The sequence below is a fragment of the Manacus candei genome, unplaced genomic scaffold (genome assembly GCF_025592945.1).
Source record: "Manacus candei isolate 608988 ecotype Guabito, Panama unplaced genomic scaffold, ASM2559294v1 h1tg000037l, whole genome shotgun sequence".
NCBI classification, from domain to species: Eukaryota; Metazoa; Chordata; class Aves; order Passeriformes; family Pipridae; genus Manacus; species Manacus candei.
The window spans coordinates 16,442,425-16,514,513 of NW_026138085.1; positions in this window are offsets into that span (position 1 = coordinate 16,442,425).

A 72,089-nucleotide genomic window follows, 5' to 3' on the forward strand; every position below is an offset into this window, starting at 1 on the left:
ATATTCAGCTTATGCAGAGCAAAGTCAGATATTGAAGACAAGCACTAGAATAATCATGAGTCACCATCTTTGTGGATAATGTCAGAGGAACATCTAGAGGTAACACATAGTGGAACCTAATTATTCCTTGATTTAATAGCTCACAGATTTCTTATCCAACAGTCCTTGAACCCACAGGAACAAACGTTTTTCTACACCAGCATTTGTAGATTTCTTGGGGAAAATAATCTTTAACTAAGAGACATGAATAAACTGAGACATGAAATGAAAAGGAACAGTAAGAAAGGTGAAATTCTTAGCTGATATTTTCTTCAGAAAGGCAAACCTGAGCAGGCAAATGTTGGAGAAACTCATGAGAGGGGCTTGGAGCAGCTCTGTGCCAGAGGTGGAAGAACTGCCACTGGCCACCCTGCCCTGAATGAACAACAACTGCAGACAAAGCATGGAGATGTGCTGCTTTTTCTGTGGAGGAAAAGGAAACTTGGAAAGGGAGGAAAAGTGAGATTGATTATGGGCTTAGAGACTTGCAGCACGGATTGGTGCTACCAGGCAAAACCTCATCAGCCAGAAATGTCTAATGAGGAGAAAGATTCTGGCCTGGTGTTTGCTCACAGGGTGATTATGAAGCACTAAACCAACCTGGCTTTATAAAAACCCAATGTACTGTAAGATTAAACAGCTCAAGTGTTTCCTGCATTTATCCAGAGGCATTAATGTCTGGATACAGCACCGGGCCCTTACAGTCAGAATAGATGGATTCAAGCTGCAAAAAAAATGTTAAGCAAAGTGCAGAGGGTTTGATAATTATGTGTGAGGAAATATCATAAAGGATGAAACTCAGAAACCCAAATCCACAGCTGACTTGGCCCAGCAGCATGAAAACTTTGAAGGCTGCTCTATGTAGGTGGAGAGCAAGAGTGAGGGAAGAACTTCTTACCCCAAAAGGTGATGCTGTGGTGGCACCACATGAGTATAAATGAGCTGCAAATTAGCAGGAGCTGGGAGCTGCATGGTGCTGGGAAGTCCTTGCAGGAACTGGCAGGGCAAAAGAGAAAAGTCATTTAAGATGATGTTTGTCCCAAGTAGTTTTGGCCTCTCAGGGGACAAAGTGACCCAGGGCAGTCCTTCCAGTCTCATGTTTCTGACTTTTTTTTTTTTTTCTCTTACTCTTCATCAAGTTCAACGTACCCTCACTTATTATTTGGATGACTTTGTCACTGTTTGCAAAGTAATTTAATTTGGGTAACTGTTCAATAACCACAAAAACATTCATGAATCCTGATTGTTTTGTAGATTTCAGTGCCATAATCACTCAAATAAACTGTGTTACACCTTGGTGACTAGACAGTAAAGCACCAGTTCTTTGCTCCACATAAAGTGACAGAGATTTTAATTGCATGCTTGAAAGGTCTGGGGTTGTTTCTGAATGAATGAATGAATCTATTAGTGCCATTGTCTTTGACTATAAATGCTCTCCCATAATGACAAGGCAAAGCTATTACTCTCCCTTGCACGGAGCTCTCCCACTCCTGTGTTGTTCAAATTGTTTTCAATCAGTGGTCAACGCTGCATCCAAATGGGCATTTCAAAAAGCAAAGTGGAAAACTAATGTAAAGTACGCTGACCCTTTCAAAATTGAAATGATTTTCAGTTTATTGGAGGCACAGACCTTCACCTTCCCCACACCTCATTCCCTGGCTGCAGGGAGAGCAACTTGCATGGCTTTAATGTGAAGCCTTATTTGTGCTGGTGGGTTTATTATACTCGTGGGATCGGGCAGCTTAAGGGATCAAAGCCACATTCTCTCCTCAAAAAATGAGGAATATATATTATCTGACTCTACCTAGTAGGATATCTTTGCAAAAGGCAATCCCTAATGCCCAAAATACTAGTGGAGAAAACCACTGGGAAGGGTATTGTACCAAAGGTAGTGTTGTGTGCTTTGTTGCTGACAAAATATCGTGTTGCCTGCTGGCTGCATGGTTCTGAATCTTGCCTTAGCATCCAAAGTCTTTTAAGACATTTCTCTGCTGGTACAGAACCCCGTGATACGTGGAAATCCTGGCTGTAGGATTTTCTGTGTGTGCTGGACAGCTTTGCCAAAATAGCTGGAATAAGCAAGAGTTTATCTTTGCTGGTTAAAAAAAGGTACATTTTTCACTTTACAAATGAATGTTTAATTTAAAATAATAGGTATGAATGGTGCCAACACAAACATCACCCTGAAGGCTGGATGCATTAATTGCAGTGTCTTGACTAACACGAGTTTATTTGTGGTAAAACTGAAGTGCTCTTGCTGGAGTCTGTGTGCTGAGTATTTTTAGGCTAAAAAGACACATTCTTTTTGTTCAGTCATGACAAGCTCCTGCTGTAGCCACAGTTAATGTCAACCAGAGAGTGCTTTGGGCGCAGTTATTATTTATATCAGCTCTGCAAACAGTCTCTTCTTGGGTACTGGATCTTCAGTGGGGATTTTATTGATGCAGAATATTGTGCTCATATGTTGTGCTTGACTGGAACAGTTTTATAGCCAGGAGTTCAGTGTCCCAGTGTGAGTGAGGGGGCTGCAGATGGGGTGAAGTGACCCCCCCCAGTCAGGGGTTTATAGGAGGGGTGAGTCTTGGGCATTAACCAGAAAAGTGGGTGAAATGATGCCATCAAAGTTTGATCCCCCCCCATCCTGCACTGGGGCTGGATTCCTGGTGCTGAATCCAAGGTTTCTCTCCTCCTTGTGCCAGATTCCATAAAACACATTAAGATGTCTCTCTGTGTTAACCTAAAACTCAGCAAGTGGCTCTCAGAGACCAAAGGTAGAGTGGAGAAGAGTGGGGAGAAGAAGCTATATAAGGACAGATAATTATTTGCATGGAAAATCCTACAACTGAGAATAATGGATGGGAAAAGAGGGGAGGGAGAGATTTCCATTTAATGATGTTCTGTCTGGGTCAAAGGGACAGACAAAAATTTGGAATTAATCTTGGGCCTATCTGAGTACTTGTCTGCATATTTAGGAGCCTTAAATATGTAGATCCTGCTCCCATTACTGCAGATTTGTGGATTTTCTGCTCTCATTTCTGCCTTGGTAGATATATATCCTGAGCCATAGCAAGCCTGAAGTTACGTCTTTCATTCTTAACTGCACAAACCCAACAAGACTAAATGACTGAAATACAACATTATGGAACAAAAGCTTCCTCCTCCCTCATTTTCCTTCTCCAGGACACAAGCCAATAGCATGTCCAGAGAATTATTATGTAGAAGGATATCATCTAGGAAAGAAATCCTGAAAGAAATCCTCTCCTCTGTGACACAGGGAAATGATTTCTCCATGGCCCAAAATCGGTGCACCTGGGTGTGGAGTCAGACTCCAAATGTGTGATGATGTCTTATTTGATAGGATAAATTAATTCCTGCAAAAGAAAGCACCTTGCTGTTTGTCAGGGGTGTCAATAAGTTCCCACCTGTGTCTCCTTTTGTGAACAGAAAGCAGACAACAAGAGAGCTAACAAATGATTCCTCTCCTCCAGTGCCTCAAACATCACTATAATGATGGGAAAACAATGGCAGCTTCTACAACCATCATGAAATGAGGAATTTACTGTCATGTTTCTCCTGGGACCTAATTTAAAGCAGTGCTCTCAGAGAAACTCAGGTCAAGAGTAAAGAAGAAAAAGTTGAGCAGATCTGGTTTGACAGCTGGAATATCACAGAGCAGGCCAGGTTAAACTCAGAGGGCTTTATGGAGGAGGACTTGTTAGGGGCAATGTGCCTGAATCCCAACTAACTGGAAATAAATAGCAAAGCTTTGCTGTTTCTTTGTATATAATTCCCTTACAAGTGCAGGCTGGAAGTGCAGACAGCTTTGCCAGAAATGCTTTCGTGATCTGCCCTTTGTGCAGCAGTGCTGGGACATGAGCCTTACCTTTTTTAGGGAAAAAGTCCAGGGTTTTGCACTTGGCTCAGTGAGTATGTGGTGGCACCTCTTTGAAGAAAACTAAATCTGAAGGCAGAGCATGTCCCCATCTGCTGCTGTCCATCTCTCACAAGGGTTTCTCACCTCTTGGCAGATGATAGATCCTGTAACTCATGTGAATTAAGACATAATCTTTCTGACCAGTGAGGTTTTGGTCTCCCAGCAATGTTTATTTAATCCATCTTCTGGACTTAGATTTCAGAGTTTAAGCACGTGCTGAAATAAGGCAAAAAAAGGACATCTTCCTTTTAGGTTTGTGTGTAACATTCATCCCAGACTTACTCCAGGGCTAAATTTGGCACAAGCATTTGTTGGAAGCACAACAGCTAATTTTCTTTTCCTAACTTCTCAGCAATGATGGGCAAAGAACATATCCTTTCATTTTAGTCAATATTCTTAACTTCAGAGAGGCAAAGAGGTATTCTTTAGCTGCCAATTCCTTGTAATTTGTTTTAAACTGTAGCAAAGGTCATGTAAGAGAAGAGATGGGGGGTACCTGCAGGGAAATGTCTCTTTTTTAAAGTAAAAGCAGGAACCCACAGGTGAGGCTATTTTTGTGGATTTTTCTAACAGAATAGTGGTTTTAAACTGCTTTTATATTCTGGATTTTTTTTTTTTTATTGCTAAGGTAGCAGATCACTTTAGCAATATTAAAAAAAAAAAAAAAAAGCCCCATAGGGTCTTTGAATTAAATACTCCTTTTGCTTTAAATGGTTCAAGACTTTGAAAGAATGAATGGTGAGTCCTCCTGCATTTGAGGGCTTTGCTTTTTGAAGCATCACTTTTGTTTTACCATCCAAAACGTCCTCTGGGATCCTGAGAACACTTTTACAAAGCATGAGTCCAAAAGTCACCTGTTTATGGCAAAGCTGCTCTCCAGAGGGGGGGAATAAGTGAAACTGAAGTAATTCACCTCAAATAAAGATAAAAATAGACACAAATATTATTAAGCTTGAATAAAAGATTAAATGTTGCCAGGCTGGAGAGGGGGAGAGCAGAGGATGAGGAAGAGAATGGAGATCACAGGTAATAGGACAAGAGGAAATGGCCTCAAGTTGTGCCAGGGGAGGTTTAGGGTGGATATTAGGAACAATTTCTTCATGAAAAAAGGGCTGACAAGAAGCAGAACAGACTGCCCAGGGCAGTGGCTGAGTCACCACCTCTGGAGGGATTTAAAAGAAGTGTAGATGTGGCACTTGGGGTCATGGTTGGCCTGGCAGTGCTGGGTTACCAGCTGGACTCAGTGATCTTGGAGGGCTTTTCCAGCCTAAACAATTCTGTGATTCTCTGATCATCCCATAGCAGGATCTCATCCTCCAGGTATTGATATTGCCCATTTTACAAGCAAACAGTGTCAGCTGTGCAGGGGGAGCCCTCCCCTGCTCCCATCAGCAGAGGGGCTGCCCCAGGGTGGAAATAAAGATCATGAACATCAGAGGCACTGCCAGCCTGTAATCAGGAACTGCTGGCTCTAATTGACCCAAATCCAGAACAACACCTCACACAAAGGTGACAGGGCTCACCTGGTCACTACAACGTAAACCTCTGCCAAGCCTTTTAACAGCAGGAATGTAAAAAGCAAACAATATCATGTTAAAAAAAAAAAAAAAGGTCAGGACAGTGCTATAAAATAATTGGAAGCTGAGAGTGCTCCTTGTGAAGCTTTACAGTCTGTAAAAAGGTGGTGTGAAACCTCAGCTTTCCTGTGAATTACATGTCATTGAGAAGGATTTTTGTGTGGCATATTTGCTTGGAAATATTAGAAGTTTCCATGGGTTCTAATCAACAAATTCAGGAATTACTGCACACCACTGGATTTTCCCCTGGCCAGATTGTGTTTTCTCTAAACAAACCTGTGCTCGAGAGCTGCAGCAAACTGGGAAAGCTAAAATCAGTTTGCCTTCAGTAGAGAACAGTTTTTCTGTCTTTATTCTTGCCATTGAAGTGGAGTAGCAGTAGCTGCTCTGCATGACCCAAATTTCCTCTTGCCGAAGAGGGCCGAGGGGAGATGGTTCTGCTCTGGGAAGGAATAGCTCAAGGCAGGCCAGAGAGAGAGAGAGATGATCTCTGCCACTAATGAAGCCAAGCCTAATCACTGCTCTTCAGGTTCAGGCAAAGGCCATCAGCTTTGGCAGGCACAGCTTAAAAATAGTCCCTTTGATCTGCACTGGGAGAGGGACCATCCAAACCCAGGGACACGGAGAACGTCTGCTCCTGGAGAGTCCTTCCTGGGGTCACCAGGAGTCCTTCACTCTGACCTCCTCTGTGTGCCCTGCTCTTACATCTCGTTGTACAGAAAGTGCATTTCTCACATAAAGGAACCCACATTGTAACATGAAAGTCTTCTTTTTCCAAAAAGACTTTTTTGGCGCCCTGACAAAGGTCACCTGCACACGCCAGCTATTCTTTTAAAACCTCAAATCCTCCGGTGCAATGATAATGTTGAAATGTGTTTTCGTGCTTTAGAAACTTGTTTATTGGGTCTTTTACTTTGGCTGCTGCAGAATGAAAAAGATTATCTTCAGATTGGTTTAAGATAAAGTCGTCTTGGATATCCAGGTTTGTTAGTGTGGTGAGTTTGGGGTGTTTTCAGGGTTTTAGTCTGTGAGAGTGAATTTTAAAACTCTGGAGCACTGGAATAATACACAAATGGGTTAAAAACAAAGAGAAAAAAGAAATTTTCCTAAAGAAGGATATAATCCACCGCTATTATTTAAAGTTTATATTTTAATTAGAAGTGCAAAAATAATCCCATTTTGTGTCGAACTGCAATGTAATGAAAAATGGGACACTTGGCTTTGCAGTTCTGACTCAAGGCTTCTGTTGGGAGACTCCACTCCCAGCAGCTGACCTTGTGCATTAATGCCATGTTGAGCAACATCTGGATTAAATGGATCCCGGGGACTGCTGCACTTCCAATGTGCCAATCACCCTACGAAGAGCCAAATTAAAATGTTGTTGACTAATAAGACCTAATTTCATCATCCCCAAGTGCTAGAGACGAATGAGCAGTGTAATTAGACTGATGCTGTCAGTGCCTTCAGAGGAGAAATGGTTTTAAGCAAAGCCAACAGAACCTGAATAAGAGAAGAATTGGATTTATGGGATGTGGATTGGATATAATTTTTGGTGCAATGCTAATGATAAACAGCAAGGTCCCACAAAGGGTCAGGTGTAGGAAGAGCTGAAAAGGAAGATTAGATTGGATATTGGGAAGAAATTGTTCCCTGTGAGGGTGGGGAGGCCCTGGCACAGGTTACCAGAGAAGCTGTGGCTGCCCCATCCCTGGAAGTGGCCAAGGCCAGGTTGGAGCAACCCAGGCTAGTAGAAGGTGTCCCTGCCCATGGCAGGGGGTTGGAACCAGATGATCTGGAAGTCCCTTCCAACCCCAACCATTCTGTGATTCAGTGAATCTGTACAGCACCATAGAGGTGCTTTCTGGAAGCCACAGAGATCTGACCTTACTACTGTTTCTCTTCTGGAGAAACACCTTCATTAACCCAACTTTTATAGTGATTTTCATACACTGATCACCCAAGAATAAATTTAACCTTAAAAGTAGAAACCTGCAGGTCTGTTCCAGGAGCTGTTAGCTCAGGGGGAGCGTGTTGGAACCTGGTCCTGCCTGGTAGGTGTGTGCAACAGCTCTCCTCCCAAAAAAGTTCCTTGCAAATTAACTTAATTAGCAAATGACCTACCATTAAGGCACAATGCTGTTTTGCATCCAAGGAATTTTCACTGACAGGCCTCGAGGTACTGGAACATTTTTATCTGCAAATCAATAGTGCAGCTCCCCAACACTTGTCCTATCAGGTGATCAAAGCTGTGATAGCACAGCAATCAGTCCCAGCCACAGAGAACAACAGTGGCTTCTAATGACACCAGTGTTATCTGAGATTTGCAGGACCTGATCAATTGAGCCAGACAGTAGTTGGCAATCGATAGTTTTCTATCATTATAGCAACCCCATTCATACTGCTGGAGCAAGGGGTTTGTCAGCATTTTCGTTTCATGCCTTTTTCTGGGGTTTTATCCACTCAGACGTTGGAACTCAAAGTTGATTTACCAGGTGTGTGCTCAGAAGCTGGATTTGCTCACAGCCCAAATAGCTGATTTTTCTTTTTTTTTTCTTTTTTTTTTTTTTTGTAGTTACTTTTTAATAAAAATTATTTTTATGTACATCCAAAAAAAAAAGGGAAGGCTGATGAGCAATTTGCCTTCATAGAATGGGTTAGATTGGAAAGGACCTTAAAGATCATCCAGTTCCATCTCCTCTTTCATGGACACCTTCCACTAGACCAGGTTGCTCTGAGCCCCATCCAACCTGGCCTTGGACAACATGTTTTGGGGGAGCATTGCAGAGGGGATAATGCTGCCTGAGGGCCACAGCTGCTGTTGTCACCATCAGAACCCAGGACAAGGTGGCCCATATTGCTCAAAATTGCAACCACCTCATTGCTGCTCCATCTGTCTGTCATGTCCATGGGTGTGCTCAGCTCAGTATTGGAGTACAGAGTTTAGAACCTTGAATTTTGGCATTTGTTTTATGAAGAGTCCTGTGCAAGTAGAGCATGACATGAAAGTCTTCTCAGTCAATATTTTTTCAAAAATAGAAGCCAAAATCTGTCTCCTAAATCTGCAGCCAAGCTCTTAAATGGAATGCCTGATTTTTCTCAGTGCTAGAGCCCCAGCTTGCTCCCATTAATTGGATACTCAGCAGTCTTGAAATCAACTATTTATGAGCTGAATTATGGATTTAAGAGCTTAACTTCAGATTGCCCTTTCCACCAGCCCAGTTTTTGTCATGCTTGTATTTTTAAATTTGGTGTTGGGGTCATGCTGAGTGTCTGGTGGAGAGACTCTTACCCTTCCTCACAGCTGCTGAGCTGAGCAAGGGGGTGTTGTTTTGCCCCTGTGCCCAAAATAGCCTGAACATCCCCTTGGCTTCCTGAAGCAATGGTGCATTTCTGTGTCACCTCTAAGCAGGGCATGCACTGGGACTTTGGTGATGACAGCAACTCTGCCAGAGCAGCTTCTCCATCAAATTCAGGGCGAGGTGATTGGGTTCAGTGAGGAGGAGGTAAAACACCCTCGTGCCCTGGAATTGCTCTGTGCCTTTGCTTGGTGCTGCCTTGTTACCTGAGCTCTTTCAGCACAACTGCTGGCCCAGAGTACCCCACAACTTCCACCTGGGAGAGCACAAGTGCTCGGGACTCGTTGTCCAACAGAAATAATACCCTCCAGCAGAGCAGGAGGCCCAGGAGGGTGATTCTGGGATGGGACCCATAAGTTACCTTCAGCTCCAAAGTGGCTTTTTTGCTCAGCACACAAACCATCCCCTCTGTTTGATGGGAGTTAAAGGTCATGGTCTGCTTAGAAGTCCAATGGAAAAAATGGTTCTTATTACAGAGGGCCATATACTTGTCCTTGCTCGTTAAAAAAAATAACGGGTTTAGGATCAGGTTCCCACCTTTGTCTGGGTGTTAAACTGCTGGCCATGTGGAAAGCTGGGTGCCCTGCTCTCATCCATTAGTTTATGGTGTAAATAATTCAGTTTAATACTTTCTCATGATCTCTTGCCATTGTTGCAGTTTGCTGATCCGCACAGCCATCAATTTAATCACATATTCCAGCTGGATTTGGGTTCCTGGCTGGATATTATTGTTGGACTCCCAGACAGGAGCATATCTCTTTATAAATTCTTTATCATATTCCTGGAGAAATATATTATCTCATTTGAAAGTAATTGACTTAGTCGCTGCACAATTAGTTTATAGGATTTATTAATGCAACTATTAAAGCCAGCTAACAAGCTCTGGCAATCCCTATGTGGATTTTAAACCACAATACAGACAGGCATAATAATAAAAGGGAAACTTTCTAATATTCTCCTGTGGGTGGAATCCTGGATTCCCTACATGTTTTACACTGTCTTCAAATTAAAGTGCCTGCCAGCAGTTCAAACCCTGAGGTCTTCACTCAATTTTTAATGTGGCTGCTTTAGGCAAATTTCTGTTGCCTTTTTGTTTGCTTGTTTGTTTTTTGTTGATTTGGGTTTGGGGTTTCTTGAGGATGTTTTCTGTATTTATAATGGTGGTATTTGAGAAAAATATATTGGCTAGGACTTTCCCCATGTCTAAGATGACATGATTAAGGGAATTATCTTGCTCAGAAAGATGATTTTTTTGTGGAGCTGGGTTTGACCCTGGTTGTTGCTTTAGCAGAGGTCAGTACACCTTGAAAGGAAAAGTAGACTGAGATTATTTAATCAAAACAGACTCAGAGCATGGAAAATTATGATTCCAGTGTTATGTCTGAAAGATTTGTTCTTGTTCCAGGTTTATGTATTCATAACCTTATATATATATATATATACACACATGGGATAGATTAGAAAAATAGATTAAAAAATAATAAAATAAATTAAACCCCCAAACCCTGAAGCCTGAGCTTCTGCTCACCACATTTTTTATTCACAAGGAAATTAGAAAATGCAGCCTTTTTATCTCCCAGATTCTTACTCGAGGTAAAATGGCAAAGATGAGGTTTTCATTGCCAGGTTATTAGATTTGGCTTTCTGTGGATTCAAGCTTACAAGAATCAAAAGAAATCTGAGCAGTGCACCTTGCCTTGCCCCTGTGGCTCTCAGGGCAGAGAATCCAACCCAGGAGCCCACGGATGTCTCCAGCATGTTTTCCCTGAGAGCAGAGGGTCTCTGTTAGAGGGTTATTGAGTTTGTGAAGCTGTGATTTCCCTGCCTCAGACACGTGTTTGCTCTCCTTCAAAGCCTCTTATGCAGATCTGTCATGTGAGAACTGGTGCTCCCAGCAGGTTTGGAGGTGCTTTGCCAATATGTCATGATTGGAGATTTCTGACTTTACTTCAGGTGAAGCATCAAATTGGTTTAAATTTGCTGTTGAGAGATATGGAAGTTATTTGCAGAATAAAATTTTTCTGTTTTCTCTTTACTGGATAGCTATTTTCACAAAAAAGATAGAGGAGAAAGTGCTACTGGAAAAATAAGTGCAGTCTTTGAAGGGAAAAATGGAGGATTTATGTTTATATAAATAAACATAGAGGGTAAGTAGGCCATTAGTTAGAAATTTCAGGTTTTGAATCAACATACACTGAAGAAATGACTGAAGTTATAAGCATTAAACCTAAATAACAATAATTCAAGTTTCATAAGCCCAGCTCAGTCTGTGTTTTAGAGCTCCAGGTTTGGAGATGCAGGCTGAAATTCTGACTGTGCTGAAGTTTAAGGCAGCTTTGCCATTACTTCCATGTTGCCAGAATTTCACCCCAAGGAAGCTGCTGTGGGAGCACAGGATGAATTTCAGTGGCAAATTCAGATTTTTCCTCTTGCTAGAGGACTTGCTTTGGAGCGGGGTAATAAATGGGGATTTCAGCTCTTTGTGCACCTGAAAGGTGGTGAGAACCTTTTCCCTTCTCGCCATCCTGGCACCTGGAAGGGAAATCTCAGCTGTGCAAGGGGCAGAGGGAAAAATTATGCAGTAAATTCTTACTTAGAAACATTTCTGTAGAGCAGCAATCACGCAGATGTGATAAAACATCTAAAATACAAACAGGACCTGAGAGGTCAATTCCTAATAGATAACACAATTTAAATGTTTATTATTATCTGGTTATATTTTTCCAAGGTTTGTCAAAACTCAGATTTGATTCAGCATCAGTGCCATTAAAAGCTGTTTGTATTCCTTCATTGTTTTCTCCTTATACTGAATAATTACATTTGCTTTTTGATGGAAACAGAATCACAGGATGGTTTGGGTTGGAAGGGACCTTAAAGATCACCTCATTTTCCCCCTGCCATGGGCAGGGACACCTTCCACCAGCCCAGGTTGCTCCAAGCCCTGTCCAACCTGGCCTTGGACACTTCCAGGGATCCAGGAGCAGCCACAGCTTCTCTGGGCAACCTGTGCCACCCTCTGAGTCAAGAGCTTCTTCCCAATATCTAAACTAAATTCAAGCTTGTCCTGAACCCCCCACTCACAGCTGCATCACTCTCCTAAAGAATAATAATTCCCTCTAAAGAAAACAGTTGCTTCTCTGGACAGTGAGCTGTCATCACAGCCCTTAAACCAAATTTGCACCTGGGTTATGTTGACAAGGCCAATTTATCATTATTCTGTTTACTGGGCAAACACTGAACTGTCTTTCGCCTGTGTTGTCTCTGGTCTTAAGTGATCCTATCAAATTTTCCATGATCTGCATCTATTACAGTTTTGGCAGCATCTCTTTGCATTATCTATGGTGAGTCTATTAACCCTCTCTAAATGCAACTACTTCTCTCTTAATTTCCTGAGTCAAACATCATCATGAAGTCACAGACCTGCATGAAGTTAAAAGCCAGAAAAATCAGTATTTTTTTTTCCACATCGAATGATGTCAGGAGAGATTTGTTTTGTATTTGCACTGACATTTACCTACACACTTCTGCATCAGTGAGTTGTGAGGGCTGCTTTTTCTTTGTATTGAAACAAAAACTGCTGCAGGCACTAATACAGTGAGAAAGCCCTATTCCTTGACTTCCTTCCTGCTTATCTGACTACTTCTCTAAACTTAAATCTTCTAATGTAAACTCTAAATCCTGTCCTGAAAATAGCCTGTGCTACTCCCAAATCCAAGGTAATATGCACAAGTGAGCAGTTTTTTTAAGGGCACACGAAGAATGTGAGTTGAAACCCCTTTGGAAAATGTTGTGCTTCAAGATAGAGAAGATTAAAGGTTAGATCTCCATGTTGTTTTCCTCACCTACATCTTCAGGAACTGAGAATCCATCTACTTAAACACATAAACCAGAACATGGCCCAGTGGGAGGTGTCCCTGCCCATGGAATTAGAGGGTCTTTAGGGTCCCCTCCAACCCAAACCATTCTGTGTGTTCCAATGGAGATTTTCCAGGCACAAATAGTTCCAGCTGGCCCTGGTGGGGACATTGCTGACAACCAGTGCTGTCTGGGGTACAATACAATTCCAGTCATAACATTTGACATTAGATCTCTTTAGCCAATCCCTGTGGCTCAGGAAGCAGGATTCCTAGTGGATATATGGCACAAGCCTGCACTGACATCCAGGGGAGAAAAACAATGTTATTGAGTCCATTTTACAGCAGGACAACTGAGGCACAGAGTGAACTGATTATCTGATAACAGAGTGAAAGATCAGAGTAGAGCTGAGAGGGGATCTGGATCATTTAAAAGCAGTACATAAGTTTTAACTGCACATCTGTCTCTTCTCCTGCTGCCCTTGGGGTGTTGGAGTTGCTCTCCCCGGTTTCACCCTTGGTATTTGCAAAGTCATCCTGAAACACCCACTTTGGTGCAGTGGAGTTTAACTTTTCTCTCTGGTTTTACACTGAGCATCTCTCACAGAGAGGTCCCTTAACATCTGGGCTTCCAGCTGTGAGACTTTCACCTTTCTCCCCCTCTCCCTCGCTGGCTGCTGCTCCTGGAGTGTTTTATGACAGGATGAGGACAGCCCTGCCCATGAACAGCTCATTTGTTCTGACTACCAAGACACACCCCAGAGGTTTAGGTTTCCCACACTGGAAGTGCCCCTTGGTATCTTTTAAAATGTGCACTAATGTTTCCTTCTGACTGGCTTTCTGCTTGGAGCACAAGTGTAGGATTGCTTTTCAGCATGATATTTAGCATGTAACTCCCCTTTATGTGTCCTTGCATTGAAAATCTCCTTGGCTAGTCACTACATTAGGGAATATAAACTCATTTTCCTTCTAGTGTTCCTCCTTTGCTGGAGCTTTTTCTTTGCCCAAATACTTAATGTTTTTCCAGTCTTTTAAATGTAGGGGTGAGAACAGATTCCTGGATGTTCCTTGTCTTTGATTCAAACACGAGTAAATAATCACATTTCACATTCTGAACATGAGGGAAATCTGAGAGTTCTTGAAAAATAAAACATGAAATTGAAATCAAATTCCACTCTTTAATTAATCTGATAAACAGGAAACGACTGAGTTGATGAAGGGGAGCCAGATTGTTGTGTGGCATCAAGGTGCACAACTGCTGAGCTGCCACACTTCTGGGCTGGCAGGTGCTTGAAGGATCCCTGTCCCCAGCATTGCAAGGTGAAACATCCCCCTGCTCGTGCAAGTGTGAGTGGCTGCTTTTAGAGTTTGAGTTTTAAAACCTGCTACAATCCCTTTATTTCCTCTCCTGTGCCAGCAGAACTGGTGCTGTGTCACATCCAGATCCTGAGCTGCCTCATGGGTTGTCCCCTTGGAGGGCAGCTAAAAATATCCCCGAGCCTTGCAGGATCAAACCTGCAGATTTATGTAGTTGGCAGTGCCAGGCAGTGCTGCAGAGCACGTCCAGACACTCAAACAGAAGTTCCCTTTGGAATTTTGGCAGATGAAATCCACTTTTTTGGGGGGAAGTAACTCGTGCGGCCGTGGCTGCACCCAAGGGTGCAGATGGTGAGATGGGGAACACCTGAGTGTGTCACCCAGTGCACTTGGAATGGCCTCTGGAAATGCCTTGTGGCTCTTGCATTTCTCGCAGGTGAATCATGGTTGGGATTATTCCCAAAGAACAGGATTTCCAGGTGGAAGCCCAGCAGGAGCTCATGTCAGCCCACCCTCTGTGTTCCAAAGCTGGGAGCTGGGCAATAACACTTGAATCCTAACCACAGCCCCCTGAAGGATGTGGCACTGATTCCTGACCTTCAGGGCAGCCTTGGGGCAAAAAGGATTTCCCATGGGAAAGCCAAAACCCCTGCTGATGTTCCTGCTGCATAACCCTTATCCTGCTGTGTCACCCTCTCCATTTTGCCATTTGCACACACAGATAAAAAACTGTCAAAAACTGAAACCATGGGACAAGCTCAGAGTTGGTCATCTCAGATCTCAGGGAAGAAGGGAATGATTGACACTTCCAGAGGGAAAAGGCTCTCTGTCCAGGTGTTCACACCTGCTTACAAAATCTTTGTTCCTTGTGATGCACAATGTTCAGGTTGCCCTTTGTGTCCTTGGCCACTGACCCTGGTGTGTGGTTTTCTTCTCTGGGCACAGGTACAAATGTACCCTGGACACACAGGGATCCCTGTGGGATTTCCCACACTGATTCCCAGCCCTTGGCTGCTCCACACAGTGATCACTGTTTTGGCCAAGCTACTCCCACTGCATTCATGCATTCCCTGCCTCCCCACCCAGACTCATCCTTCAGGATTCAAATAACTTTATCCATCAGCTCCAGGAAGAAATACGGCAGGATGAGATGGCATTTTGTTGGATTATTATTCAGTATCTTGAGTGATTTGAGTGCTTTTCAGTGGCATTAGGTGAAGGAAAGTGGAAAGGAGTTGGATGGCTGCATTTCTGTGGGAAAACACACGGTCCATTTTCTTTACATTATCCACTCTGAGGTCATGAAAGGATGACGAAATAGGCCCCAGGAGATGTGTTTGAAGTAATTATGTTCCCAGGTTATTTAGTGAGTGGGGTTTCCTTTTACTTACAGCACTGCTATCCAGAATGAAATAAATAATTTGCTTTAATATTAGCCTCCAATCATTGTATGAATTATTTTTGCTGTGCATAATGAGAAAATTGCACCGTGCAATTTTAATGTGCACGTTAGTGTATTTATCATTGGGCTTGGTTTATGTTTAAAGAAATAAGCAATCATCTGAAAACATGTTTAACTGACACTTGAATTTATTTTTTTTTTGATGGCTTAGCAACTAAAACAAGACTCCAACCCCCTTCTCTCTCTGATGAGTAGAGAAGACCTGGTGGTTTGAGGGTGATGAGGCTGGTGCTGGTTTTCTCTGGCTGCTGTTTGTCTGCTCAGTCTAACCCTGTGTGTTTGTGTGGCTCAGTGCATGATGATAAAACTGGAAGGACAGGGAATAATGTATAAAAACGTGGTTTAGTAGTAATGCCCAGTGTGGAGAGAAGTTAAGGCAGCAGCAGCGAGGCATGTGAGCAGGGAAATGAGAGAGACTGAACTGATTTCACCAGTGCAGCCCTGAGCACAGTCCTGGAACTGTGTTTGGAGAAGGGGAGAGAAGGAAGGAAGGTAGAGAATAATGAAAAAAAGAGGGGAGAAATCCGTGAGGCAACGGGGGATGCTGTGCACAGCATGTGAGCTGCACTCGGTGAAGGACTGAGCTGAGAACACCAGCCCAGACCTGGGAATTCGTGTCACTGTAAAACAGCTGTACCCGTGTCCTCGGGCTGGTGATAACTCACGGAATGCAACACATTGATGCTCCCGGGGAGCTCTGGCCGTGGTGCTGCAGGCAGCCGGGCTGGGGATGCAGCGTTCCTGCCGGGCTGACCCATGGCCACCCCTCTGCCCCCCCAGCCCACACCTCTGTGCACGGGATCAGCTCCCAGAAAGTTCCCTTCCATCAGGTCCCAGCCAACACATCGAGGGAAACCTTAGAGAAGGAATATCTTAATTATAATTAATCTCTTCCTCAGTTCAGGAGGAAAGTTAACCCATCCCTTTCCCCCCAACCCAAGGATGTTCTGACAAAAGTGAGGCTTATGAGTTCAACCTCCAGAACTATGAACTCAATAAAAGCCAAAAATACTAAGGAATGAAGTTCTCTCCCCACCGCTGAGCACCTGCTGCCAGGCAAGGAGAGGTCCATCCCACTGCACTTGAGGAGCATCTCCTTTGATTTCACACAAAAAGCTTCAAAAAAAAAATCTGTGTTTCTCTTCATTAAACTGATTCTTAGCCTGGACCACTCTCATGTGGGGCAATATGGGCTGCTTTTCCTCTAAACCTTTGTCTCCCAGGCTTGAGGATGAGGAATTTAAGTCTCTTGTCCTCCTCCTCCCTCCTATCACAGCTGCTTGAGCAGAAGTGCTGCAGTCTAACTCACATCCTGGATAAGTTTGATTTCCAGAAGGGAAGAAGGTTTTAAGGTTAAATCTCCATGGGAAAGAAACCAGAAGATGCAAATTGAGTAGAGAAACGATCATTTTGCTTTAAAAATCTCCCATCTCCAAGCATGTGGGTAAATGCAGGAATTGCTTTATTAGCTTAATGGAAATAATTTATGGTGTCTAAGAAGGTCTCAATCAGTGGCAGTCCAATAGGGCATCATAGAAATGTCTTTAAAGCCATCACTGAACTATGTGGAGAAGCTGATCTGCTCACTGGGCTGGGGGCTCTGCCCATCCCCTCCCATTCTGACACTCAGGAATGTAATTTTCTGTTCAGCTCTGTGTTACAGGCCCAAAGCTGCTGTTTTCCATCCACAGAACTGCTCTTTAAAAGTTGTCCCCGAGGTTAATAATTGTACCTCTGGGGATCTGAGGTTAGGGATGTGATTTTTCTGTCAGCATAATAGTCTGCTTAAATTCATGGATTCAGCTCTGCATTGGGATCAGCAGAGAATATTCCCAAGTGCATAACAAACAAAACCTGTCAATAAAAATCAATATAATTTTCAGCTTGTGAAAGACAACTCTTTTGCCTTCATGTACTTTGTAGGGCTGTCACTCCCTCCTATGCATAGTGAATATAGATCTTTTTTTCTTTTTTACTACTTCTTTTTATAAGATAGCAAAACAAAGCAAAGACTTGGTTATTTAACCATGGACAGTCCAGGGAGAGCATGTCCTGCTCTGGAATAGTGAACACTGATAAAGGAGGCTGTGGGAGCCTCTGGATGTTCTCCATGCTCCTACAGCTGTGGCAAACTGAACGAAGAGAAAGGGGGGTCTTTTTCCAGGATACGCTTATTATCTCTGTTTTCCTCCTATAAAGTGATCCTGTCAGGGTTTTTTTTCCCCATCTAGGCTGATTTAAGCTCACCTGCTGCAAGCTGAGACCTGACACCCCACTGTGCTCATCACACCTGACCCATCCCGGGGTTGGCAGGGTGGGTGTGTCGGGCAGGAGGTTTCCCCACCACCCAGGACTCCTGTGTTTGCCAGAGCCTCTCTTTACCTGCCTCAGGTTGTGTCTGCCTGGAGCTGTGTGTTTCCCTGTACAGAAAGACAAAGACAGTCATAATTTAGGTTTTTTGCCCTTAAAACATTGCTGATTTATTGCATTCATGACACGACTTATCACTGATTATCTGGGGCTGTGCTGACTGTGCAGAGTGAGGGGCTGGGGGGTATCTGGAGGGCTGGGAATTCAGAAGGGCTGGGAAAAGAGCTGTAAGAGGAACAGGGAGGTCAGAGGTACTCTTGGCAGGCACAGAGTGAATTGTTAAGACCCTAATTAATTGCTAGGACTAACAGTGGGCTGTTAAGGGGGGGTGGGCACTCTCTGCCTGTGAGTGGATGTTGTGATCTGGCTCCAAAAATGGGCCTCCTGGTGTCCATGGACTTGAGGAAACTGTTGCCTGCAGGAGCTGAGGAAAAAAATTCAAAGGAATTTATTTGAGGATGAGATAAGAAAAGGGTTTAATTTGTTCCCAGGTATAAGATTACAAGACACCCCATCTGTGTACAGGTGTTACAATTTAGAATGTTGTCTGTCCAACCCCAAGTGTTTCCACCCTGTAGCTTTTGCCCTGGTCCACCCCCGTCCCACCCCCTTGGAATTGGGGCTGGGGGCTTTTTGAGACCACTTCTTCATCATCTTCTTCAGAGCACTAAGGGTACACAGTCACCCAGTTCTTGACTGTTCTTTTGTGGTTCAGGCCAAGGCACAAGTGCTCTTAAACAAAATAGGCCTACTCTTAAAGACAGACTAAACATTTTCTACTGGAATTCAGGGGATATTGATATGGGAGCATGGAATGGGGTATGTAGGGGTTGAGGAATGTGTAAACTACTGTGCTAAAGGGTAGGGGGAATAAGGGCTGCTGCTTCTAAAATCTACTTTTACTACTTATAAAGCTTATAAAAATTAGAAAAATCAAAAAACCCTAAGAGAATCTAAAGGCATCAAAAGCGAGAGGCAACAGAGCAGAATTTCCTTGGGTGTGTTCTGAGCATGGGAATGTGCCCCTGTGCTGCCTCTGAGCTCTCTGATGGCCAGGGATGGGAGGGAGATGATTTCTGTGTCCACCACGAGGGCGAGGAACCGAAGCAAGGGCTGTGAGCAGCACTGCTGGGTCTGCCTCATGAGCATTTCTATTCCTGGCTGCTGAGAGGGACTGAGGACACAAACCAAACACGTTCTACTGGTACAGGGGGTTTTCAGCCTGTGAGTGGAAAAGTGACCTTTTGGATCCAGGGGCTTGGCTGCAATGAATTGTTTGTTGGCCCAGCATTACTGGTGCTCTCAGGGCTGTGGGGATGCTGGGAATGTAATTCTTCACTAAAAAGAAATAAGAAGAGCAGCAGAACAGCAAACCTTCTGGCAAAAAATAACTTAACAACTGTCTTAACAACAGAATGTGGATGTACCCCATGTTCTTGTTTGTTAGAACTGTCTGAAGTTTAGCATTTCTCTTCTCTAGAAGATTGACGTGTAAAAATGCTACAAAAAATTACAAGTCTCAAATATATTTGATAAAATATTTCCATGCAACTACAACTTTTTTTTTATTGTCAATGAAGTTAAAATATTTCATTTTGATTTTGGTATTTCAGTAATCCATATTTTAGCTTTACCTGGAATTCTAAGTTGTTGCTCTGAGAGACACACTCAATGTGGCAGTCTACTTGGAATTGGTAACCTAATAATAACTTGTTTTATAATTGTAAATTAATATTCTAATTAATTCCTTTTAGCATTAGTGCTTTAATTGGATCAGCAATTGGTGCTTGGTTTTCTTGTGTAATTGGTATTCAAAGTGTCCTTTGTAACTGATCCCGAATTCTCTGAGGATGGAAGACAGGGCTGTGGTTTTGGGGTCTGTTCCTGTTTAGATGCCGAGTTTAACAAGTGAAAAGAGCAGAACCAAAGCACCAGGCTCTTTTTTTTAATTTATTTCAACTTTTCTTCCCCTTTTCTATTCTGCATTTGTTCTCAGAGAATGATATTAGAAGAGGGACTATGCTTGAATGACATCTAGAAAACAGTCCCCTCAAAAACTTGCACAGGTTGGAGTTAATTTGCTTTTCCCTGTCCAGCTTAATCCATTACAGCAAAATACATCTCACTCCCCCCCAATAATACTTAAATAACCCCTTGAATTCATTGCTGCCTCCCCCTCCCCACCCCAAATTATACTCTATAAAATACCAGAAGGATCTTGGTCCTTACTGAAATCCCTTATTCTGTGCTTGGTTTCAAGCCTTTGTAATAAACTGGAGCAGGATCTGCTCTGAAGTGAACCTTAATTCAAGCAGACACATTTCCCTCTCGAGGGGCACACGCTGTCCTGAGCAGGTTTTGTGTTGTTTTAACCTTTAATATGAGTTTTTGCTTCGGTGCTGGACCTCCAGCTCTGAGTGGAACACGAGGGAGGTTCCCTCCTGCCGGGTGATGTCTGGCAGAGTCTGCCTGGAATGCACAGACCTGTGGGAAAAATGCCTTTGAGGAGGAGACTTCCCAGATGGCCCATGAGAATGGCAGGGGCTGGTGGAGCTGGAGAAGGTGTGGGGGCAAAATTCTTTACCAAAGGCAACTTGCAGCCCTTTTTTTTTGGTTCATTTTGATTAATGTGACGAACTTGAAACATGCAAGTTTAGAAAGCACATGTCAAATAAATGGCATTTTCTTCCCTGTTTCTGCAACAGCTATTGATGAATTCCAACTGAGTGGATAGAGATGACAGATGAATTCTTATGTTGAGATTGTAGGGCAGGTTTTGGTCAGGATTGCACCTGTAACACCATTAGTGCCCTGCATGTGTCAGAGAGGGTGGGAATTCAGCTGTGGCACCTCTCACGTTGGGAATGAGCCAAATGCCAAGGCTGACTGAGCTGTATGTTTGAATTCCAGGCTGAGACTGGAGGTCTTTCATCAGGACTTGCCATGAAATTCCAGAAAGACAATAAGTATGAGCTAGTGCACAGTGCTATCCTTAGAGCAAAGCCTCAGCCTTGCCCTACCCTTTCGGAGACAATGTTTCACATCTTCCTTTTTCTCACTCTGGAATCAAAGATTTGTAAACTTCCCCAACCGTGAGAAATCAAATGCATAAAAATGTGTGCCTTTATGAATTTTTATGGCTATGTGAGAAGCCAGTCAGAGATGAAAGTGGTATTTACTCTTCTGCAAAGCAGCCCCGTGAGATGGAGCCCGGGGATCCCGTGTCCATCAGCAGCGTGGGCATGTCCCCACAGCACAGGGGCAGAGTTGCCAAGCAACACCCAGGAATGCATCCCTGTCTTGGCACAGGGGCATCCACCCCACTGGATTTTGCCCTGTGTGCCCAAGCAGTGCAGTTGGATTGCACCAGTCCATCCCTGCAGTGCCAGGTGCCAGCCCAAGGGCAGGAGCACTGATCTCCTGGAGGAAGCAGTGCTGGGGGGTGGGTGATGGGGGTTGCAGCCCATGATCCATGAGATGCTGCCCAGATGTCCCCATGGTGCTCCTGAGCCACCGTTTTCCTCATCCCCCCTAAAATCCTTTCATCAGTGAATGCTCTTAAGTGGCTTATTGGTTTTTTGGTGTCCTCAGCTTGAGGGTCAAACAAGGGGTGCACAAGTGGAGGAAATCCCATTTCAGTGACAGTCCAGAGGTCCCCAACACAATCGGTTTGTACTCTGTGATCTCTGGCTGAACATTACTGACTAAATGTCGGTGTGTATCAGCCTCTGCAGATCTTTGCAGCTGCATAAATGTTACTGTTTAATATGTTGCTTATTCTGAACTCTATTGTAGGTTTCTATTTTTGAAGTTATTGAAGTCAAACTAGATTAGCTAAAATTTAGACTACTGAGACAACTAAAAGAACATTTCATTATCAGTTATTACTGTAGCACTGAGCTTTTAAGATTCAATTATTGTTTTACTTTGCTGCTGACTGCTCCTATACCCTTCACCCATTCTGATTCAGCTTCTCACTGGTCCCTTTTGGTTTTCCTTGTCTGCCATGTATTGTTTCACAAATACTGAGGAGAGCTTTCTTTCAGCAGATAGACAATAAGTGAAAGGAAACCCTCGGGAATCAATCAAGTTAAAACCACAGAAATGTAAGGGAATACTAGGAAGGATAAACGCTGGCACATTAAAAAATTGTTCATTAATTCAGGCAAAGAATATAGGTAGGAAAGGACTTCTCTGAAAATCCTGAGCTTGGTTTACTGCATTTTCTACAAGGTACAAAGCTAAACCTCCTGGTGGAGTTTACAGCATGTCTGTGTCTGCCCTTTGCACTGCACCCCACACCTGACTGGTAGTATTGACTTGTTTGGGGCTCCCTGACCTTCTTCTCAGCTGTGAAGGATAAATAACAGTATATTTAAAACAACTGGAAGAAAGGAAGCTCATAATACAGTTTGCTCCAAGTTCTGAATGTTTTGTGAGGCAATAATCAGGGTTACAAAAGGTTTTTCCCAGCTATTCTAATAACCCCACTTTTTATGTAAATAAGGAACAAAGAGACCAAGGTCTGGAGGGGATTCCAATCTGCTTGACCTCATGGTTCAGCTGTGCCAGAATTCATGCTGGGATGCAGGAAGTACAAGAAAAGGAAGCCAGGCTGATGATAACCATCACAGAAAATCCTCCAGGAGCCAATTCATCACAAGGGGCGAGTTTCACCCTGCACTGAGTGTCACTGCCAGGCCTATTCATCATTTCTGTCTCAAAACACTGAATTGGAGGAGGCAAGTGGTGTACTGGCTTGCTGCTCAGGATGAATTCTGACCTACATGCTCAGAGTTACTCCAAGGAAGCAGAGTAGGAACTGAGTGTATCCAGCCCTGAGAAAGAATCACTCCTTCTCCTGAGAAGAGTTTCTGGGGTGACAGCTCGTGATGACGAACGGCGTGTGCTGCAAACAACTGAAGATTAATTAAAAAGAGAGAGTTAACATCCTGCACTATTTCATAATGCTGACATCCTCCTAGAAATATATCCAACATCTGTGTGCTGCAGTTCAGCCAGACACGAGGCATCAATAAATATCTGCTTTGAAAAATATAACTTCTTGATAAATATTGCATTAAAGAAGATGATGCTGGTGTCTGCTCAGTGTCTGTTGGGTAGCCTGGCAAGACAATATTGAAATTATGTGCTGAGCTCTCTGCATGTGTTGCATCAATTAGGGCTCAGTCCATCTCCTGCTCAAGTCACTGCTGTGTTTGTACCGTGGCTGAAGCACCCTTTGCTTTTACCATCTCCCTCTGTGTGATTCCCATCATGAAAGGAGCCCAGAACAGCCTTTGGAAAAGAACACCTTCCCTCCAATCCCACAAGCCTTATTTCCATCAATATCAAATTAATTAAAACCTCAGTGATCAATACCCCAGCCTTTGTATTAGTTTCTCTTATCTAATTAACATGTGTTCTTGCTCTGACTCTTCCTTTTGCCCAACAGATCCTTAATTAAAGATTAACAAATCAGCCGAAATCAAATAAGAGCAACCGAGTGAGCCAAAGTGAAAAGATGAACTTGTAAAAACCTTAATGCCAGCTTGGGAAAATTATTTGGAGTCTTTTTTTTTTTTTTTTTGACCACTTCTAAACCAGCTCTTCTTGATCTCACCTCTGTGGTGCCTGGGAATGTGGGGAGCAGAAACTCACCAGTGCTGGGAGGGGCTGCTCCCGGGGGTTTTTTCTTCTGATGCTGCAGCTCCCAGGGCTCACACAGGAAAATACTTCACTGTTTGTTTCAGTGAAGTGGATGCTCGGAGTGTAAGAAGTGATTTGTTTTGATTTAACAAGGTTGTCACAAGCTCAGGCGTCTCCACAGCTCCTGTCAGCACCACACAGCGCCGGGAAAACGAACCGGGAGCGTGGATCCCAGCGTGGGAAGGGAGCAGAGCTGTGGGTGTGGGCTGCAGATTGTGAGAGAAATGTGTCATGTCCAGGGACTGCTAAATTATCACTAACGTTCATTAATGAATGGGAATGTTTGTTTTTGCTGAGGTTCCTTAGCATGACTCAGCAATGCTCCCAAAGGATGTTGAAAACTGGAAAAACCCTCTTTGTGCCTGTTGGACAACTTCAAGGCAAAGGCCAGTGCTTCAGAACTGCCTGCCAATGAAAGCTCTTTGGGATGCCAACCTAATTTCAGATTTTTCCCTTTGTCCTGGTGGTGTCTCATGCTGCACAGAAATGAGAGTTTTAACCTGTAATGAGCACGAAGAGGAGTTTTCCTGAGGCTGGAAGCTGCTCCCTGAGCCATGCAAGGTGTCGGTGGCTTCACTAGATGTTGAACTTCTGGAGACCTCTGCCCTGCAGAACAGCCACTGCCTTTATAGTTGGTGTGCAGATGTTCCCAGCTGTGGAGGCAGGGCAGGTGGGAGATGGGCTAAACCTGCACCTGGATTTTACCTCCCAGCATGAAAAGCTGATCTACACAAACGCTCCTGCTTCATTTATCCCTTTATTTGAAGAGTCAGATCCCTTGGCCATTGACAACGTCTCTCTCTTCAGCTACACAGATCCAGTGCCAAGAGTGAAGCTTCTCCTCCTCCTACTCCTTTTTTAACTTGGTTGCTTTTTTGTTTTTTTACTTCTCTGACTGAAAGCAGCAAACGGATAAATGTGTTGACAAGCAGTAGCTCAGCAGAGAACAAAAGTGGGAGAGAACAGCTTGAAAGAGGTAATCTTCTCCTGCATGAGAAGCAAATGCACATGGGAGTGAGAGCTGAGCAGGTAATAAAGGGACTTTTGCCTTTCATGCATCCAGCTCCTGGTATGCAAGCAGAAATGAAAGGACAGAGAAGCTGTTTCTGCCCAGCCAGAACAAACAGCTGCCAACACGGGCTGGATCCATGCAGAGCTGCTGGGCCTGCCATGGGCTCTCTCTGTTATCAAGCCCATTCTGAGTTACCAACAACAGGAGACAGATGGAAGCCTTGGGGGTTTTTTGCCCTATTTTAGTAGGTATACACTGCTGTGAAACATTTACAGTGAAACTTGCAGCAGTAAAGGAGAGAAAAGATCCAGGTGCTGGATGGAGCATCTCCATGAGGAAGCAATGGGAGGCTTCACAGCACCAAGTAGGATTTTCCACACACACTCTTTGTTGTTTTCCTCGTAATTGGTGGGTTTTGTTCCCTGAGACTGAGCTTTGGGATATAGAGACTGTATTTATCCACCAGCATCATCCATAACTTCACTGCTCTCTGCTCCTTCCCTTCCCACCTCCTTCCCTCTCCACTTCTTCTGCGGTCTTAGGAAAAGGGAGATAGAAATTGTGTCTTCCAGGGATTTCCAGTTTGTGCTGAGATTGTGTCCTGCTTCAGTTAGAAGCTGGTTTCAATATGTTTACAGGTGCAAGTAGAAATGAATACTGGCAGCCAAGCAAACCCAGAACCTCTGGGAGAAATACCAGCTGGGAGATGAACATTGAAAGAAAAATTCTTGTTGGATGTCTCTGCCACTGTGGGTTGTGCCAATGCACAAGCCAGGTGGGTTTGGAAGTGGCAGTCCCTGGGTCTAACCTTGTGTACCTCTGAGTGGCCTCTAAATCCACTTTTCTAACCCATTCCTGCCTTCTTTTAATCAGACCTGCTTCTCTTGTCCCACCCTGTCACCCACTTGCCCTCCATGCCAGTTAAATGTTCTGCAGCTTTCTGAGCTGACAGGTAAGGAAACCATTCTCACCCATTACTTTTTTTTTTTCCTCCTCTATTTCATTTGGTTTCTAAAGAGACTGAATTTCCTGCTCTGTATTTTCAGTTTCCACTGGAAATGTCTCCTTCAAACAACCCATAAACATAAATAACGTTGTGCAGAGACTGGAAATATATATAGAAACTCCAAGATGTACATGCAGAAAATGTAACAAAAGGGATTTTTTAAAACCCCCATAAAACATAATGTGATCTTACTATTGATTTAGAATTATGCCACCCCTTCTCCAAAGCCCCCAGGGCGAAATTTAGATGTACAAATGTAATAAATTTCCATGCAAATAAGTAATTGCTTGTAGAGTTACCTGTTTAGTGCCTGCAGCTTCCTTCCCACAGCACAGACGTGGCAGGGAGGGGGAGTGGGTGCTCTCCTGTTGGCACTGAGCTGCTGTGAAAACGTGCACCAGGACTTGGCTGGGAGTGAGATTCAACATGTAGTGGTTTAAAACTCTAGTTCAGGTTTGGATGACAGTTTGTTGTGGGTAAATACGACACTTCCAAGGAGTTTCAGCTGCCTTTGTGAAAAGCTGAGGAGCAGAGCAGTCTGAAGGGTGGGCAGGGATGAAGGAACTTCATCTCAGCTGGTGACAGGGCTCTGCTGGCAGGGGGAGAAAGGGGCAGCAGCAACATCTGCACAAGATCAAAGCTGTGACTCCTCTGTTTTGGAGGGTCCTGAAGACATGATACAGCTCTGTGGGGGCAGCTCTCAGCAGCTCTCCAAACCCCAGCAGAGATGGGAAAACAACCTGTGTTGTTTTCATCTGAACTTTCAGCTGAAGACTTTCAGGTCTTCACTCTAGTGCAGCTTTCCAGTGACTAAAGGGGTGGCAAGAGAACTGGAGAGGGACTTGGAACAAGGGCATGGAGTGACAAGACAAGAGGGAATGGCTTCACACTGACAGAGGGCAGGTTTTGATCAGACAGTAGGAAGAAATCCTTCCCTGTGAGGGTGGGGAGGCCCTGGCACAGGTTGCCCAGAGAAGCTGTGGCTGCCCCATCCCTGGGAGTGTCCAAGGCCAGGTTGGACAGGTCTTGGAGCAACCTGTGGAAGGTTGGAATGAGAGGATCTATAAGTCACTTCCTACCCAAACCACTCTGTGGTGATGATTCTGTGATGATCTCTTGAAGATTTCCGCTACCAGGGGGAGAACCAAGTCTGGGAGATCTTCAAAATAAGTGATTAACTCCTGGTTATTTTGAGAGTAATTCAGACATCTGAAACTTTTCTGAAGTTTTAGGTATCTTCTACCCTTGCACCGAATGGAAGTGTGACCTGGGAGGTCAGAAGGATAAAGTCAGTCATTCAGCTTGTCCCACCATGATTTTCTCCCACTCCTCCTATTTTGGAAAAAGCCTGTGCAGTGCCTTGCCCAGAAGGCCCCTGCACAGCTTATGTGCTCTTTAAGCCTTCAAAATAGGGCATAAGTAGAACTTAGACAGTTCATGGACATTGGCTCAAGGGGGAATGTCACACCAAAGGCATTCAGATATCTCTGTCTTCTTGACTGGGCCTTGAGCTTTTATTCTGCTTAATGGCATTGGTGAAAAGCCAAGGAAATGATAAAAAAATCGACCTGGGTACAGAATCAGCAAAAACTCACAGTAATGGATATAAAGCTTCTTTTCCCCCCCTCCAGACCTTGCATGTGAAAAGAATGCCAGCAGTTTGCCTGTGCTGAGGACCTGAGTGGAGCAGTGTGACTGAACAGGCAGATTGGTTATCCCTTCACGCTGCTACAACACTGAGAGTTATTTATTTAAGGAGATTGACATGAAAAAAAGTATATAGCAAACAGATTTCATTTTTTTTAGTGTTTAGTAGGATGGTGGACTTTAAGCCTTTAGTAATTTTCAATGCCTTAAATCTTTTCATGAATACCCAACAAAGCAAAGCTCTTGGCTACATATAAAATTTGACAGGTGCTCTCAAGCCTGTGCACACTGACAGAGGGTCTGTGTTACAGGCACCTCCTTGGTTAGGAACTGATGAAAATCTTAAACTGATAGGGAGAGGTAAAACCAGCCAGTTCTGTCAAAAGGATTTAACAAAAATCTTGAATGAAATCTGGAATTAATAATAATAATAAAAAAAAAGTATTTACAAGCTTAAACAGGATCCTGTGAAAAGGTGATAAGCATTGTGTGGTTTCTGCTAGATTGAGGGGTGGTTTTGTGCTGGCTTAGAAAGAGATACTATTCATCTTTATTTGTGCTACAGCTTCGATAGAATGGGCTTAAAAGGTAAGATATATATGAGCTGTGCTCAGTCTCCAGTAGCAATGACAGTTTGATTTTATCACTGCCAAATGCAATATGCAGCCTTGTGCTCAACAGCCCTCCAGAAATCGAGATGCATTTTAAATGCAGGTGGAAAGGGTTCTTTTATCATATTTTTTCCCCCCATAACAAGCAGCAAAGCACCTGCAAATGCTGTGCCTCTTCCAGGCCTTGGCCATTCCTCGGTGGAGAGGCTGCAGGTGGGATTTGTGTTCCTGTCTATAGATGGCTTGGGGAAATGCAGAATCAGTGGCCTATGGGAGCTGAAATCTAACTTATCCTGTATCCTTGGATTGCTGTTGTCCAGCCTTTTGGTTGTGTCAAAGCAGCTGGTGTGCAGATAATAGTCACTGGCTTTGAACGGGGTTATTGAATTGGTGCAAGCTCCTGAATTGAAGCGAGAACTTGGGCTTTCCAGGGAGCTCGAGAGGGAAGGGAACAGCAGAGCTGAATCTTCCTGCTGTCAGAACACATGCATGTCCCTTTGGGGAGGAAATAAATATGTTCTCATCCAGTTCCCTTAAAACTAAAACCTTCCTCTTGCCGGCTTTGAAATAGGTAAAAGGCGCCGTCGTCTCCCGAGAGGGAGATGTCGGGAATTGCCGAGAGAACCGCCCGGAGATAAAACATGGGGCTGTTTCCAAACCTAATTTTGGAAATGAAGCAATTTGGATTCTGTTCTTGACTCTGGTCCAAACATTCAATTATAGAAAAGTTATTGGAAAGCCAGTAAAATTTCCTTTATTTCGGTTTCGTGATGTATAAAATGGGAATAAGCGCCCAGGTTCTTTGATACTGTGTTAAATATTAAGTGACAATGTTATTATAGTCAGTCACAGATATTTGTGAAGCATGTGGAAATCTTTGAATATGTGGCTGTGTTTTTGCTAGGTGTTAGGTAAGGTTGATGTTGTGAAGCATAAGTAAATAAAAGAAAGGGAAATAACAACTCTGTAAGGTGTTGCTGATGTTTGCTTCACATGGATATTTTAGGTAATGCAGCTCAGAGCGTGGATTTCTGGGAGTAAATATAGCCTAAATCATCAATGCCTGATTTGTGCAGGTGTTTTTTGAGAAACAAGCAAGTTTTGGAATATACCTTGCTAAAAATGAAACCTCCAGTATCACAAATACCTCCAGCAAGGCAACCACCACATGTACCTGCAGATATTTCACCACTTTGCAAAGGGAAATACTGATCAACCCCCTGTGGGTTCAGTGACTTACTTGGCAGGTGGTGTGATATTTTACATATTGCAGCAACATCAGAAAATTATGATTCCCAGCTTTTCCTCCCAGGAAAGGGTGTTACAAGCTTAAATGAGTGAGAGGTTTTCTTTAGGGAGAAAGTGCTGGAATGTCTCTTGAACTATCATTATATGCCTTTAGAGCAGAGTATGGTTTGGGAAGAGAAACTTATTTAGTGTCAAGGCCAAGAAAATCCTGTTTAAGTTGGGTATGGTTAAATACTGTTGAAATGGGTAGAAAGAGCCTGACTTGAAGGAGCCCAGAGCGATGACTCGCTGGCAGCTTTAGGGAGAAACATTCCTGGCATTTTAGTTTGACAGAGTCCAAAAAATTGGGTTAGTTGGTGTGATTGCTCTTGGTGAATCTTCCTTCAACCTTGAAGGTTGGAAGTGATCATCTTGGAGGTCTTTTCCAACCTTAATGGCTCCACGATTCAAAAAAAATTGCAACCTTTTCCCACGAACTTTTTGGCCTTTTCATTCCTTATGTCTTGGACCAATATTGATGGTGGAGCCCTGGAGTTTGCCTTTTTCCCTCTCCCTTCTGGCTGTTTATGTACAATGAGCACAGGGATCCCTATCCCAGTAGCTGATTCCGTGCCTGCCTCCTCTGCCATCACCTCACTTGCAGATTTCACTGTTTTTTGGGAATCTCATTTACAGAAATACGCTTTTCTTGTGAAACATTATTTGCAGGGCTGCTATTAAAACCTCACTGCATTTATATTTTTGACAGTGTGAACCAAATTGCTCATAATTCCATTATGCTCTGTATATCACTGGGTTGGGAGAGTAATTCTGGCATATGCTAATGCCCCTTGGTTTACACACAGAAAATACTATTCTGGTAACAAAGTAGTGAGTATGTTTTATAATGGGATATATATCATTATAAATGGAACACTGGTTTTACAAAATATTTTAAGAGGAAGGTAAATTAGATCATGAAAAGTGCATAAGGGCTATAAATTATGCAGTAGCCTAAAGAATTATTATAAAGAGATTTGGTTGTGGCCTGATCCCATGAAACCTTTAACTGTGGCCGTTAAAATAAACCATATCAACTGCTCACAGCCACAGAAGATTTATTACATCCCGTGGAATGGTCACCTGAAACTTCAAAATTGCATTCAGCATGAAAATAATGGTCCCCCTTAATTCTTGATGCAGATGTTTTTAATGAGTGATATTAAATGGGAAACGGTGGCAGTTTAAACTGGAGTTTTTATAGTTCTCTCTCTTGACATTCAAAACATTTTCCCCTTAAGAGGTGCCTAGCATTTTTAGAGGGGAGAAGCTTTAATCTCTGATTTGGCTGATGAAAGATGCTCAGGGGTGACAGGCTGAAGTACATGACATGGAGCAATGTATTCAGAGCCAGCCTTGGGTGTCAGGAAAAAAACTGCTGTTTTCCTCCTGTCTAAACCAGACTTCTCTTCATCTTTCTTTCTACTTGTTTTTCTTCTTCTTAATTTGCCTTTTGTTTCTTTACATCACATTGGTTGTCTTTTTGCCTTCTTCAAGCTTATGCAGCCAAACCCTTCTCTTCTCAGGAGGATTTCCTTCAGAGTCTGATCTTGGACCGTCCTGAAAATTTCTTGGTTTGGTGTCCCATCCCAGCAGAGGGACAGGAACAGTCTTTAAATGGGATTCTGGGAGAATTAGCAGCACTTCTGTGCCTTCTCTCTGCTAGGATGGGGCAGCAGGTCAGTCTCCCAACCCCACCAACACATCCAGGTCCCCAGTGCCTGAGCTGGGACCACGGAGGAGGTTTTGGCAAACTCATCACATTGTGGGTCTGTGCTATTGCAAACTGGCTTAATTTCTGTGCTGATGAGAGATTATAGTTCATGATTAGCTCCTCATTAGTTAATGATTTGCTGCTCCAAAGGAACATAGTGGTCAAGTTCATGTTAGTGCTTTGGTACCCGGGCTGGAATTGGGAGTAACTTCTCTACATAGCACAGCAAGGAAGCACTGCTTAGGAAAAAGCAGAGGAAGGGATAAAATGAAGTATCTTTGAAAGAAATGAAATTAGATAATGATTAGTCATTAACCAGGTCATTAATTTCTGGGCTATTTTAGGGAAGGAGAAGCCCTGCAGAAATGTGTGGAGGAGCTGTGCTTAACAGTCCAGTCGTCTCTGAGATTGCCACATCTTCCTATCCCTATTCCCAACCTGGGACCAGCAGTCACTGTCTTTCTGGGTGGTCCAGGCTTCTGTTGAGTCTCTGTGTGTCTCAGAAGTTAAATCCTTAAGTCCCTGTAAGCTTCCATTAGTCACTAAAAATTGCCATTTCTGTAACTCCGCTCTGTGGCTTTTTGTCAACGTGGAGAGGTTTTAATGTTGCTTCTTGATCATCATCCCAGCAGTAGATAACATTATGATTTTTAAAGGTGTGTGTAATTTCAGTAGGGCTGAATTAGTGCAGAAATGGATCCCAAATGAGCAGACTTAGCAAGGCAGAGATCCAGCAGCCTGCTGGGGCCGCTGGGGGCATGTTCTCAGCAGCTTCCAGAGAGGGGCAACAATTTGGGCATCCTGGCGAGAAACCCAGTGTGTCCCAGCACTCTGAGCATCCCAAATAGCCCTCAGTGACCAAGGCCAGGTCTGCAGACCTTGTCCCTAAGCAGGCTAATGGTCACATGGTGAGATGTGTTGGGTACCACTGCAGAGGACTGTAAATATGACCTTTGGAGGCGGCTGCTCACCGGTGTGTCTGCATTTAACCCTGAGCCATTTTGGACACAGCAGCATGAAAGCTCCACCATCTCAATGAGGGAAACACTTCTGTTCATTTCTGTTCCCATTTTTCACTTTTAAAAAAAATTTTTTTTCTCCTAAGTACACGTAGCAAAATTCCTTTAATTTCAACTGTGTTGTTTATAATGCTACAAAATAGTAATGAGGGAAAATGTGGTTTTATAGGTGGTCACTCCACTTATTCTTCTTCCCTGGACCCTCAGAAATCCACGGGGAGAATGGTAAAAAAATTAATGCTGCTGCCCATCTGCTGCTGTTCTTTGGTGCATTGGTATCAGCAAGAAATCAGTCCTGCATCCTTGTAAAAACCATGTTTTCTGCATATTACACACCCAGTGACAGCCTGCACAAACTTGCATTTGGTTGTTTGTGCTGTGTGACAGCACTGGCAGCTCCAGGGATTTTATCATTAGTCTCCTGACAGGGTTTGGGGTTTGTTTTTTTGATTTCTTCTGACAATAGTACTGTGAGGCTTTTGTCAGGTTAGCCCAGTCTGATGTTAGTTGATAATAATTATACTAGTAATTAACCATAATTTTATAGGATGGCTATAATTTGTCTGTAATTACAGCTGGAATGACAGAAATACTTCTCTATTTTTAAAGGAAAGTAAAATTCTACCCATCATAGCACAGGGGAAAAAAGAGCTTGGAAATGTTCTTTCCAAAAGATTAAAAGCTGGAGGGCTAAAATTAAGCCTTCTATGATATTAAAGCCTAATCTTGTGATACTAAATCCTTTTTTTTTTATGTTTTGGGGCTCTGACCTGTGATTTTTGTGTGTCTGGGACTGACAGTATCAATGACATGAGAGCAACCTTTGGGCACTGACCTTTTAATCTCTAATGTAGATTAAGAATTTAAAGAATTTCTGGAGGCAAACAAACAAACTTTTTGTTTGGAAACAAAGCTAGTAGGTGTGAGATTTTGCAGAGTTAGAAGGTTTTGTCCTCAGAATTTGTGCCCAGTTCAGGTGATGCCCTACAGTGCTTGGGGTGAAGGGAGTTATTCTGCTCTGGTGATGACTTAACCTCTGGGTTTATAAGTCTGTAAAGTGTCCTAAAGCCTGTGCAAGCTGCTGGATAATCATAAATGGGAATAATGTGAGGCAACAAAAGAGGTTAAGGCTTTCAGTGATTCTTTTTTTTTGTGAATTGTATGAAAATGTCTAATCAAAATCAGGAAAAAAATCCTTCTTTTTAAATTTTTTTTTTTTATGTGCCTTAGATCCTGAACCTTTGAAATCCAGCAATATTTCCTGGAAGTTTGTAAGCTTTACCCTTGGGTAGATTGAACTCTTTGCTTCAACCACTGAGCCCTCGTGTGTTTTCAGATGGGTTATTTGGTATTTATCCATTCTGAGTTGGAAAACGTGTTCCTTTTGTGGGTAATTTGTTTTAGCCAATCCACATGACTAGAAAATGAGCTCAAATGCCTCAGAGGAACCAATTCTTCCCAATGTATATATTGGATGTCACGTTTTTCTCCTTTACTCTTTGGGTATTTACCAGCCAGTCTTACAGAGGGCAATGCTCTAAGTAGAGAAATGCTTATAAATGTCCCATTAAGCAGAAGAAAAGCCTCCAGCTAATCTTAGTGGGGCTTTAATTAATTATGAACTGCACAAATACTATGTGCATTTAGTCATTCTTCCTACATGGCAATTAGGTATATTATGAGCCTTTATTCCTGCTTTCTGCATATGGATAGACAAAGATCTGCTTAATTTAACATTAATTATGTATGTATGGACCCTTAGCATATTCTTAAGGATACATCAGCTAATTAGAGCTGTAGACTGAGTCCAGATACTCGTTGCTCCTTTTCCCTCAGAGCTGCCCTTTCTCTCATTCTCCCTCCTGGCAGAGATGGGGAAGGTTGAAGCTGGTCCAGCACCAACTTCCCAGAGTGTGGAGCATCATCACCATCAGGTTTCCAGCATCCTGCCCTTCCTTCCCCCCTCCTCTGCCTTGCCATGTGCTCTGAACACCTTGAGATCAAAGAGGTGATGCCCCTCTCCTGGAAGCCCTGGCAGTCTGGGGATGTGTGATCTGGCCGTGTCTGATCAGACTGTGCATTCATAGGGGGGGTTATTTTGGTTTTCTTCCTCCAAATGGTGAATATATCTTTGTTTAGAAGCTCAGGGGACAGACATGTGACTGTAGAGTTAACTGGTAACCAAGTTAACTCTAGCTCAGCACGTGTCCAACCAGCAAGCCCACCCAGCTCCTCAGACTTTTCCCTAACCCCAAATCCAACCTTAACCTAGAAATTCCTGTAGATACCAGAACAAGCCATGAAATCCCTAATTTCCCTAATGCAATCAGTGCAGGGACAGTGGCTGGCCCCTGACCTGACTCTAGGAGTTGGCTAAGCAGTCACACATCTTTATAAACTTACCTGTCTGGTAAGTCCAGGGGGATCACAGTTGTTCCTCCAAGTGCTGGAGCTGCAGGACAAGCTGAGGAAGGCTGGAGCTGGGGAGGATGACATGAGTCACTCCTGGCACTTGTCAGATCTCATTTTCTCCAGCTGGTCATCCAGTATCCATGGAGTAGGTCACATATCTGTAGGGAAAACAGGTCACATATCTGTAGGGAGAACGAATTACCTGGTTTCTGAGCTCTGAAGGGAGGCAGCAGCTCAACCATGACATCAGGATTGCTTTTCAGCCACCTGAAAAAAACCCACGTAGGAAAAGGCCTGAGGTTAAATGTCAGGGCAGAGGGGTGGTCTGGCACATCTGGAGGAGAAGACCTAGTTGTATCTTGGAAGGTGTGACTTAACCTCCCTGGATCTCCTCTAGCAAGGGAGAGGGAGCAGCTTGGATGGCAGGGGGGGACAGGTGAAGGTCACCTCCATCAGCTCTTGAGTTACCCTTGTCAGGGCCAAGTTTTACAGCCCAGGGAACAACAACTGGGACTGTGACAGAAGGATCAGTGGAACCCTCCACAGCTTTGGTGAGGGGATTGTGTCATCAAGTGAACACTTTGCAGAGTTTTTACAGGCAACACTCACGAGTGTTTTAGAGACAGCCTGAGTCTTTCTGATCCAGGTTCCCCAGACAGGAGGCAGCTCCAGACTCTCAGATGGCTTTGGGGAACTCATTAAATGAATTGAGGTTTTTGGGTGTTTCATTTGCACACACAAATACTGAACACGAGCAAAACTTTGAGTGAATTTGAGATCTTTGGTAAACTCCTGAGCTTGGGCCCTCGTGTTGCTGTCTGCCTCAATCTGAGCAATCAGAATGGTTATGATAGAGGAAATAAGACTACAGTGTGAGATGGGGCTGCTTTCCTCCTTGGGCACCTTCCAGCTCTGAGGCTGCAACGTCAAACAGGAGCTCTCAAAAGCAACTTGTTAGAGAGGATTTGGGACAGGACTTCATGTCTGTGCCTTCATTTCTAGAACACTCTCTGTCTCTCAGGCTTTCCCCTGTTTATAGCTGTTTCTAAATTCTTAAAGACTACTCTGAAAAGCAAATCATTGAGGAATGGGGTAATTGAACTTTCCCAGAGGGAATGCTTGAGAGTGGCAACGACTCAGTGGTTGGCCAACACTGCTGGGAGGTTTCCCATCCCGCTGTCAGGGCTGGTTAACTAAAAGGCTTTCTCCCATCCTGGGCTGTCAGGCTGAATTTGTCATGTGGCATGAGGGTAAATCAATGAACTGATTAGCAGTGGTTGAGGGGGGTACTTTAGGAATTAGCACTGGTGTGATTTCCATGCCTTGCTTTGTGTTTTTGAATGTAGAGGATCATGATCAGGCCAAGTACAAACAGGAATAGCTCCTGTGAGTGAATGCCTGGATTTGTCCCAGGGAAAGCTTTGGTCCACTGTGCAGAAGAGGAGACAGAGTAGAAGGCTTTTAAACAAAGTAGATTGAGTGCCCTTCCTTCCTGTATTCCTTTCTCCTCTTTGTTTTAATATTATTGATGAAGTGACCAAAATGGTGTCTGGGCATATTTGAGAAATCAATGAAAAAGTAAATCTTAAAAAAATAAATCAATTGTCCTGCAGTGTGAGTTCAGATGTGACCTGGTTTGCTGTCCTGTGCATACACTGCATAAAGTACCTGGCTGGCAAGGGATGGATTTTGCTTTCTTCCCTTCAATCAGATTTTTGTAGGAGCTAATTTCTTACGAGAGGAAGAGGCTGTTAGTTTTAGTTTTGCCAGCAGAAGTCCTAAATCCAAGCTCCCTACGTCAGAACCCTTCCAAACCTTTGAGTCCTCAGAGGACTTCAAAGAGCTTCCTAATTGCTTTCAGTTAGGTAACACTTTAACCAGCTTTATTTAGATTTCCTTCGTGTCTGTTCTCCCAGGCTTTGTTCTGCTTTTTGACTGCATCTTTCAGACCCCTGCATGTTATATTTTACTTTGTGAGGTAATTTTTTTTCCACTCAGTATTCCAGTTTCTGTGTCTGAATGGACACAGACATGTCCCATTACCTGTATGTCCTGTTACCTGTCCGTTAATGGTTGAACCCTTTTTACACACAGTTTCCCTCTGATTGCTACCCAGACTTGCTGCTTCCCCCATCTCTGTCTTGAGAGACTGTGCAAGGGGGGAATACACACCAGTTTTATTTTTCCTTTGCCCTCTCTTCCTGACAGACAAAGCCAAAGCAAAGCACAGGATCAACTTGTCCAGAGTTACCCAGTGCCAGGAGCCAAAGTCAGGTCTCCTGAGTGCAAGGGCAGTATTCTGTTCCACAGTCCCACTTTCTGTGGGGATATGACAGCATAATTTAGCTGTACTGTAATTTATTATGCCCTGCTACGTGTTCTACATTGCAGCCAGGCTGACCAAGTTTGTAATTTTAGTGTATATGATCAACATGCTGCTCATTTTTCCATTATCAGGGAAGTCTGTAATTCATCTCCCTCGCTCGTGTCTCCTACTGGAGCATTTCATTTCCATGACTGTGAATTATCAGCATCCAATCCTTGAAGGTATGATTGGAGATAATAGCCTGAAGTTTCCCAGGTGAATAATGACTTCAGCTGTCCAACTTGTGACACCTTTGAGGGCCTTTCTTTCCCCTGCAGAGGAAAGCATTCAGCATTTTCTGAAGACCATGACCTTCTACAAATCTATTTTGTTTGAACTCTAATTTGTGCAAAGGCTGTTATTATGTGTCCTCAGTTCAGTTCTCCCTCTCAGCCTCCAAAATGTTAATAAATGTATGGCAGAAAAATGAGCAGTGTTTGTGCTACCAGATTTATGGTTTTTTTCCAGGTTGCTGCCTGTAATATGTATTTTGAAATAAGGTTTTGCAAAACTACCCAAATTACTCTGGAGCATAAGCTAAAATGAAAGTTCTTGGGATCTGAGCTTCTTCACTGGGATTTGTTTGAAGATCCTGGTTTTCTTGCCTGGCAATCACTATTTACAAGAATCAGCACCAAACTATCAGTTGGTATTTTTGAAGGCATTGAGGAAATTAACTTCTCATTTCGGGCTCAGAAGGAATCAGACACTGTTAATAAAATCCCATTTCTGTGTTCAAGATTCCCCTCTGGCATGGGAACAGGGGGTTTGGTGGGGCCAGGTTGGATGGGGCTTGGAGCAACCTGGGCTAGTGGAAAGTGTCCCTGCCCATGGCAGGGGGTGGAAAAACATCTTTAATATCTCTTCCCACCCAAACATTTCTGTAACATACTTTGTTAGAAGATGTTAAGGATTTTATTTTTGTTACTTTTTTAATACTTCAGGTTTTGTTGGTCTTCTGTGAGGTTCTTTATTCGTCAGATACATATATTATGGGGTGTTTTAAAACTCGAAAAAATGCATTTGTTATGTTGTAGCTATGTGGGTTTATTGCTAATTAAAACTATGTGGATGTTTTACTGATTACAGTTCATGCTTTGGGAAGCAGGAGACAGCTTTGACCTCACAGAATGTCATGGTTTGGGTGAGAGATAGATGCTAAAGGTGTGCTGAGAATCCTCTTCTGTTGGGGGCACGACCACAGGGAGCTGGATAGAGCCTATAAACTCCTCTTAATGGTCTGCAAGTAGTCATTGCTTGTAATGGCTTTTTATTTCTGACCTCAAATTTTCAAAAGCAAGTCAGGCTCTTGACCCTGTGCCCTACCAGGTCACTTGGATACAGTCTCCCTAATTCTCCAGGCTCATTGTTCTAGAGGTGTGAAGTCAGTGGCAGTCTGGCACATAAATGTCTGTAAAAGATCTGCCCCAGAATTGGTTTTGAAAACACTCAAGTGCTGGAGTGAATTATCCTGATACACTGACAGGCAACACAGCTCTGCCTCTCCTCCCCACCCACCTAATAAAGACAGCTGTTAATTTTCATGTGCCAATTTGTGAACTCTGGTCTCCTGGGAGCTGCTGCACACTGATTTGGTGGGAGCAGAGAGCCATGGGGCGGGGAGGGTGGAGAGACAGGAGCAGGAGTTGGCTCAGCCCTCGCAGTAAAATCATCCACCATCCCTGAACCCACACCAGAGCAGGGCTTAGCCTGTGCCATGGACTGCAAAACAGTGTGTGAGCTCTCCTGCTGCATCCCAAAGCACTCCATTCCTTGGCTAATTTCAGTTCTTGGTGTTTTAATTATACTCTGGCCATTTCCTTCTATCCCAAATAGCCACACCATCATTATGGCAAAAATATGGAAACAAACAGTCCCGAAGTTGTTTGCTTTTTAATCAATGTTTGGAATTACATCTCTTTAGAATTACAAGCAGAGTCCAAAGGATGTATATAAAAAATGTACTTTTTGTCAAGAGCTAAGCCATCAACACTTGATTATAATGGAATGACTAAGTACTGTAATTGGGCATTGTATCACATGGCTTTAATTTAGGAAAATGAGCAGCAATTCAGTAACAGGGATGCTGGAGCTGCTTTTGAAACATTTTCATGCCTGAAGGATAAGTAAATATCTTAAAAGAATTGTGGATTATTTCTCTTCCAGTACCTGCAACAAAAGAAGGAGCAGAAATGGCTGGGGTGTAAAGAAGCCTGGTGCTTGGTCAGGGAAGGCATCCTGCATCCCACAGCTCCTGGGGAGGGTGGTGGTGTGAGGCAGGAGGGACAGACTGAGGCAGTGGCCCAGCAGAGCTCATGTTGTTGCACATGTTCTATTCTTCTGTATCCAGCCTTGGAAAAAAAAACATTTTAAGAAATTTTTGTGGAAATGTTTGAGCAACGCTGTGCCTTTACTTCCCTGGCAAACCTGAGACCTTGGATTGGTATCCTCATGGGTATTGATAGTAAAGCCACTCTTTGTGCAGGTTTTACATCATGGATTAACTTTGCCCCACGTTCATAGAATTACAGAATGGTTTGGGTTCGAAGGGACCTTGAAGATCATTTTATTCCACCCCCTTCCACCTTCCACTGCACCAGGTTGCTCCAAGCTCTGTCCAACCTGGCCTGGAACACTTCCAGGGAAGGAGTTTCATCAACTTCTTCACCTCTGTGAAACAACAGATGGATAACATGAAATTTAAGGCAGCTTTTTTACCTTGCAGAGATGAATGTTGAGACCTGTGGTGCAGTCGTTATGGCCCAGCAAAGGGCAATCTCTGCTACCACATTCTGTCCTCTCAGTTATAAAACACAGACTATTTGGTGAAGGGATGGGGTTAAAATCCAGCACATCTCCTAATGGTTGCTGCACATGTAAGAACAGAGGGAGAGGGAAAGGGAAGGGGTTGGAAGGGGCTGCCCAGGGAGGTGTTGGAGTCACCATCTCTGGGGGGTGTTTAAGAGACTTCTCGTGGCACTGAATGCCCTGGTCTAGAGGCCAGGTGGTGTTGGGTCAAAGGCTGGGCTTGATCCCAGAGGTCTTTTCCAGCTTAGTTGATTCTGTGATTCTGGGTTTGTTTTATTTTTAATTTTTTAAGGGAGTTTCTATCAGTGAGGGCCTCCAGCAGGTTGGCACAAACTCCTGTGACAAATGTGGCTCAGCCCTGGGTGGGACATGCCCCCAGCTCACTGTCCCCCCCTTTCCTGCTGCCCTCCTCACTGCCCTCACCCCATGTCCATCACCCCCTCGTGCCCCTCCACTGCCATCTCCTCCAGGGCTGGAATGAGGGGGAGAGGCTCTGAACCTTGCATGAACAAAGCCTGATAGAACTAAATTAACCTCTGTGTTGCTTAAATTAATGGTGCTGTTGATGATGACAAGCCAAGGTAAACTAGGCAGGCTCCCCTTTCCCAAACAGGAGCCTGCATCCTGCTTTTTAGGTCTGTGAGCTGGAAAATTAATAGGAGGTTTTACAATCTCCTGTTGTGCCTGGAGATGGAGGGACTGTGATGTGCCTCTCAGGAATGCATCTCTTAAAAATTATCCTTTGAAAATATTGATTTCTTCAAAAGAACTCTTCATGTCATATTAATGGGTTTTGCCATGCACTTTATGTAAATGTATAAATAATGTTTACAGAATGATAGGATATTTTATAATGTCATATTTAGGCCAGTACTCCCCAAAAGCATCTTCAGAGCAGCGTGAAAACTGTTACTACTATGAGCTCTTCACTTGCACATATAAATCTACCTTCCAGGTGGGTTTTTGGTGCCCTGGTGGGCTGCTGCTGCATTTAATTTCTTTCTCAGTCTCAATGTGCTTTAATTTTAATTGAGAATAGTAAATTATCATGGTAATTTGAGATATTCTCAGGTACAGCTTTACAAACAGCAGGAGGTGATCAACACTGTTTGTTACTCGCTGCTGGAAAGGGGCCTGGGAAGATGATGGTGGGAGGAAACCTGAAGAAAAGCAAATTCTATGCTGGATGTGAATTAGAAATGTGAAAGCTGGGGGGGGGGGGGAAACAAACTTATAAAAACCTCTGCTTTGGGCAAGGAAGGTAAATGCAACACAGGCACACAAAGCAGAGAGGAAAATATCAAGCATAAGCTCGTCCCAGCCCTTCCCTGCTTAGCAGTACTTTCTCTAATAGCTTCCTGTGTGATTTTTTTTCTACCACCAGTGATTATTTCAGTCACTAAAGGCTAAATCTAAGGCATTCTGCTGTCTTAAGTGAAGGGGGAAAAAGTGACTCTGTACCAGTTGTTTCTGATCTGTCCTTCACTCTGGATTTCTAACATTATTAATAATTTCTACCCTGCAAAAATATGCACAGTTTATGGGCTTGGTATGAAAAAGAAGGGCCCAATAGCCCCTTGCTAATGACACCCAGTCTGTTATTCCACTGTCTACCTCTGTAGTTTGCATTTCCACCTGTTCCTCCTGTTCTACTTTTTATTTCTGTTGCTCCTGGACCAGAAGGGGAGTTCAACCTTTCAGCATTCTCCATTGGCTTATGAATTACAGTTATGTTGGGTTTGTTTGCCCTTCTTACACTTCTGCACATCCTGGACTGTTTTCATGGAAATCTTTGTCCACCTCTTTTCACTCCTCCCTTACATGACCCACCATTCACTCTCTGCCTCCTCCTTGCATGCAGAAAATGAGAGGTGTGCCTTGATGTCTGCAAAATTGGGGGTTGCTGGTTTTCTTCTCCCAGTAATCTTCTAATGAAACAGGTGCTGGAAAAACTTTGCTTGAACTGCAGTTGCTGCTGTGACTCCTTAAACCAGTCAGATCTTCATAAAGGTTTGCTATTCTCACTATCTCCCGAGATAATCCACATTTAGCCTTTATCTTCTGGAAGCAATTTTGTCGAGACCATCAAGGCTTTTCCAAGTCGATAAAGTTAATGATGATGGGTGGCAATTCTCCTCCAAAACCTTCCTGTTTTGCTTTTAGCTGCTTGTGTGCCTCTGATTCACCCAGGATAAAATGATCCCCTAACCAGGTTTGGTCTGCTGTGACAGTCAGTCTGTGCTGTGCCCACGGGGACAATCTGTCAGATCACACTCCTTTGGCAGTTTGGCAATTAAAGCCGTTTGCCAGTTGTTTGTTACTTTCCTGCCTCTCCAGGTTCACTTGTGCTCGTTTAACAGCCCCACAGTTGTTTTCCTACACCCTCTTTTTGAGCTCTATTTCATGGTTTCTGCTGCAGCCTCTCCCTTCCCGACTGTGAAGACCCTCCTGAAAATACTCTCTCTCTTTTGCTGGTTCTTTATCCCAAAGGTTGGAATATACCACAGAAAATACTTCACTGGTAGTTTTCCCTCCATCCAGAACACTTTTTTGGTCTCTCTGTTAGTTTTGTTTGGGGTTTGTATGTTTATTTTTTGAGGTGTAGTTTTGTTGTTGTTGCTTGTTTGTTTGTTCCTGTTTTTTTCCTTGGTTATTTTTATGCTTTGTGCTCAGTTTATTTTACTTGTAGCTCACAGAGATCTGTGTCATCTCAGGGTTGCTGTGAGGGAGAGGCACTGGGCTGCCTTCTCAGCCTGGCAGGACATCAGTCCCAACAGGATGCCCACTGCTCTGGCAGGAAACTGTAAAATTGTAGGGTTGGAAGGGACCTTAAAGATCATCCAGTTCCACCCCTGCCATGGGCAGGGACACCTTCCACTAGCCCAGGTTGCTCCAAGCCCCATCCAACCTGGCCTTGGACACTTCCAGGGATGGGGCAGCCACAGCTCCTCTGGGCAACCTGTGCCAGGGCTTCACCATTCCAAATTTACTGCTTTTTGGATTAGTTTTTATTTGATTAACAAAGAAAGAGACAAAAATAGGGAAAAGGTTTCCTGAGCATAGGGAGAAATACTCAGTGCATTATTTTTGTCCTACATTGAAAAGCACGAGGAAGTTTGTTTGCCCTTTTGTTTCTGGGGGTTTTGCTTTATTAACATTTTCTTCACCCCTGGAATCCACACAAGGATGAGTTTTACTCCTATTGTGTGGGAAAACATTCTCCATCCCATGTAACATCCCCGTGTCTCAGGAGGCTCCTGAGAGCTCTGTGTGTGTCCCCTCATTCCTCTGCTCCCTGGCCGCAGTTGTGCCTCTCTCCTCTGGGTGTCTATGCTGCAGCACCGTTGATTTTCCCATTAATCTGGGATTTAGGCAGGTGGTTACAGCCTTTCTCTCCAGGGTCAATGGTATGGATTCTTTCTGTGTGATTTTTTTTTTTTATTGATGTAAATAAACACCTCTAAGTAGGACCCACGTTTCTGTATTCCCTGAGTTATAAAACAGAGGCCAGATCTTACCTCATTTTGGGGAATTTAACACGTGCCTGATGCTTCAGATGGTCAAAAGCCACTCATAAAAATCAAGCTGGAATTTCCTTCCTATTTTAAACTTGTGCTAATATTTCCCTAATTGCTGTTCTGGGGACCTGGGAATGCAAATGGGCAGTTAGACATTTTGATCCTTATTAGCACACTCTGGTCTAGTAATGTCATGCAAATTGTCAAACCTGCGTGGGAAGATCAGACAAATAGTAGCAGATGCATTTTTATATGCTGTGTTATGGGCTTGAATTTTTTGAAAAACAAATATCCCCCAGTGGGAGAACTGAAATATTTGAAATTCCTCTTTCATTCTTTTCTGAATACTTGGGCAAGAATGTTTTGGCACATCACTCACAAGTGACTATGTCAGGGATAACTTAGGATCCCTGTTAGGAACACAGGCTGGTTTGAAAGCAGACTTGAAGGGATCCTATTCTAAAACACGATCAGATTATATTTATTCTGGGATGGAAAGTGAGAAAGGAAGAAATGTGTCTATAAAATACTTGGCATGGTAGAGAGACCCATTTTGGAAACAGTAATGATGGGAATGACATAGAAATCTGTGCAGAAGAGCTGAAATAAGAGAAGGGGGTGGTGGCAGGACTGAGCATCCTGATCCTGTGAAAGTCATTGTCACTTATTACTTTGTTAATTTTTCAAACAAGCTCTTTCTCCTGTCACGTTTTGATCTCGTATTAGTGAGGTGACTTAGCTCCTGAGGAATTTCAAAGTTAGTTGTAAACTTGGGTTTCAAAGCTGCAGATACAGGTACACAGGCACAACCCAGATAAACATCTGCTAAAGCACATATTCAGAGGGAATTTCAGTAGCTTCATAAAAATGCTGGTAGAAATAGTTCAAAGCAAGCAAAAATACATTTTTTTTTGGCTTCTGAAAACCATGTAAGGTGCTGGTATCTAGGCAGATACCTCCTTTGTTTAAAATCAGACAGAAAGCACAGCTTGTAAATCCTCAGAATATTTGAAGCTCTGGCTCATGAGAGCTGATCCACGAGCAGGGAGAGGAGCTGCTTGTTTGTCCTTTGGCTCAAGGGCTTTCTGCTGCAGGTGATGAGGGCTTAAATGGGACTGAGGAGGGGATTTTATCCAAAGTAGGTCAAGGGAAGGGAATCTTTGCTGTTTGCCCACAGCCCATCTCATCCCTGGACGAGGAGAGACCGATGAGAAGCACCAGGTTGTGGCCCAACAAACACAATTATTGTGCACTGTGTCTTCATTTGGGTGCCACGCTCAGTTAATAACCAGATCTCCACCATACTTCTTTATTGCTTAGGCTGAAGGAGAAAGTAATTAAACTTAATAGGTATTGCCCTTGCTTTGAGGCCACTATACATTTTAAGCTGCCAGCAAAAGTAATTAATACTAATAGAAGTCAGGAGTCCTAAACAAAGACATTTGTATGCCAAGTAATCTACAACGTGTACTTTTGGGAATAAATTATTTTTATTCTTTTACATCCTTGTGACCATAAACTTGCTGCTTCACGGGGTTCATTCTTTCTTCCTCAAATTTGGAGTCGATTTTCTTTTTTGTGTGTGTGTGTCTCTGGATGTCACTTCTCCCCCAGGGTTTCTTAAGAAAACCTGTAAGTTCACCATAACGTTAAAAAAAAATAAATGTTAACAACAGTCAATTCGAATGCAGGCAAGAATTTAAAATATATATTTCTGTGCTGCGTGTTCTAATAAGCATTGGGCAGAACTAATTGACCATATGGCTCTTTGATATCCACCCAAGAGGGAGATTTGTGTCATCATTAGAAATAGGATGATGTCAAGATCTTGATGCAGCATCAATATCAGCTCAGCAAAGACATGAGTCCAGCGAGCTGAACTGCTCAAGAAAGCTGTCAGAACATGTTCAGATGTGGCTCTATGATCTTTGACTCGTGATAGACAAGGTTTTGCTTAGAATTAGTGTCATGTTTTCCCATCATAAATCATTTTCTACTTACCTGCCAGTCAGGCTCAGCTTGCTTGGCTGCTGCCTGGGAACAGATCAATTCCTGCATGGAAGGAAGACAGAAATTGCTTCTAATTGTTTTCTGGGGGAGCCATTAGATCACCCACGTGAAACCTGAGCCTGCACAACCTTGGTGTACTTCCATGAATAGCCCGTTTCAATACTTTAATGACCCAATTATTTCAGTTCTCAAAGAAACGAAGGAGTCTCTTCAACTCTTGCCAACTTGCCAAGGACAAAAAGCCAAGTACCACCTGTGTTCTCTCCACTGTCAGAACGATGCCAAAACAGCAGCCTGCTGGGTGCAGAACTCCCTGCAGAGCTGTGTTTGCTCATGCTGAGCAGAGGAGGATCAGCAGTGAGAGGAGAGGGAAACTCTTCTCTGCGGTTTAAAACCTCTGAGTGGCAAGAAGTGAAACGACTGCCTTGGGTTACAGACTTTAATCAGCGCCAGGAAGCTGCAGGTTTTTCTTTAGAGGTCGAGTTTGTCCAACTTCCAACAGTAAATTGCCATTATACCTTTTCCTTAATGGCAAACGTTCCCTAAAACCAAAGCTCCCTCTGTGTTTGCTCCCACTCTGTGCTGCCCTTGGGCCAACTCAGTGATCTCAGCTTTATTCTTGTGTGCTTTATTTCTGTGTCACTGGGTACATTCTGAGCCCTTCTTTTAGGCTCTGGGTCCTTCTTGCAGTCTCTTCCCAAGACTAAGTCTGATAGGACTTGCAGCAACCTGGTTTTTTGGAAGGTGTCCCTGCCCATGGCAGAGGGTTGGAACAAGATGAGCTTTAAGGTCCCTTCCAACCCAAACCATTCTGGGATTCTCTGATCACTTCCATGTCCTTCTTCAAATGTGAACCCACAAACTGGACACATTTACCAGCAGTTTGGCCAATGTTGCTTTAGGAGGCAGTGTTCCCAGGATGTGATGCTTCCTGCCTGTAGAGGTTTTTAGGGTTTTTATTAGGGTAAGGACAGTCAGCCCCCACTGGAAAAAACTTAGTGACAAATGCCCTTAATGTTGTTTTTGGTAATATGTTCTCTCTGTACAGATATTGACCAAAAGGCCATTAAAAATTACTAAGCATCAAGAAGGTTACTGAAGGAAAACAAAGATCTATTGATTTCTTGCTTTACAAATATGCTATTTATCCTACTTAGCAGTTGCAGTTTTGCTGCCATAACTCTTGTAAGGGCAATTATCAGACTGGTGGAATTAGTTATGTGGCCAGGAAAGTCCTATGGAGGAGAGGAAAGGAAGAGGGGGAGCTGCTGAGGAGCCTCTCCTCCTTTGGCTGTGGAAATGCTTTCTTGGCAGGGGCTGGTGCTCCATCATCCCCTTGGATGTCTGAGTGCTGATTCTGAGCCATCCCTGTGAGAGCCCCTGCTCACAGAATCCTCATTTACCATGGAGATGTGTGCACATCTGTGCACCCTCCCTGCTTATGGAAACAAAGAACTTGGCTCTCAAGAAACACCCTCCCAAGCAGCCCAAGATGTCATCTTTGGTTTGTTCTTTTTACTTGAGAGTTCCACAGTGGAGTCTGTGCTCGTTTTTATCTTCCACCTCTTTTCTCCCACAGCCTAACCCTGAAGCTCACTTTAGGATTGTTTTTGCAGTTTTCTTTCTTTCTTTTTCTTCCTTCCTTCCTCTCCCCCCACCTCCCTTCCTTTCTTTTCTCTCTTTCTCTCTCTCTTTCTCTTCTTTCCTCTCTCTCTCAAGATGATGATCCTCCTATTAGTTTTGACCTTGGAACACTGAATAGGCATGACAAGATTTAATAGGACTTCCCCTTTCCCATTTTTGTTTGTATGGAGCAAGCAGGTGGAATCAAAACAGCCCAACACCACAATCCAGGGAAATACATAAAGGGAACTCCCACTAAAACACAGTCCTATGGAAAGCTCTGCAGATCTGCTTCCACATATTTCAGAGCAATGGAGATGGAAAGGATCTTGAACTGCTGGCTACCAGACTGCTGGGATATACATTAACCTACAGCCAGGGGGAGGTCTTGGCCGTGATCTTGATTTGTTCAGGAGGCAAAAGGTGCCAAGAGAAAGGGAATGGAATGTGCAGCTCATTCTGCAGGGTCCCCCTGGCTCTGCCCCATCCCCAGCTCAGGGCACTCTGCCTCTCCAGTGCTCCCTTACCATTTGTTTTCTCCTTACATGACCAGTGTCTCTCAAGTTCCTTCATAATGTAGTCTCAGCTTTTCATTTTTAAAGACTTGTCTCTTTATTAAGTTGCTAATTAGATTTAATAATTCAGACCTTTGTTCTGTCTCTGCTCCTGATGTCTGACAGGTTGTTTCATTGCCTCTTCTCCACTTTCATCCTCTTCTGGGGTCTTCCTCTCTCTGCCCTCCCTCCTTGACTTTTCCTCAGAGCTTGAGAAATTTGACCCTGCTTTTAATATCTCTGCTGGCATTTCACTTAATGATCCTATTACACATTCCTGAAGCCCTTTTTTCACTCAAGATTCTCAGGGCTCCACCAGTATCAATTAATTTCCAAACACCTTCATTTTATCGTGCAGATTTTACACATGGGTAAACTGGGGCATGGAAAAGTCAGGCAGTGCTCAGCATCACAGCACAGCTTGAAAAGTGGTGTGATCTTCAGTGCTGCTGAGCATCTCTGACTGCTGGAGGCTTCATTTGTGGCTCTAGGTGGTAAAATTCAAGCCAGGGGAGATGAAATACTCGTGCACTCATCCATTTCCTACGTGTTGATGGGAAGGAAGGATCTCTGTTGGTCTGTGCATTTATGAAATGCGTGGCTGAGGTTGGCACACCATTAAATTGAGCTCAAAGCTGAGCTAAAGAGTACAGGGTAAAATTTAAGCTCCTCAGTTAAATATCAGTCTCCCAAGCATCTGGGGACAGAAACATTTAAACATCAGGAAAACCACTCTTATCATATCATTTTGGTCTCTCGTGCTTTATCTTGTTCAAAGTAACTTGAACACATTTATCATGACAGAGCTGAAATTTGCCACTTCAGTACCAAATCCTTTAATGGCTTTTTCATGTGACCAGCCCTGCAGAGGTCTTGTTTTGATGTTCAACAAGAAGGACATATAAACACAAATGCCTTGCTCCTGACTCTTACTTATTCTTTTAAATTGAATTAATGAGTTTTTGTGTCAATACAAATTAGATAAATAGCTGGAAGAACTTGTTAGGCTGTTTCTGGTGGTTTGGATTTTTTAGTTTACTAGACTTGATTATGCATTTGTTGACAAAGGGGAGGGAAAGAGAAAATCCATCACAATTATGCACATTTTGCTGCAAGGCTTGAAAGGGCAATTTGGAAATCAGATGATAAAGTAGTTAAGCAGATCTATTAAAAAATGGCAAGGAAGCAAAACTCCTGCTTTTAAACTGTCAGGCAAATGTTTATGCACTTGCTCTATGTATGTCATCAAGTTAAACAGCAAAAGAATGTTCACCTCTTAAAGTGTCCAGTTGATATCTGGACGTGACATGAGGGATTCTCCTCCAATCTGTGCTGCCCCAAGTGTGATGGAATATTGTGGGATGGTAACTGAGAAGTGGCTTGAGAGGAATTTCCAGCTATTCCCTCTCTCCCTCCCTGCTTGGAGCCACTGGCAAAGCCTGTGGTGGTTCATTGTGACAGGTCAGGGGCCCAGAGAAGCCCCACGTTGGAGGGAGGTGAGCAGGGAACAGGCACAGGGCTGGTGGCTCTGGATGCTGTGGAGAAGGAAGAACCGGCCACAGTTTCTCCTTCTCAGTTAGAAGCAGAAAAATAGGGCCAGCCAACTTCATCCTCACACTTTCAGATAACTCCTGATTTGCAAATAGTCAGCAATTGCCTATTAAAAGCTAATATGCAGCAAATCTTGTCCCAGTGTGGTGCCCAGATAACGAGCTCATTCCCCAGAGCTTCCGTGTTGTGCTCAGGGAAAAGGCTCCTCAATTCGGGCTTTTCAGCAGGAGGGGAAGGAAGTTCATGAAAATTAATTTGTCTCTCTGATCATCACCTTTTCTGACCATTTACAGTGCATGACACTCTCCCACTGACAGCAGGTTTTTCTCCTGACCCTTCTCCAGCTCCTTCTGTGGAACTTCTCCCCGTGTTTCAAAGCTTGTTTTCAAGGTCTAACAAGGAGGGGGTGGCAGGACCTGAGCCAAACCCTCTGCTTGGAATCACTCAATGGAAAAGACATGTGCCCATTCATGCATATTTGAGACATCACTTCTAAAAATAAAAGCACTTTTTTTTTTATCAAAGAACAACGCATTTTCCACCTGAAGTCAGAAATAAATCCGATGGTGCCGCTCTGCTGAGCTGTGGTTGTGCACCTTTGACTGCAGGGGGCATTTCCTGAACAACACCTGTAGAAAAGGAGGGTAAATGTTGATTTTCAGCTCATTGTGGGCTTTTTCTTTCAGCGATACCTTAAGATGATGGGAGTAGCCTGAAGGGAACGGAGGGTTTTGCAAATCCTCTCAGATGAAGGGCGCCGTGGAGCCTTGGAAAATAAACCAAAAATTTCTATAATACATATAAAATTTCAGGTTTTTCAGGGGAACAGAGCGAGGGCCTCCTCTACAAGACCGGGATTTCTTCCCAGGGCTGCTCTGAGTGTTTCTCTGAGAGCTTTAGGCAGCCCCAGGGGCTCCTCTGTGCTACTCCAGGCAGGTGCCTTCCTGTCTGCAGGTCGTCGTGCTGCCCCACCACTGAGTTACAGCAGACACCATCATTAGGAGAATTTATCTCCTCTTCCCAGGCTCCTGCCTACCACAGCAGAAACACATTCCCAATAAAATAATCCAGCTGAAATGGGCAGGAAAGGGAAAGCTGTGTGTGCTCAGTGTTGCTCAGAGGTTGCCGTTTTCCTGGGTGGAAGTGAGCTCTGAACATCAGACCAGGCTGAAAGTCTGAATTAAAATGAATTCATAAAGCAACGTGAATTAGGGGCTGGCTCTAGCATTTCCACTGTGTTTTTCCTCTCTCTGCATGTATGTGTGCCCTTCTATTTTTCTTGTAATTGTTGGGAGAGGCTTTCTCTCTATTTTCCCTCAATTCACAGAGATCTTTAATCTGTCTCAGGCCACATAAAGACACCCTTTCATGTTTGCCATCCCTGTAGGGGTGGCTTCTGTTATGCAGGAGCTACTTTCTCTCTGCTGCTGTATTCTACCCTTCCTGGAAGGACTGATGCTGTTCATTTTTCTCCCACTATTAGGAAAAGCCATGGAAGAGTTTTCTTCCTGAGACAGAGCTCCTGGTTTCTTAATAAGAGAGCAATGGATGCAAAGCCTTCCATGCATTAAGAGAAAGGCAGAGCAGCATCCTTTTCCTTCATCTGTTAGTGTGTCTACTAGTCCTGAATTCCCTTCACCTGCACAAAGGGCTGGGCTGTGCCTTTGTGTGCACAAACAATAAATGCAGATAATTCTGCCAACTTTAGTGCTTTTTTCCCCTCTTTTTTTTTTTTTTTTCATATTTTGTCTTAAATCTTGGTTAAGCTTCTGTTCTTGGTTATTCCACTGTAGTTTTGTATAGAGTAAAGGAAAAAAAAAATCAGTTTATAGTGGCTGGCTGGAGCACCAGTGTTGAGAGAGTGTGATCCTGGAATGACTGGTGTGCAGTTTAGAAGGTTGCTGGAGAGGGCTGTAAATTATGTCATGTGTGGTTCATCAATTATATAGATAAAACTGTGAAGGAGAGTGGTTTGTCAGAAAAGATAAGAAAAGAGGAACTGAACCTAGATATATATTCTGTGCTGATAATCTGGTCTTTTTTGGAAGTAAGAGGAGTCACTTGTGGAAGCCACTTAATAAATTTAATGACTATTGGAAGGGACAGGATAAAAAAGAGCAAGGATAAAATGTTAAGTGTGCTTGCAATTGCAAAATCAGTGCCACTTTTCTTGGAGTTTGCTGATGGCTGTAGGTGTTGTCTGGAAAGGAAGCAGGGGTTGAAGAGGATGGGGTTCCCCTCCTCTGCAGAAGGGGAAGGGGTTCTGTTCCAGGGATTTTGGCAGGAGTTGGGGTGTCACTCAAGAGCTCCCAGGTGTTTTCTCAGGTGACCAGACTGAAGATTTGACAAGGTCAAGCACTTCCCCCCAGGGTTATGTGTGCTTCCAGATGGGAAACAGCACCAGGAAAATGGGGATATTTTTACCATTTCATCTCTGTGCCAAGTGGAAGTAAGAAGGAAGAAGGGCAGAGCAATTTGCACATCAACAAAAACCACTCAGAAACCTTTTTAGGGATCAAAATGAGCTTGGGATGGGTTTGTTGGCATTTCTCCTCCTCCCTTACCCAGCTGTTCATTTTACCCCGTGCCCCTTGGCAGTGGGGAGGTGTGGGGCAGAGCCTTCCATCCCGAAATGCAGTTGCAAAGAGAGGGAAAAAACAAGTCCCTGCTTCTACCTGTTGTGCCACTGGCATTTTTCTAGAGCAGAAGACAGAATAACTTCTCATGTGTCAGTGACAGAAAGTCCAGAGTTGAATTAGAGAAGGGCCCTGGGCAGGGAACAGGTGACAAATTTATATAAAACTTGCTTTTGGTGATACTTTTGGGAGTGATTCTTTAAGCACTAAAGCACTCGTCACAGGGGTGGTTTTCCATCACTGAGTTACTCTGTAGCTTTTGGTGAGGGGAAGGTTCTTCAGGAAAATATTAAAGGGAACATCCCTTCCAAAAAATAAAGGGGGATTGGGAGGAGGAAAAGGGTTCAATTGTTCCATTTCTGTGAGTAATAAATTGTAATACTCAAAGCCCATGGATGGGATTGATGGGGTGTTTCCTCAAGGCCCTTTGCATTAAGATAAAACAACCTTCTTCCCAATCCAGCCCTAACCAGAGTTGTTATCAATGCCCACTGGTTTGTGGCTTTATTTACCAAAAGATGGCAATATCTGAACATCTACAATTCCACAAAGAGTGAAAAACAGAAGTTGCCACTGCACTTTCACCACTGCCACCTCTGCTCTGTCCTGGAGGGAGGACAGTGCCATCATCCAGGGCTGAATTCCAGCACTTCACCTGAGCTTGTCCAACAAGCCAGACCTTCCCAGCTCACAAGTCTGAGGGAAGAATTCCATGGGCAGATTTTCATTAACAGCAAACGCTTTGGAGAAAATTCACTTCTGCTACAAGTCTGCATGACTGGTGAAATTATATCAAGTTACGTCCTCAGTCAATTTGGGCTATTATTTGATTTTATAAATTGTATCAAGGCAGTATTTTTTTTTTTTAAATTAAACCTGAGCATTTCTCTCCTTGTGCCTTGCTGCTGCCAGGAGGCTCTCACACAGCAAAGTTTACCTTTCATTTGTTCCTGTGTAATAACCCATTAGGTCTGCTGAGGAATACCATGTTTCTTATGCAATGTCAACACCTACTTCCATTTGCTCTTTCTCTTCAGAAAACACAGCATGGATCCCAGATGCTGCACAATTCTGGTGTCCTTGACCCACTGGAGTGCTAAGAGAAAGTAATTAAAGGGAACAGACTGATGAGTATTTAAGGCTGTAAAACATGCAGTTTTGTGTTTTCTTTGCCTCTGTTGCAGGAGTGAAGTTCACAGGGCAAAGGGGGGTTGAGGAGTGTTCAGCTGGGTCACAGGCTCTGTGTTGGTACTTCCCAAAGGCCAGAAGGCTGAATAAGTTCAGGAATGCTTCCTTTGATTTTTTTAAATTTCCTTTCTGTAGTATGAATCAAACAGACCTCTGAGATTTCCTAATCCTAAGTAATTTTCTCTGTTGGGTGAGAAGATAGGCAAGGTTAAACAGGGAGATCTCATCTGACATTTTTATCTAGGATGTTTAGTAACAGGATCTGCCAGCGATTTGTTTTCATCTCTTAACTCCCATCTCCAGATAAAAATCCACAGTATTTTTTGTGGAATGTATCAAAGTCATGAGATTCATTTCAGACAAGTGAATAATTCAGGCACTGCTTGGATGCTCCAGCTCAGATTTCCCTGATACAGTAACACGGACGTTAAACTCACAGTTTTCAATTATTTAGTGCCATGTGTTAATAAAACAATGATTCCAAAAGACTCTCCCTGTCTCCTTTAGTGAAATCCCGAGTACTCTCCCAACTTTTCCCAAGAATCATCTGCAAAAAATTTGGGTACCATACTTAGGTTAACTCACAGGTGTTTGTGGAGGGTGACCTGAGCAACTTGTTCCAAAGAACTGTAAAGTCCATATAATAAAGTCCTTTCAATTGCTGTATATCTTTTTCCACTCCTGAAACCGTTCCCATTCTGATTCTTGCTCTTCCCCAGTCAGTCCCTGAGTGAGCCAGGCAATTCAGAGCAGAGCCCAGGAGCCTTCTCCCCTTGGCCCCAGCAATGTCACCTCCTCCCTGCTCGGGACTTGTTCTCAATTAGGCGTTAGAAAATTTATATTTCTATTGCGCCATTTCTGGTTTTAATATGATTTAGAAGCTGAAATGTTATTTCTGCTGAAGGCTGGAGTTGGGAAGTCCCCTGAGCAGGGAAGCAGTTAACTTTCAACAAAATGTGCGTCCTGAAGAAGCCCCAGAATGCGTCAGTTGAATTCCCAGGTCACTGGATTTCTCCTGGTTCAACCCGAGCAGCACAGAGCGTGCTTTTAGAATTTTCTCGAGTTCATTTGTTCATTAGTTTACTTTGGACTCGAGCCTACAAAAATCCCTGTGGAACGTGAACTTGGATTGCACAGCTCTTTATATGGAAATTCTGGTCTTTTTAGGACAGGTAAAACGAAGCCGTTTCTCACGTACCTGAGGACACATCAGTAAATGTAATATTTAATATGCACATCCTCCTATGCAATTACATTGAAAATTATGTGTACTTAAAGATCCTCATAAAACTGGTGGAGGAGAGAGCTGCTTTATGCCAGTAGGACATAGTAGGACATAAATACTTTGGAGTGAAATCCTGGACAGACTGCAGATGTACTGCAATGGGCTTATTTCCCTGGAGGACCAGTGGCCATTAACCCAAATTGCAGAGTTTGTTCTGTACTCCCCAGAGCTGTTGTATTAATGCACCTTTTGGGTCACCCCCTCAGGTCCTCCTGGTGCTGGCTGGGAGGTGCAGAACTTGTCCTTCAGCTGCTTAATGCTGTTTAAACAGTGGCTTCAGGCACAGCCCATTAAGGGAGTGCTCATCTAGGACAGGAGGGAATGGTTTCACACTGGCACAGGGTCAGATTAGTCAGGAACAAATCCTTAATGTGAGGGGGCCCTGGCACAGGTTGCCCAGAGAAACTGTGGCTGCCCCATCCCTGGAAGTGTCCAAGGCCAGGTTGGATGGGGCTTGGAGCAACCTGGGCTGGTGGAAGGTGTCCCTGCCCATGGCAGGGGGTGGCACTGGATGATCTTTGAGGTCCCTTTCACCCCAAACCACTCTGTGATTCCATCTGTAAAGCACCATCACACAGACACACTTCAATTTATTTCCTCTTTCTTTCTACCTGGCTCCATCTTTCCAAGTCATCATCTGAGTGGACCAAGGGTACTGAAGGATTTGTGTTTCAGACACATGGACATTTGGAAGCCAGATGGGATTTTTATCTCCTCCTTGCATTTGATGCTTTCTTTTTTCTCCCTCTTGCACAGTAACAGAAATATTAGAGAAAGAAATGACACCCACTCATCATGACCCTGTGTAACCTGCCTGGATGTATCCCCCACAGCTGGAGGAAAAATTAACATGTAAGGAGCCCAAACCCTGCCAGGACTGTGGTTTTTCCCAGTGGGCAGTGATGCATTTCAGCAATAAGGGTCTGGACCCCGAGGTGGGATCTCACTGCTACTTTTCCTGTCAACAGGAAACTTAGGGAGTTCTAACTTAAACCAAACTGTCTTTATTTTCCTAACAAATTCAAAACTCTGCAGTTATATTTCAGTATATTATATTTCATCTTGGATTAAATGTTAAAGGAGAAAGCCTTTAAATCCATTTCTGTTGCATCATTTTGGAAAAGTCTAAAGTGAAGACTTTAGGCATTTCCCAGCAATGGAAGCTTATAAAGACTGTGCCTCTTTCTCTACTTTTTTTCCCTTCATATTCAGTTCCCAAGCACTGAAATGTTCAGTGAAGGAATTATTAAATTTGCATGTTGGCACCCTGTCTGTGAGTTCTGTGGCACTTTAGCAATAAATCAGTAAATTGACCTGGGGGTTCATGGGTGTTGTTTAATGGAACAAGTGACCAAAGGATCTAAAAGTTGGATTTTCATGAGTTTTATGGAATGTTCTTGTGGCAAAGGACCTTACAAAACCAGGAAGGATGGTTGTAATTGAGGTCTCAAAGATAAACAGAGAATCACAGCTCTAGTAAGTATTAAAGGTCCTTCTATCTCTCTAGTCCATACAGGGGTTTGGATGTGTATTTAGGTTAAAGTTTTTCACATGTGAATCTCTGAAAATTAACTAATTTTTGAATTCTGAAGATATTTGGGAGTCCCCAGGGAACTCTGAAACCCAGGGGATGGCTTTGGTGTGGATTAAACCCTCCAACCCAAATGGAGTGACTGGAGTCTGGGAAAGGATGATTTAACACAAGAGGTCTTGGATTAGGATTTGTAGATTAAATTTTTAGCTCAGCCACACACCTCATATCTGGTCAGGCTGTTCCCTTTTTGCTAAAATAGGATGGATGTTTCCAGTTGTCAGGGGTGGTATTAAGACAATAAATCCACTGAGTGTTACTGTCTCAGATGCTGGGGGTACAAACTCTCCAGCTATTTGTGCAGAGATTTGAGGTCAGTGAGACAGAAAAGTTGTCACCTTCTGCTGTTTGTTTTTAATTTCACCATATGCAAAGAAAAGGAGTATTTGAATGACATCCTAAACAGGAGAACGATGACACTGTTTGTTTTCCTGCCTCTCCTTTAATTTTTATTTGTTTCTTTATTTTCATATATATAGAGGAAACAAATGGAACTCTGCAATCTCTGTGATTCTTGTTTGGCAGGTGTGTGCAAAGACTTTAATTCTGTGGAAGGTGTAAAGATTATTTTCTCTGCCTGAGCTGAGCCTCCCTGTGTGCTGAGGGATGGAGGCAGCTGTGTCCTGCTTTGTGCTGGGAATAAAACCCTTCCCTGGGTGCCTCCCAGTTGTTCAGTATTTGAGCTTTTTTTCCCACAGGGCTCTGATTTTTCAATGTTATTCTTAGCCCTTAAGTAACTTTTCGTGCCTTTTCAACTCTGCTACCTTATTTTCCACATGCTAATGAAAACTGGGGCTGTTTGTTACAGCTCCCTAATCAAACTTAAAAGCATCTGTGTGTTTAATGGGTAGTACTGCCAGTCTTAACTATTCAGTATGGCTGGATGATGAAAACATTTAATTTTCTCAGTAAGATATATACAAGTCAAAGCTTTGCTTCAGCATGGCACAATTAAATCCAAGTGGTCTATAGTTTTCCCAGACAGCAATAAACCTCTTTTAGTTTTTGAATGTACATTTGAATGGAGAAAGTTGAGGCAACCAAAAACTAATCACAATGAAGGAACTGGCTTTAAAATTTGTGATCAGCCTCGTGCAGAACAAGGCTCTTCACTGGGGCAGGTGATTAGAAGATGAAGGTTTAACTCAAGTGGAATGTCTGGCACTTGTGACTATCTTTGTTTTGTGTCATTTCAGACCAAATCCCTCTATTCCCCAATTTTACCTGTTTCTATGGCAATGTTTAAACATCAGCATGGAGCAGCCAGTTGTGTTTGTCTTACCTGAGCAGTTGTTTTCTGTGTAAACTCATCAGTTTAGCTGAAATACCTGCTTTTCGTAGTTATTCTTGCTTTTCTTGTACAAGCACATAATTGTGTATTTTAATTTTTTTTGCCTGCCCAATGTAGATGGTACACTTGACCTCTAGCAAGTGCTGTTTTACAACCTGCCATGAAATTTTGGAGCTTCAGATGCTCCAGATGGTCCTGTCCTGGCATCCCAGCTGGGGTGGCTGTGCTCAGGTGCCTGACCTGGGCTGCTCTGCTGGTCTGGCCAGGAGAGCCAGGACTAGACAAGATGAGACAGTATCACTCCTGAGAAATTTCAGGGAGAAAAGATAAAAATAGAGGCGAGAGGCAGTTCAGGAAAGCAGAAAGGAAAGGAGCAGGACAGGCACATTTTGCTCGGATTTTCTTCTGGAACAGACTGGAGGTTTCACAAGTTCGTGCAATGGGGTTTTAAAATATAAACTCTTCAGGCAAGAGGAGTAGATGGAGGGGGTTTCTCTGTGCCTGTAAATCAGGAGCAGGGGTGGGAGCCAGCACGTCCCAGATCGGGTGGGCAGGAGCCGAATTTCCTTTTGGAGCCCAACTTCAAGCACCAAGGGCTGTGTTCAAAGGCACAGATTGCAGCCACCCTCCTAACTGAGTTCTGTGCCTTTGAAAACGTCCTTCCTGAATTTCAGTGCAATCTCCCTGCTCCTGGTAGATCATGAGACACTTTATAGTCTCCTTTTATGTTCACCCCCAGGTAAACATGGGGGAGAAGCACCTTTCATTGCTGGAGATTGCTGTGAAATGAGGCCACAGGATACTCAAGGCTTATAACCAGGATCTCTGAGTGATAATTGGAAGAATTTCATTACCAGGAAGGGATCTCATCATTAACTGAGGAGGGATATGCATGGACTGAGCAGGCCAATGTGGCATCCAGGTCCTCCCCCATCCCTGACTCACCTGGGAGCCTGAATGGCTCTGGAAAACTTCTGGCTGATGACTTACAAAGAAGGACAAATACAAAGAGGCAAGAGTTAGGATATTTAGGTTTATTACATATAATCTTAGCTGGTTTTTAATTTTTTTTATTCCATCTAAATAGGAGTTAATTCCCTCTAAATTATTAAATATACATATAAATACTACTGAGATAAAATTGTTATATTTAGCTATTCCCCCTCCCCCATTTTCTTTCCAAGCTGAAGAACCTGTAAAGAATTTATTCAACAGTTTTATGTTATGAAAACATGCCAAAGAGGTTTCAGCCCCCAAACAGGCAAAGTTCTAAGCCAGAGAAGACAAAACAGACACAAACTATATTAATAGCCAGGTTTGCCTGTCAGACCATGAATACAGGTGGTAATGTTGGATATGGATTTCTCCATATCAGCTACTTGCAATTGCCTCTGTCATGTGGGTTGGACACGATGATTTTAAGGTTTTTTAAGGATTTTAAGGTTTAAGGGTGTTCTTAACACCTATGATCCTATATAAACACACGAAAACCCCGGAATATAAAAGAAAATGGAGAAAAATTTCTGAAGGGAAAGTCACTGTATTTTTATTAAAATTTTGAGACGTCTATTTGAAGAGAAAAAAACCAAAATAATACAGCTCAGTAGTACCACCACCAGGAGTTAATTCCAACTGGGAGGGACTGCCCTAACTACAAGACATGGAAGATTTTTGCAGAAAATCCCAGGGTTTCAATTGTGGAAACTTTATTTGCAAGGAAATCTGTCTTCCTGACTGGCATCCATGGCGTTGTCAGTGAGAGCCATCTGAGCTCCCTTTTGGGATGATTCTGAGGAGCTGTTAATTGTTGATGAGGAGAAGTGGTAGGTCCTCTGATTAAAGTGTTTAAAGTAATCTTCTGATAGAGAAATGGCCCATTTGATATGAGTCCTTCTGTGATTACTGTGAGAGCAACTATTTACTGGAGTGACAGGGGTTTGGTGCTTTGGGGATTGCAGCACTTGAACCCAGACCTCCTGGATTGCAGCAAGGGCTGTAATCACCAGGCTACAGTGTGGATATTGCCCCTTTCTGTCTCTATTCCTCCTTCTCCTGCTTCCCTCCGAGTGTCTTGTTTCAGTTATAATGCAAATTAAAATCCATTTCCATTTATGAAATGAATCTTTGTTTCCCAGCCAGTCTGAATCAAAACCCCAAGCCAGGCTCTGTTTCTGTAGTTCTCTTTGAGGCTGATTTTGGTTCTCTTGGAGGCTGATTTTTGTTCTCTTGAAGGCCACTTGGTTCTCTTGCTGCCACTGCAAAGACCCCTCAAAGTGCTGGGTATTTCAAACACCATTTACACTTGCTGGAAGACCAGAGGGTTTGAAAGACTTTAGCAGATTTATCCAATCCTTCTGCTGTTCAATTATGTGCCCTTGGATGACATACATTTACCACAGACCCTCACTAAAAATAGGAGATGCTTTTTGGATTTTTCTCGAGAGAATTCACTCACTGGGAATACTTTAAGTTTCATGTGTATAGCTCTGCTTTTTCTCTTCTGTCTTCCTTTAAGTTTACTCATTATCTGCAGTTTTGCCACTATTCAGGTTTATGTCCCCGTGATTTTCCCAGGTTTAAAAAGACAGATATCAGCTTTGGTCTCCCTTCCCAGTCCCAGTTTTGATGCACAACCAAGCAGAGCTAAAACTGGAAGTTATTTCAGGGAAACATTTGGAAAAGCTGGCAGGAAGGAGGCAGCTCAGCCCCCTGGTTCCCTCCAACCATGGAGTGACAGCTTCAACAGTGAACTTAATCCCTGTTTAATCCAATCTTCCCAAGCTAAATATTTCTTTTGATGTTTAAAGAGCAAAATACGTCATTTTCTCTAATTCTTTGTGTCAGAGGAATATATCATCTGGAGATGAAGCACTTCATGTGCCAGAAGGCCTCCATCACCTCTTGTAGCACTTCCCATCTTCCTTCCGTGGCCTCCTCTTGCTTGTGTCATTGTCCCCCTGGGAGAAGCTGCTCTGACAGCTCTGTTGGAAACTGGGATCAGGATGGCACATGTAAAACTCTATAAATGGGAGTGTTTGGGAAATAATGGTGTTTGCCCCCATCTGAAGGAAATCAAGCGTTCATAATTTTGGGAGTGGCAATTAATTCCCTTGTCTGAGGAAGGTACCTCACCTCTCGAGCTGCAGAGTCACTTCCATTGAACTTTTGGAGTAACTTGGATCCAGAAGCAATGCTGGTGCCACTCACAGCTGACAATTGTCATGTTTTTCTTCCTTGACTCTGTTGGACTGAAACAGGAGGAGATAAAATATTTTCTCAGTGTTCTCCATCCCGTTGCAGTGGCTGATCTGTTCTCAGCTTGGGTCTTCACCAGGATTTCTCACTGTCCTGCTCAGATTAAATTTGTTGCAGAAACAGCTGAATATAAATGCATGAAATTAACTTCCAATAATATATAATGCCATGGATTAACTATTACCTATTACCAGTGGTGCTGATGTTCTGTGCAGGCCAAGAGCTGGGTGATGCTAAGAGTGTTCCCAGGAAACCACACAAAGGGAGTTGTGGAAATGATGTTGGGTTGTTCACCAGTGGCTTCTTTTGCCAGATGTATTTTCTTTTCCCTGCCTCGCTGCTGTGGTTGTAGAAATTATACTGAGGGAGAAGTAGCTCTGCCTTTTGGTCATGAAAGGTTAGGGTTGCTCCTAAAAGCTGAAGGAAAAAAACCTCCTTAGCAGTTATTAGTTCTATTACAGATCTAGAATTAAAAATAAACAGGAGCCAGAAAAATTTGCTGCCTTAGTTGAAGTCAAGCCTTTTGTTTCTTGAAAAAAAAGTATTTAAAAATCCATAATATGATACTTAGGACTCTGGGGTCTGTTCCTGAGCAATCTACTCTCCACCCATGGGCAGCTGCATTTTGTACTGAACTTTTCCTTGTCCAATTGCACCAGTGAAAACGAACCCCGTGTTCACCACAGCCAGCTGAACCATCTGCATGTTCGTGGCATTATTATGGTTTTGACCTCAAACTGCAGCCTGGGGGTTGTTATTTAGAGGCATGTCAGTACAGTGACATTTAGATTTGACTTGCCTTGGTCACTGTGTGCTCTTTATTGATCAAACCTGCTGTACTGTGGGTAGGTGAGTCTCCTAAGCTATATATTGTATTAATACTCGTGATAAGAGAGCATCCGTTGGTGCTATTACTGATATACATCTTTAGCCCATTAAAATGCAAATTTTAAGGTGTGCAGCAGATAGAAATCTCTGCACCTTAAAGCACAGAAAAGGCTGGCTAATTATGACTCCAACTATTTTTCAGATAAGTGAGCAGTAAGTCATTATAAAATTCGTAATGTGAATCCTTTTATTTCCCTTGTCCCCTGACTATTGAGCTGCAGATAATCTCATAAGGCAGGCTCAGTTTCCAGAATTAGTGCCCAAGGGTTTATTCATTACTCTAAATTTGAAAGCAAATAGAGCTCCGAAAACCAACCCATGGTGCCTATTATTTGTCTAAAGCTCCATAAATATGTGCAACCCCAAGATGTGTAATTTCTGTCAACAAGAGCAAAGATCAAGGATTTTCTTATCGTGTAACTATCAGATGCCTCTTCAGTTTGCAGAGAGGATTTTTGGGTAGCCCTGTTTCTGGTGCCTTCTATCAGCAAGAACTTGCAGATTTATGCCATTAAATCTGACTCCAGGACAGATGTGACCTCTTTGCCAGCACAGAACTGCCCTGAGAGGACAGACCCTCGCAGAAGTTGCCTAAAACACCAGCACCCCACAGTCTCCCAGGATGCTGAACTCCTGAGCAAATTCCTGCCTTGAGCACTTAACTCTGGTGAACTATTCCACCCCTGCAAACACGCCAGCAAAAGAACATGTTTTTATCATAATATCAGTCAGAAGTTTCCAGGATCATTTGTGCAGTGGCATTTTTCTGTATGTTTGAGCCTGAACGTCGATTTTTGTACGTGTGAATACTCAGCAGGCAAAGTGTGCTATAGATTTCACTCCACCTGAATTTACTTTCCCGCTGAAGTGTCTCTTGATCTGGTTGTCTGGTGTTTTTATAGTCATTCCTGTTTGAACAGGGATGGCCCCATTGTGTTGCAGTCTACAGAACGAACACAGTTGCTGTGATTAAACAAAGATACGAGAAAAAATCCAACCTTCTGCTTCTCAACTTGTGATCTTCCCATTTAATATGACATTTATGACGACCATTTTTTCTCTTTTTCCCGGGTTTCAACTTTTTTTTTGGCCTAGAGATTAACTGTGTATGTGTTAAGCCAGACAGATGTGGCAGAGTGGCTTTGTAATAAAGCAGGTCTCAATATTTGCTCCAAACCGAAGGGGAAACTTTTCTTTGAGTTAAAGTTTAGTTAACTTTCCCCACGTCGATTTTTCTTTGACTCCATTTGAAGAGTCCACCTCCAGCTGGCTTTTGAGACACAACCAAGATCTTTGAAAGATCAGCAGCCACATTAAAGGAAGAACAGAGAGCAGCTCCAATACAGCAGGTTAAACAGGAAAGTCGGTGTCAGGGGCTTTAATTACAAAAATGACACTGTGTGGCTGCTGCACTTTGTGCTGGTTGTATGCAGAGCTGGAGGAAGGCGAGGCAGAATAACCTCTGTGCAGGGAGCAAACAGGGAGAGAGTCAGAAATGGTGCTGCTTGTTCCAGCTCCCGCTGGCTTTGGGGTGCAGCAGAAAACAGTCCTGAACCCCTTTTCAGTGGGGACTGAGCACCATCTATCATCTGTGTGGGCTTGGGGTCCTCTCCCACAAAACCACTCTGCCCCTGGGATTCTGTGGGAGCTCGAAGGCAGCAGGCCAGGGCTCCTTGGTCCCAGAGCCTTTGAACTCCTCTCATAAAGGCAAATTCAGTTCCACGGGCTGGAAAAGGGGCTCTTGAGCTCGTTTGAGGGATGGGGGGCTGGAGGGAAAAAGGAGAGTTCCTCTGTTTAAAAGAAAATGTTCTGGTTTTGAGGCATTTTCTGAATGGAATTGGACAAGAGCAGCTCCCTCAGAGACTTTACCAGCACAGAACTAACACTTTCATGCAAGATCCTTTCCATGCTCAGAGCTGCTGCTCACCCCAGGGCCTGGGCCCTGCCTGCCAGGGTACCTTATATAGTGGGGAATTTTACTTTAGAGCTTCCAAATAACAGCATAGAAGTCTGGGCAGCAAGGGGAGAGATAAATGCCTTTGCAGATGAAAAAAGAATAAAGGTAGGGGTAAAAAAAACTACCCAGCCCTCAACTCCACTTACACATGGGTGAGTTGTTCCACCCTTGGCATGTGGGCATCTCCTGGAGCCTCTGCCTGCAGGGGGGTGTGGGCTGGGACCAGTTCAGGAGCTCTCCCTCCACTGGTTTGGGGAAGCATTTGACTTTCAGATTTGAAGTGCCTGGCTGGAATGCTGCTTTCTGAGGCAAGCCTTTGGCACCGAGTCCTTCTGGGGTGTGGGTGGCATTTCTCTTTGTGTTAAGCTGTAGTGGAAGGGAGACGAGCTAATGCAGCCAAAATTGGCTTTTTCTGCCCCTGGCCACTTCAGATCAATGTGAAGATCTATGGAAACCCTCAGCCTGGAGAAAAAAGAAAAAACAAAGGGAAAAAAAGAAAACCTTTCTCCTGAGTGATCGTTTAAATCCCTCTGACAGCCCTGGAAATGGAATTTCACTTTCTCCTCCACAATTCCAGCCCAGATTGTTTACTCTTATCTACAAACTCGTCTTCACTAGTTTTTCACCTTCAGTTAATTGATTGATTGCCATGAGATGGTTAGTTAACACCATTGCAAACCCGTCTGGGTGCTCCCCAGACATTTGTGGCAGTGCTGTTTCCCTGAGCCACATCCCTCTGTTAACACTGGGAATGGATTTGAATGGAAAAACCTGCAGCATCTTTCTACCTGTTGGTCTGAGTCAGGGTAATATCCACAAAAGATCTTGGGATGTAAAAGATATTAGGGCCAAATTTGTGGCAGAGGAGGTAAAGGTGACCTTTCCTATTAAATAAGGTCTTTGTAATTTTAGTAGCTGAGGTAAACCTTAGCAGGACACAAGTAACATGATAAAATACTGCTTCCCATAGTGGAGATTGTTTGAATGCATACTCAGTACAGCACAGGCAGCAGACTCTAGAGGAGCATCTTTAAATTAAAACTATAAGTTTAACTATCTCTTAGCAGAAAGCAATTACCCAGGCTGAAATTTGACCCAGCCATCAGAATTAATACCCCATCATTCTCCAAGAAAAGGCCTTTGGATATTTAGATTTCATAAGCAGATAGAGGACTGGGTTTATATCTCAGGAGGAGACACATAGTAAATAGGAGTAGCTCTTGCAGTTGGCTTATTACAGAAAACTGTTAAGATGTCATCCTTTGTATGGCTGGTGCCACAATTCCCATCACCTCTCTGGCACTTTACAGCTTGATTGCAGATGGTTAACACCTTTGCCCATACAGCTATGATGTTTGCATGCATAATATAAAACATCTTGCCCATAAAACATTTTCTTTTCTCTTATATAATTTGTTGTGCCTGCATACTGGTATATATTTTTATTCAATCTTTTACATATAAATGAGTTTTATTGAATAAATGTTGCCATTGTCCATTCTCCTCACCATATTTTAGCCCTGTAACTTTAGTGACTTTATGATTCCTCTTCGATTCTATTGCAGTAACAAGTTTGTTTATTGCTTTTTAAATCTCCTGCACTGACACCGCGTAAAATTAAGGACGTGGTTAAATTCTTTATGGTTTGGGAGTGTTCTTAAAATTTCCCATTTCCATAAAGCTGGGTGCTCAGTGTCACAAATCAAACCCCAGATGTCGTGGCTAGCTGGGTCTGAGCTCGTGGCAAGCTGCTGCCCAGTTTTAGTGAGAGGATTGAAATACTGGAGAAGCATTTATTAGTTTTCCTTTTGTTTTATGAGTCTGTGTAAATCCAAGCTGGGAATCAGTGGAGGTGTGTGGCTGGCTACATTTGAAGATTTTCTGAGCAAAGCAACTCCTTTTGCTGTTGGAAGGCAGAGGATGTTTGTGTGTCTATGAAACATTAAGGCCAAGGCAGTGTGGATTTGAACAGGCTTGTCAGCTGCTTTTATTGACAGAAACTAATTACCCAGCCCAGTCTCAGGGCTAATACATACACAAATAGTGTAACTATAGCGGGAGAGGTCTGCAAACAATCAAAATAAAAGGAAAAACCACAGGTCCTAATCCTCCTCTTCCTTGAGTCAACAGGAGCTTTGTCTCTTGGTGTGACAGGTTGGAGTGGGATCCATGAACCAGCTCCAGCTCTGCAAAGCAATGGGGATCACTCTGTTCTCTGGCTGCTGGAGCTCAGGATGGGACTGGAGTGAACTGGGGTGGAATGGGGCTGGGCAGAGCCCTCATGTGCTGTTGGGGTCCATCCCATATCACGCTGGGGCAAAGTCAGGTCTTCAGAGAAGACAAGTGTTGTGCTGCTTTCAATAGTCCTATTTGGGAGGCTATGAGGCTTTGTAGCCCACTTCCAGGATCTTTGTATCATCAAGGTTTAACATGAAGTTAATTAAAATGTGATTTATCACAGATTTCCTAATGCAGAAAAGAGGTTTTTTTTAAAGTAATGCCATAGTGACTACAACTGTCCTTGTATGTGCAAGCACAGGATGTGTTTGTGTTCTTTGTGTACCTCAGGCTTGGATGTGGAGCCTTGCAACAGCCAAAGTGTCCATTATTAAAGGAAAATCGGCAACTTAGGCAAATGAAAGACTTCCAAACAGCCTTTTCAATAATGTAATGAACACACATTTTGCCTTTCTAATTTTTGGTCTGTTAAATGGGGGATGCAGCACTTGAAACTGGGGATACTTTTCAGCTTACAGACAGATCTTTGTGGCTGTTTGGCTTCATTTTGTTTGTGCACTCTTCCAAGTGTAGAAATGCTAAAGGAATTGAAATCCTTGTCACTGAAATCCTCTTGTACACAACCCCCTTTCTTACAGAGCATTACATTGTGGGGTCACGAGAGAGGACGTGAGACAAAAAATGAATGGCAGCCCCCACGTTCCCAGGTAATTCAGGGTATTAAGGAAATAGAGGAATTTCCATGGGAGTGAAGTGACAAGTAAATACCCAGGGAAAGTGCTGGCAGGACTCCCACAGCCTCAGAGGGTGTGAGGGCCTGCCCATAACTCAGGCACCGCTGAATTACCGCTGCTGTTGCAGGGAAGGTTAGTGAGGTTAGTTATTGCCTGCACAGTAATAGGGAGGAATTCAGGGGCAGGGGACGTGTTTCAGGGTGAGATGAAATAGCAGAATGAGTGAGTCCTCCCTCAGCTGGCCAGGGAATGAGCAACATGAGGGTTGGGACCTGATTGCTGACTGCTGCAATCTGATGGAGGGGGGGAAAGAAAATTAACTCCAGCAACAAGGTGGGGATGAGTCTCTTCTTCTGCTTCCCCAGAGCACAGGGCAACCAGGAGCCAAACTGCAGCTCACCAGCATATCTGACCTGTGCCTTCTCCCTGGGTGAATGCTGATTTTGCCAAAGCAGCTTGGGGAGTTTTTTGGGCACTGGGCTTGGTTTTTATGTGCTTAACTTCAAAAATGAGGGCACTACATTATACAGTTATAGGTTGGATTCAGGTCTTTAAAATGAAACAAAGTGCATTTAAAAGCCTTGTTTAAAAAGAAAGAAAAAGAAAATATAGATGTTGGTCTACTCATCTCTTGTATCACCCTTCTTGCTGCGCTGTCTGCATTTCTTCCAGCAGCACTTTAAGTGTCGTGGCTTACATCTGACACGTGTTTCATTCTTCTTCCTATCAGGCAGTATTTCAAAACCAACAGTAAATTCTTTGCATAATGTATGGGCTGCTTTCCTTGGAGGAAGGCTGTGCTATGCTCCAGGGACCGGGCTGTGCCTGCTGCTCAGCGATACAGCCCCGCTGGCTGCTGCTCCCCCTGCAGTGTTTCATGTCTGCAAATGTGGGGGGGTTTGCTGTGGTCCACACTCAGCCTGTGATCTCCACTGCTCCCCAGCTCCTTCTTTTGGCGTCTTTGCCAGAGATAAAGGTGTCACTGAAGCCCTTGCAGACGGATCCCTGCGAGCTGAGATGTTGCTCAGCTTGGCTGGCAGTGACTGTGGGGAGCTTAGGGAAATCTTTCCCAGGAAATCTGCTGGGAATATAATTAGGTGGCGAGTCCAGGGTGAGTTGCATGCTGCTGCAGCCAGCCTAGTTTAACTAAGTAGGTTATCTCAAGTGAGTGTAACCACAGCTTTGGCACTGATGTGGGAATGCAATGAGAGCACAGCCACGTGTAGGGCAGCTGGGGCTGTGGGGCTGCAGCAGCATCCCAGGGATTGCTGCTCTTCTCTGTGTTAGAAGAGGAGAATGACATGGAAATTACTCAGACAGCTGCTAGGAGGATACTTATGTACAGTGTGGATGTAACCATAGTTTGGAGCTGGCGGATGATGTTAGGTCAAACACTCCAGGGGTCAGACCTAATTAAGATGTTGGGATCGGATTCTGAACTAATTATGTAGGGAAAGCGAGCTCTATATTGTTATGTACAAGTTGTTGCATACAAAGGTAATGCACAGGGATTAGTGTGGTGGAAGGAGATGTGATCCATAATACATGTGTTGGGCTGGAGCCACCCAGCCTGGGCTGAGCAGGGAGGGGCTGAGGCAGCCCCGCTCACTCAGAGCTACAAAACTGAGCAGTGCCTTATTTCTGAGGAAACAGGGTGTGCTGGAGGATACTCCACAGGGGAAGAATGAGGCCAAATTTGTCGTATTCCTCGTTCATTGTAATTATTTCACTCTGTGAGTTACATCTGTACAGTGAGGGCACCCTGCAGCTGCTCTGCTGAGCATCCCCAGAGTGCAGCTTCTGCATCCCACCAGCACCAAAACCACCACAGATTAATGAAACACCTTCTAGTAACCCTTCCTCCAGCTTACAGCTGCTGCTTACTCTGTGGTGATGCTGCTCCTGTTGTACCAGTGTACCAAATGTCCTGTGCTGAGCCACAACCAAATTTTTCTGAGAAGCAGCATTTAAGAGTTGTTCTTGCTCCCACTGACTCCTGTGACCAGTTCCACTGCACTGGTGAGGAGGTTTTAACTGGCATTGCTTAAAACATGGACAGACAGCCAGTCAAATTTTGGAGTTCCTGAATAACTTATTTGAACTTGCTGTGCTTCAGAGTTTCCTGGAAGAGAAGACAGCTCTGCACAAATGGAGAGCAGGACACTGTGTCCTGGTTTCACAGAGGCAGCCCATGTCACTGTCCCTGTTGGTTTTCATCAGGGCATTAAAATGACCCAATTTTCTCCTGCTTTGCCATTATCCTCCCTCGCTTGTAGGAATTGGAGATATTTAAAGTCATCCCTCTTTGAAGAATGTCAACTGCTAAGACATTAGGACGGGTAGTGGAAATTTCTGATAAGAGAAAAGCATCCAAAAAAAAAAGGGTTTCTGGACTAAGTGCTGCAGGTTTCTCCAGGAATGCTGCTTGGCTCACATCCCTGACATGATGCACAGGGCTCTCTGCTTTCCAGGAGAAACGGGGCGTGAACAGGCAAAGAGTTTGGGGAGGCAGCAGCCAAAATAAAGGTGTGGGTAACAACAGAGGTTGTCATCATTACATCTTTAGACCTCATCCAGTACAGGAAAAAACCCTGATACTAACACTGCATAATAAATGCAGTATAATCAACTGCTAGTAGAATCTATTTCTGCTCAAAATTCAAATGTTTTGGACCGAAGTTCACTTTATATGTGCCTTTAAAAAAGGTTAATGTGTTCCTTACTTCCCCTTCCCCCTTACTCCATACTGTATCTTAATGAGTAACAGGCTTAATCACTGTAGTATCAAGATAGCCTTTTTACTGCCGTGCAAATGTTCTTTGGTGTATAATTTGTACATGCTTCACTCATCTATTATCATTGTTCTTTCTAAATGAGAAAATGCAAATGTTACACCAAGGGCCCCATCTTCACAGCTTACCAAATATAAATCCTGACAGCAACATGAAGTTGTTTAGCATAATTTTCCTGTTAATAAACTGCCAATTACAGTAATTTAGTTCTTAGTTTCCGAAGACCAAAAGGTATGTGATGATTTCCAGCACCCTCCCAATTAATGTCTCAGTTTATTATTTTGCTAGGTCTGAGAAAACAAAAAAAATGGGGAGGACTCAGTTGTTTAAAGATGATGCCAGTGCAGTTTCCTTTCAAAAATTCAGAAGCTTTTTCTCATCTGAGAAGCAAAATGTGATTTTGTGGGTGTGCAGTCCCCCTTGGACATGCACATTCGTAGGTATAAAACACGAGAAACAGCATCAGAGGCATCTGTATTACACAGGAATGTGAGGCAGCTTGAAAAACTACCAAATTAAACTTTGTAAAAAGCTCTTAGAAACACCTGCCAGCAATGAAAAACTTTTTTTCTTCTCCCAGTAACTTCTGTTTGTTGTTCAAATGCTTCTCACACTCAGATGGTTACACAGCAGTTTATTAAAGTCATTGGGAAATACTGCAAGAGAAGGGGGGGGGGGAAGAATATTTAAGGAAATGTTTATAGTTGCTGGGAAAGATTGAGAAGAATTATGCTGAGAAGCAATTATGTTTTGAGCAGCTCCTCACATCCAGTCTTTTCTGTTCAGATCTCTTCTCAACTTTTCTTATTAAACAGAATTTGCATGAAAACAGAATCCTTGTTTCTTAAAGAGTTTATCTGTTCTTCCTGCTTATTTCCCATCTGCTCCTGAAATCATCATTCTCCATGATACAAGTGAACAATTTCTGAGGCAAGTCAGACTGATTTTTTTTTTTAATTGAGGAGTAAGCAATAGAGAGTATTTCAGGAATTAAAGGTCCTATTTTCCATGCAAGTATCTCAGTGGGTAAATGTGGGAAACAAATGAATTTGGTCTGGGGAGAAGCTGAAGAAAACAACTGAGATGGATGGAGCCTTTAGGATGTCTTGCTTTGGATACTGACTTTCCCCCCTCCTATTTGGAAGCAGCTCGAGAACCTGTCCTTTGTTTTCTGATCCATTACTTGTTTCAAGAACACACTCACAGATTCTGTGTACAAATTTTGCAAGTTCTGTCTCGAGTAATTACAGCTCAGTTTAAAAAAAACCAAAACCACCAAAAGAACAAAACTGCCACCAAAAAAGCCAAATCCTCAAACCCCAACAAACAAAAAACAGCAGGAGAGATTCCATCCCTCCCACACTGTGCAGTCCTTTGCAATTGTGAGACCTGGGCCGAGCCTCCCGTCGCCTGCAGGAGGACAGAGGCAGCAGCAAGGGATTAGACCCCGACTGTAATATTTATTAGACATTCAGGAGTCAGGTTTGGCAGAGAAATTTCCATTATCTGTATAAATACTAGAGCTGAAGCCTGCTCTGGCTTCTGCAAACACCTGGAGCAGCTGTTTGAGAGGACTCAGCGTTGTTGTCGCTGGGCTCTGTAATGAGAATGAATCGAAGCACGGGGAGGTCAGTGCTGAGCTGATCCTGAATCCCACCTCCCTGCAGGCTGTGGTCAGGGCACAGAAGCACAGGCAGTGCCATCACCATGTGCCATTTGCCCAGTCCCCTCTCTGTGTCACCCAGGACCTGAACCCAAGCAGCCCCTGTGCCCGAACAGCCCCCCCTGCCCCACTGCTGCTGGAGCCAGCAGAGCAGCTTCAGGGGCAACACAGAGGGGGGGCTCCTTCATCCAGGGGTGGTGGCAGGATCCAGGGTCCTGCAGCACCTGCACAACCACTGTGAGTTGTGTTTGCTTAGCCTGGGGAAGAGAAGGCTCCAAGGAGACCTCAGAGCCCCTTCCAGTGCCTAAGGGGGCTCCAGGAGAGCTGGAGAGGGACTGGGGACAAGGCATGGAGGGACAGGACACAGGGAATGGCTTCCCAGAGGGCTGGGTTAGATGGGATATTGGGAAGAGATTCTTTCCTGTGGGGGTGGTGAGGTCCTGGAACAGGCTGCCAAGAGTAGCTGTGGACTCCTCACCCCTGGAAGTGTCCAAGGCCAAGTTAAATGGGGCTTGGAGCAACCTGGGCTGGTGGAAGGTGTCCCTGCCCATGGCAGGGGAGAGGAATGAGATGAACTTTAAGATCCCTTCCAACCCAAAGCATTCTGTGATTACCATCAGGACAAGCCTATACAAGTCAGTGTCTACAGCAAGATGTGCTCTTTGCAGGGAAATCGGGATGGCTTTGAGGAAAAAAAATCCAAGTGAGCTTCTCTGGGGACTTTCCTCCAACGTGGAGCAACTGCTGAGCTGGTTGCCTGCCTTTGATAGGGATGGTGTTCCCCTGCTCAGCCAACACCTCCCCAGTGCAAAGCCTCAGGCAAGGGCTCCAACGAGAGCTTCCTCCCAGGCTCTGAAAGCTGAATTGAAACCAAGTTATTGAAGTTATTAAACTTTAAGAAGGTGCAAGTGTATGTGCCAGCTAGGTACTTTTTGATAAGTATCTACTATTAATAGCACTTTAAAAAACCCAACTCAAGATCTGCAGTATTTTTTGGGATACTTTTGACTGTTATGAGATTAATGGATCCGGGGCAGTTTGTAACTGGTACATTAATTTTAATCTCTTAGCTCAGTTTGTATTAATGAGAAAGAAGTGGGTGAGTCCTAGAGCAAGATGTGAGAATATGTACCTTAAAGGCATATATGGTGATCATGCATTTTGTGTTTGAAAATTATTGCTAAGCACTGGAAATAAGGGACGACTGAATTTCTCAGATGGACACACCAACACACAGGGCAGGGCAGTGATATCTGTAACCACAGCAGTGCCACTTCTCTATTAAGTTAAGCAAATTCTGAAATGAATCTGGGGAGTGAAATAATTGTATTTCTTCCCACAGATGACTTTCCTATGTGTGTGCAGGGAGAGTGCTGGGATATATTGGCCTGTGCTTTTACCATGAGTGAGGGTTTATGAGCATGTTATGAGGATTTTTTCATACACTTGAGTGTTTGGTTGGAGCTGAATGAATCAGATCCATCATATCACTTTTCAAATGCCTTTGGTATAAATATTGTTGGTTTTTTTTTTTTTTTAATTTATAGACTTGAGACTTAAGGGCTCTGTGCTGTTTCCTTGCTGGCCTTCAAGCCAGCAAGTGCTCTTCTTTTCCAGCCTGACCTCTCTCCCCTGCTCTCCCTGTAAGCTCAGTACCATAGCCCAAGGCTGGAAAAGCCTGGCAAGGGGCTGCCCTGGAACTGGTGTCAGGATATTAAGGGGAACAAGGAAAGAGCTCTGAATGGGAGTGACACCCCTGTGAATCTGCCTGGGGGCTCCACCTCTCTGCCCACCCCTGTGACATCTCCCCATCACC